Below are 72,089 nucleotides of genomic sequence, written 5' to 3' on the forward strand. Positions count from 1 at the left end.
TTATATAGCTTCCTCTGCTGTTATGTATAGTGCTGTCTCTTACATAGTGTATTATTGTTAATTTTGTTATTTACAGTGCCCTCTTTTATTACATAGTCCCATCTCTTGTTAGATATAAAATGACTGCTGATGGAGCAGCCAGTGACCAAACTACCAGTCCATCAGCTCCTCCATTAGAACGGAAGCTTTCCCATGCTCCATCAGCCATCATTGCATTATACAGCTAACAAGACAGGACGGTATGTTATAAAAAACAGGGCTCTATATAATTCAATATGTAAGGGGTACTGTACTTAAGAGAGGGCATTGTGTAAGGGACAGCAATATACATAATAAAGGAAACTATGTAATATATATACATGTATGTGTGTGGCTATATAATATCAATATCAATATACAGTGTATATATATATATATATATATATATATATATATGTATATACACATGTAGCTTTGATGCCATAAAAGGAGGGGGGCCCAGACACATTTCTTGCACAGGGGCCCCAAGCTGTCAGTGTCCGCCCCTGCACAGACAGGATTACAATGAAGCATATTACCTATATATATATATATATATATATATATATATAACTCATCATTCATAGTTGGTAAAGTCACCACTCACCTTCTCCCTCTCCTTGCACAATGACCTCTGCACAGGTCACACTATATGCCCACAGCATCTCTCCCATAGAAGTCAATGAGCCCTTTCGAGACAGGTGTCTAAGCCAATAATGTAAAGAAAATCTATGAATATTGTACAAGAAAAATATTTGACAATCCACCAAAAGATGGTAGTCCTGATTATGGTGAGATTTTTACAATTCTTTCCATCTACTGTAAATTAAAAAGGAAACTAATAATCATGACGATTTTTACAACATGTTTCAAAATTACATTTTGGGGGGATTACTGAGTTCCAACCACTCTGGTGACATGGTACGTTGACTTGGCAGTACAATTTCGACTAATGCCTTAAAGGGATTATGCACTTTGGAAAACACTTCTTTACCCAAATCCTCCTTTAGAATGGAGAATATTTACAAATAGACCCCCATGAAAATGAACTTTCTCCTACTTGTTACACTGCTGAGACCACCAGTGATCAGCTGCAATCAATAAGGGAACCTGATAGCAAATGTTCTATTCCACCATAGCACCGCCGCAGGTAAAATGAAGAATTACATGGTACCATCTGAAATCAATGGGCTTTTAGCATAATGCATGAACTTGTTGTGTCATACCTGGAAAGAGATACTCTTTGTAGTTCTACTACACCACAGATAATTGAAGAAGGTCCCAAATAAGATATCCCCCCTCTGGTAACTTAGAATGTACTAATAGGAAATTTGAAATAAGGTCATCTAAACCGGACACTGTGTTTTCAGGTGTTACTTTGACTTTCTGGATAACCAATTGTCTACATGTGTAGTTAGATGTGCACCGATATCTTTGAGCATCTTTAAAGAGGTCTTCCATGGCTATAGGCAATTATGCAAGTTTCTCATCAACTGGCATCCACGCTATGTTATTTCTTTTAATAGAGGGAGAGTAAAGGTCCCCATACATATTAGACTAAAGTCTTCTCGACCTGTCTATATTAGGTCATTTTGAGGGAAAGAAGGATCCGGCACGCTGGGTTTCGAATGGCCAATCCTTTTGTTCTCTGTGAGAAAAGCCACCATCAAAATAAGCGGATCGATTGAGCCAAGCGTCTCTGTATACTTAAGAGTCTGGAAAGACATCTGTCAACTAAACCATCATTCAGCTGACAGCTATCTAATGTCTTTTGGGGCTTTACAGCTGATAGATACCTCTCAAAGGACCTATTCTTGGAGAAACGATGGATGGGTCCAATCCCTGTTTCTTTTGCTGAAGGTTGTTAAGGTCAACTGCCCCTTAAACATAAAACTAAAATCACTAGGACCTTCTGGCCCCAGCGCTTGTTTTCAGCCATCCTTGTTTATGGTTTATTAATAGTGTGATTGATAGGAGCCATGGCTGTCGTTCCATGGGATTTCTGCCAGGTGTGCAACTTCTGATTAAACTGCTAATTTTACCTGTGTACAGAAGCCATATATTGGCTTTTCCATTTCGTTTTATCAGAAATTTATTTTGATTCTCAGCTGACACTTGTTATGAACATACCATAATGTTTAGATCATTTATTTACCTACTTAGGTATAAAAGGGCAAAACCTGAGAAAACTAAAAAATACATTGATGTGAATATAAATATTAGTATGTGATGATATTAGAAGATTGTGTTGCTACATCTTTGTGTTACATCATAACTGAAGATGTTGCTTCTTAGTTCACCCAGCGTCACCTTATGCCATTTCTTACCTTTCAGTCGTTGCTTCTTTAATCCGGTTCCTTCTGCTTGGCTCCACCTTCTCTATGTCCTGCCCATGCTTAATGTCCACCAACACCAATTGACAATTAAAACTGTAGAAAAGTCAGCCTAGATAATTGGAAAGTGTCATGATCTCAGTGCGGGTTTGACTCGCACACGTGGGGTTAATGTCTGGAACCAGTGCTGATGACTGGCATTTCTGGGGTTAAAGGTTGTGATCCCGGTGCAGGCTTACCTGCACACCTGGGGCTGTGATTGTGGCCTCTCCCTAGTTCTGGGGGAGGCTTCTTATAGCCTCAGGACGCTCCCATCCCTGTCAGTTATACTCTTGCCCTTGGCATTGTGTGGTGACCCCTGAGAGTGTTTGTGCTGTGTTCTGGTTGCTTGATAATCTGTGTATGACTCGGTCTGTTCTCTGGATATTGCTTTGGATTCTGCTTGGTACCTTCTATGTCTGTTTGGTTTTGACTGCTGCTTGGCCCTGACTATCCGCTCTGTCTCACCCTCGGTACGTTACTGCTATCTCTGTGTATGAACCCTGTTTTGCCTGACTCTGAGTAATTCTGTATAGTGTCTTTCCATCTCACTAAGCAGGACGCTAAGCCCCGCCCCCTTGCAGTCACATGACCGTAGGTCCCGTATCTGCTTGCTAAACTTCAGCATCCACAGGTCCTGTGCATCGGTACTTTCTGGCTGTACCTGACCCCGGTACCCCTTCAGTGCAGGTGAGTCCCTGCTCAGCGGAGGCTGCACGCCGGCGCTGACAGGATCCTGACACTCAGGACATGCACACTGGCTCAGTTAGCAAGTACAGTGCGGTGTTCCTGACAGAAAGGTTTTTCAATCACTGAGTAATATTTTGACTGGCAAACTCAATGCCAAGCAATTGCTGGAAAAGCCATTGAAATTTTATATTACATAAAAAAACAAAGTTTTATGGAAGATATTCAAAAAAGTGGATGTCAGAGTTACTCTCAAATGTCTGAAGCTCAAAAAGGCAGGCAATACCTATGCGAGGTCCTGGGAAAAAATATATAAATGATAAGGGTATCAGGGAGGAGATCTTCAGAGCAAAATTCTTACTGTGCAACTTCTAGAGTAATAGACAGCCAGTTGTTCTTTTCAGGGATTATCAGTAATAAGATGTACACAGAGGGCCAAATCGGTTTCATGTCTACAAGATTGCTTGAATTTCTTCTTGACCTTCCCTCCACCTTCTTCCACCCATACAGAACAGGTCCTTGACTGTAAAATGGAAGAAACGTAAGAGGCTGTCCACCAAAAAATTTGATAGAAAATTCAATGCTTACCCAATGCCTGCCAATCTCTGCCCAATAGCCCCACCTCAACAAACCAAAAATGGTCTGAAAGGCCTGCTCAGCCAATCACTGTCTGCAGTATTGATCCACCTGAACTGGTGATTGGCTAAGAAGACATCCCCTATACATTATGTTAGGGCTGGCCAATAATAATAATAATCTTTATTTATATAGCGCCAACATATTCCGCAGCGCTTTACATGTTAACAGTTACTACACAAGTCATAAGTAACAACATTAAAGATAATACAGTGATTAAAGCAAAATAGGACGACCTTGATCATGAGAGCTTACAATCTACAATGAGGTGGGGGAGACACAAAGTACAGGGGCTTATTTACAATGATGGTCCAGCCATCTTGAGGGGGTAGGGGATAGATACAGACTGCATGAGCTGATCATCAGCCAGTATTTGTGGTGCTGTTGGGTGCGGTGGAGTTTGATGGAGGGTTATTCTCAGATAGATAGTGAATGGGCCACACATACACACACACAACACACTTACACATAAAATGACTTTGATTAGGGAATGTGATAGGCCGCACTGAACAGATGTGTTTTGAGGGAGCGCCTAAAACTGTGCAAGTTGCGGATAGTCCTAATTTCTTGGGGTAGAGCATTCCAGAGGATTGGCGCAGAACAGGAGAAGTCTTGGAGATGGGAGTGGGAGGTGCGGAATGGTGCAGAGGTTAGTCGAAAGTCGTTTGCAGACCGTAACGAACAGGTAGGCCGATAAACAGAAATGAGGGAGAAGATGTAGGGGGGTGTCGCACTGTGGAAAGCTTTGTGAGTGAAAACAAGCAGGCCAAGGAAAAAAGAGACCATGAGACCAGCAAAACTTGTTAAGCATTGTAACCGTACTGCAAGGGATCGTTGAGGGCAAGCATCGATTATTTTCTTATTTTATGCCAGTCTAAGGTTTTGGATTTTTTTATTATTTTTATCAGCTGGACAATCCCTTTTAGAGGTTCTTATCTTTTTGTAATAAACTGAGGATGTTTTTTCAGGTTTCTGGACATGACATAAAAATATTTGTCCTTTGTTTTCGGTGCTTTGAAATTTGTTTCATACTTTTAGTTGCATACTTCTAGGTCTTTCATGGAAGAACAAAAATTCCTCTAGTCTTCCTTACCTCTCTCCACTTGTCACTCACACCTTCCACCTGATGACCCCTCCTCTCTCAACCTCCTGCTCACTCCCAAGAGAAATATTATAGATAAGTGCAAATTTATAGCCAAAACAGTGAAAAGCTGACGTGTGATCGCAACAGAGACTGAACCAGGCAGCAGGTACAGTGCCAGAAATATGATATGAAATATAAATAGACAGAGACATATATACTCATATACAGCTCTGGCAAAAATTAAGAGACCACTGTGAAATTTTCAGTTTGTCTGATTTTTCTCTTTATATTTTTGAGTAAAATGTAAATTGATCTTTTATTCTATAAACTACTGACAACATGTCTCCGAATTTCCAAGCAATAAATTTTATTTTATTTATTTTCAGAAAATGAGAAATGGTCAAAATAACAAAAAATGAAGTGCTTGCAGACCTCAAATAATGCTAAGAAAACAAGTTCATAATCATTTAGAAACAACAATACTAATGTTTTAACTCAGGAAGAGTTCAGAAATCAATATTTTGTGGAATAACCATGATTGTTAATCCCAGCTTTCGTGCGTCTTGGCATGCTTTCCACCAGTCTTTCACACTGCTTTTGGGTGACCTTATGCCACTCCTGGTACAAAAATTTAAGCAGTGCTTCTTTGTTTGATGGCTTGTGACTATCCATCTTCCTCTTGATTACATTTCAGAGGTTTTCAATAGGGTTCAGGTCTGGAGATTGGGCTGCCCATGACAGGGATTTGATGTGGTGGTCCTTCATCCACACATTGATTGACCTAACTGTGTGGCATGGCGCATTGTCCTGTGGGGAAAACCAGTCCTCAGAGTTGGGGAACACTGCCTGAGCAGAAGGAATCAACTGTTTTTCCAGGATAACCTTGTATGCGACTTGATTCATGCATGCTTTGCAAAGAATAACCTGCCCAATTCCAGCCTTGCTGAAGGATCCCCAGATCATCACCGATCCTGCACCAAATTTCACAGTGGGTGCAAGACACAGTGGTTTGTATGCCTCTCCAGGTCTCCGTCTAACCTTTAGATGACCAGGTGTTGGGCATAGCTAAAAATTAGACTCATCAGAGAAGATTACCTTACTCCAGTCCTCTACTGTATGGTCTAATCCTTATGGTCTTTGGCAAACTTCAGCCTGGCTCTCCTTCGCTTCTCATTGATGAAAGGCTTTCTTCTAGCTTTTCATGACTTGAGCCCTGCCTCTAGGAGCCTGTTACGAACTGTTCTTGCCATGCACTTCACCCCAGCTGCCTTTTGCCATTCCTTTTGTAGGACACTTGATGTCATCCTGTGGTTCCTGAGTGACATTCGAATAAGATGACGGTCATCCTGGTCAGTGGAGAGTCGTTTTCGCCCTCTGCCAATCTGTAGCTTTGTTGTCCCCAATGTCTGCTGCTTGACCTTGTTGTAATGGACTGTCGTCTTAGAAATCTTAAGGATGGAGGTAACATGACGCTCACTGTATCCCTCTGCTAGTAAAGCCAGAATTGGACCCTTCTTTTCCTCACTCAAGACTTTTCTTTTCAACTTCTTTGGCATGGTTACAAGTTACTTTTTTCATTCCTATTACTTTTGGGATATTACTAGCACTTGTTTTGCCATCCAGCTTGTCCTATTGCAAGAGGATTGTGAACACCACAGCAGTGTTTTTTATAATTTCCTTCGTTAAATAAGATTTGGTTCAGGTGATCTCCTAATCAGAAGCACATTAAGTAGAATGAGGTGTACCCTGGTTGGTATTCACCTGACACTAGAATTGAATGGCTGTCAGACATGGAGAGAAGCTGAATTTCATAAAACTGTGCAGTGGCCTCTTAATTTTTTGCCAGAGCTGTATATATATATATATATATATATATATATATATATATATATATATACAGTATACACATACACACATTCTTACTCCAATATATACTACTACACCACGTCCTACATATACTGTACACACAGCCCAGATCCAGTAAATACACTACTACATAAAAAGCCATGCATATAAAGCCACAAGCTTGTGGTCATCCATCTCTTGGTAATTACAGATACAGTTTGCAGTCATGGATCCTGTGGTACTGCTGCTCTGTATCCTGGTGAGTCTTTTGTGTTAAATATTCTAAATTACAATTAAATTAAGTCATGAAATAAAATACCCAGTCATACAATATTTTATAGCAGTGGACATAATTGATATTTTCTTTATCCTTAGTGAAGTATTGTCCTTCTGTTGAGTAGTGCAAAGGACTATAAATATAAATACTATAATAATGCTCCTATTTACAAGAATATAACTGCTATAATACTGCCCCTATGTATAAGAATATAACTACTATAATACTGCTCCTATGTACAAGAATATAACTACTATAATACTGCCCCTATGTACAAGAATATAACTACTATAATACTGCTCCTATGTACAAGAATATAACTACTATAATACTGCTCCTATGTACAAGTATATAACTACTATAATACTGACCCTATGTACAAGAATATAACTACTATAATACTGCTCCATATGTACAAGAATATAACTACTATAATACTGCCCCCTATGTACAAGAATACAACTACTATAATACTGCTCCTATATACAAGAATATAACTACTATAATACCGCTCCTATGTACAAGAATATAACTACTATAATACTGCTCCTTATGTACAAGAATATAACTACTATAATACTGCCCCTATGTACAAGAATTACAAGAATATAACTAATATAATACTGCCCCCTATGTACAAGAATATAACTACTATAATACTGCTCCTATGTACAAGAATATAACTACTATAATACTGCTCCTATGTACAAGAATATAACTACTATAATACTGCCCCCTATGTACAAGAATATAACTACTATAATACTGCTCCTATGTACAAGAATATAACTACTATAATACTGACCCTATGTACAAGAATATAACTACTATAATACTGCCCCTATGTACAAGAATATAACTACTATAATACTGCCCCCTATGTGCAAGAATATAACTACTATAATACTGCTCCTATGTACTAGAATATAACTACTATAATACTGCCCCTATGTACAAGAATATAACTACTATAATACTGCTCCTATGTACAAGAATATAACTACTATAATCCTGCTCCTATGTACAAGACTGCAACTACTATAATCCTGCTCCTATGTACAAGAATATAACTACTATAATACTGCCTCTACGTACAAGAATATAACTACTATAATACTGCTCCTATGTACAAGAATATAACTACTATAATACTGCTCTCTATGTACAAGAATATAACTACTATAGTACTGTCCCTATGTACAAGAATATAACTACTATAATACTGCCCCTATGTACAAGAATACAACTACTATAATACTGCTCCTATATACAAGAATATAACTACTATAATACCGCTCCTATGTACAAGAATATAACTACTATAATACTGCTCCTTATGTACAAGAATATAACTACTATAATACTGCCCCTATGTACAAGAATTACAAGAATATAACTAATATAATACTGCCCCCTATGTACAAGAATATAACTACTATAATACTGCTCCTATGTACAAGAATATAACTACTATAATACTACTCCTATGTACAAGAATATAACTACTATAATACTGCCCCCTATGTACAAGAATATAACTACTATAATACTGCTCCTATGTACAAGAATATAACTACTATAATACTGACCCTATGTACAAGAATATAACTACTATAATACTGCCCCTATGTACAAGAATATTACTATAATACTGCCCCCTATGTGCAAGAATATAACTACTATAATACTGCTCCTATGTACTAGAATATAACTACTATAATACTGCCCCTATGTACAAGAATATAACTACTATAATACTGCTCCTATGTACAAGAATATAACTACTATAATCCTGCTCCTATGTACAAGACTGCAACTACTATAATCCTGCTCCTATGTACAAGAATATAACTACTATAATACTGCCTCTACGTACAAGAATATAACTACTATAATACTGCTCCTATGTACAAGAATATAACTACTATAATACTGCTCTCTATGTACAAGAATATAACTACTATAGTACTGTCCCTATGTACAAGAATATAACTACTATAATACTGCCCCCTATGTACAAGAATATAACTACTATAATACTGCCCCCTATGTACAAGAATATAACTACTATAATACTGCCCCTATGTACAAGAATATAACTACTATAATACTGCTCCTATGTACAAGAATATAACTACTATAATACTGCCCCCTATGTACAAGAATATAACTACTATAATACTGCCCCCTATGTACAAGAATATAACTACTATAATACTTTTCCTATGTACAAGAATATAACTACGATAATACTGCCCCCTATGTACAAGAATATAACTACTATAATACTGCCCCTATGTACAAGAATATAACTACTACTAGCTGAAGAGCCCGGCGCTGCCCGGGCATAGTAACTAACTGTGGTTAGTTATAGCAAATTATAATTATCCTCCATCCCATAGTCCCGTGCCCATATACCCATCATACATATCCACGATCCCATAGGCCCGTGCCCATATACCCATCATACATATCCTCCAACCCATAGTCGAGTGCCCATATACCCATCACAAATCCTCCATCACATAGTCCCATGCCCATATACCCATCACACATCCTCCATCCCATAATCCCATGCCCATATACTCATCATACATATTCGCAATCCCATAGTGAGTGCCCATATACCCATCATACATCCTTCATCTCATAGTCCCATGCCCATATACCCATCATACATATCCTCCATCCCACAGTCCCGTGCCCATATACCCATCATACATATCCTCCATCCCATAGTCCCATGCCCATATACCCATCATACATATTCGCCATCCCATAGCCGAGTGCCCATATACCCATCACACATCCTTCATCTCATAGTCCCATGCCCATATACCCATCACACATCCTCCAACCCATAGTCCCGTGCCCATATGCCCGTCATACATATCCTCCATCCCATAGTCCAGTGCCCATATACCCATCACACATCCTCCATCCCATAGTCAACCATTATGACATCATAATGAGCGGTGGGGCTTGCAACCTATGACGACATCAGCGTCGCCATGGCAACCATTGTGACATCATAATGAGTGGCGGGGCTTGATACGCACACACTTTTTCCCCATTATGTAGATAGGGGCAGAATTGTTTGGTGAATTGGAACGCGCGGGTTTAAAATTTTGCCTCACAACATAGCTTAGGATGCTCTCAGGGTGACAGTCCAGTGTGACTGTGCCAAGAATATAACTACTATAATACTGCCCCTATGTACAAGAATATAACTACTATAATACTGCTCCTATGTACAAGAATATAACTACTATAATACTGCTCCTATGTACAAGAATATAACTACTATAATACTGCCCCCTATGTACAAGAATATAACCACTATAATACTGCCTCCTAGCTGTGAGGTTGTGTTTTGTGGATCTCCTCATGTCTGGAGCAAGCCCGCGGAGGGGCCACCCTGGGCGGGGAAGCTCCTCAGGCAAGGCCCAGGCTTCCGGGCCTACACTGGGACAAGCCTCCTTGGCTTCTCACAATGGGAATGGTAATCCCAAAGCCACTGTCAGGCCATTGAATGCAGCGAGCCAAAGCTGCAGCAGTTCTGTGAAGGAGGAAAAAGCTGTGACTAAAGTTTTGGGAGGAAAACCTTCTCCAGTTCCAGCAAAGAAGCAAGAAGGAAAAGTGTCAGTGAGTGATGGAATACAGCTGAGTGTGAAGTCTTGTAGCTCCCCAGTCAGTAAGCAGCTCCTGCCAGGTGCACAGGTGAGATCGGCCCCAGCTGTGCAGATCACCTCTCCTGCTCCCAGACAGAGACGGACGTCTTTGGAAAGACAAAGTAATCCAGGAGAACTTACAACAACATGGCAGTATGGCGTGCTCAGGACGCACATGGTCGCAATCAGGTGGCAGTGGTAAACCTGCTGCGGAGCCTGCATCCAGCCAAGGAGCCACAAAACCATCCGTGATGGACCCGCACAAGACTGTGTTCAAAATCCCTGCACCCGTGGTCAAGACTAAACCTGTGGAGCTGGCGCGTGCACCCGAGCTGCAGCTAGCGGATGAGATACCGGGACTTGTCTGAAAAGTGGGTGAGTTACAGCAGCAAAAAAAAGCGCTGCAAATGGAGGTAGACTTCATCTATAGTCTAAAGACCACTAATCCTGCCAGTAATGACGCTGTGACCTGAGACTGAACACACTGGGTGTACAGCTGGCGAGTGTTGTGCAGGACACTGAATCTGTGCTGGAGAGCATGGGGCCCCTGGCAGAGACCTACAGGAACCGGGAGCGGTTCGCCTCCTATAAGCAGGACTGTGCTGTAGAGGCCAGGACCTCTAATGTTCAGGACGGGACCCCCCAGCAGCGGACACGGCCAGTGTTACAGGCTGCCCGCTTCTGCTTCCAGGAGGGAAAACTGCAGCAGCAGGCAGCTGAGTGTGAACAAGAGCATACACTTCAGATTCCAGCAGAGGCACCACAGGTCCCAGAATGCCCCACACAGGAACAGGACAGAATATGTGAGACTGTTTGTACTGATGAGGCTGGGGCGCAGACTGTGGCTGGTGAAGCTGTGCCCATGGGGTCGGGGGGTTGGAGGGGTTTCACATTCTGTAATGGACGTGACACTGTCTGATGATGATGCTGCTCATGATAATGTGCATGATATTTGTGACTATCCCCCTTTACCATCTAGTCCACAAGGTGCGACAGCCCTCCTGCTGCAGGCCCTCTCCCTGTCAGTTGGCCCAGTGTGACTCACCAGGTGCCCCCCAGGAATGCCTGGATCCGCAGTGCCCTATCCTTCACTTCCAGCGCCAGGTATACCGGCCAGACATTCAAACGCATTATATGTTTGTGTTAAATGAGATACTGGCGGTGTCTAATCTTCAGGACAGGCAGGGCTACGAGGTCAGCTTCAAGTTCATGTCTGACCTGGATAGATTGTGGGCCGATTACCCCAAGTTCAGAGATGCTGAGGGCTGGAATAAGTCACAGTAAATATCACCTTCTGGAATGAGGTTGTTCCTCCAGAGGACATTGAGGTGTGGTTCTGGAGACATTGGGACCTCACCTCTGGACTCACCAAGGTCAGAGATGAGGATGGTATCTGGACAATGGGGTGGTGGGTCTTGGTGAAGCTGCGGCAATATGATAACATCACAGCCCACATACCCATCTCCTTCATTGGGAGGGAGAAGGGAAGATGTTATTATCCCGGGCAACCAAGAAAGTGCTTCAAATGTGGTGGGAAAGGTCATCTGGCTAACACCTGTACTGTGGTGAAGTGCAGTCTGTGTGGGGCAATCGGCCATGTCGCTGCAGACTGCTGGGACGTCAGGTGCAACCTCTGTGGTAAGATGGGCCACCCTCACAGGAATTGTCCAGATGCCTGGTACGTCTGCAGAGTCATCCCTGATGAGTCTGTGATGGCAGGGGCAGAGGCTCAGGAGGATGAGGATGTGGTGGTAGGGGCACATGGGGAGGAGGATTTAATGTCAGGAGAGATACTGACCAGATCATATGCCCACCAGGAGTCCACTCAGGCAGCACCAGAGAAGCAGGGTGCAGAGGGGAATATGGAGGTCGTCCATCAGGTCCAGCAGCCTCAGGTAGCCCCCCCTCCTTCAGCATCACTGTCTGTATCTGATGACTGGAGCGTTAATCATAATAAAAGGATGAAAAAGAACACGTCCTCCCATTAACCTGAGGGAGAATATGACACTGGTCAGAGTGCTAGTAAGAAGATCCAGAGTTCTGCAGGTGTGATGGTCGTGTCTAACAAGTATGGAGTTTTATCTGAGTCCAATGATGATGATTATGAGAAAGAGTTGAGGAAAATTGCTGAGTAGAGTTGAGCGAAACGGGTCAAAAAATTTCAAAAGTTGCTGACTTTTGGCAAAGTCGGGTTTCATGAAACGAAACCCGACCCTAGGATGAGGTCGGCCACGAGGTCGGCGACTTACGCGCCAAAGTCGCGTTTCAAAAGTTTGTTTTGCGCTCATTTTCAGCCAATCAGGATCCACGGACACTGTGGGCAACGTGATGACATAGGCAGGGGTCACCACCATCTTTCAGAAGGGCATGCAAGTGATTGGCTTGCTTTGGTGGGCGTCACAGGGGGTATAAAAGGGCGTGCACGCCGACCGCCATCTTACTTCTGCCGATCTTAGCATAGGGAGAGGTTGCTGCTGCTGATTCTGTAGGGAGAGCGTTAGGCAGGGAAGAAGAAAAAAAAACTGCTTCTGCTGCTAGCGATTTGGCCTTTACAACACACCAGTCACTGTGTGTGCAGTGCAAGGGGAGGCTATATTTTGGTGTTGGTTGTTAGGCTGCCTTCTAAGGCTTCCTGACGGCTGCATTGCTGTTTACCCACTGCTCTGCAAGCTGCTTTTTTAAAAGCAATCCCAATTTTTTTTTTTGTCCTGCTGAGGTACTGAGCGTGCATTTTTTCACACCATACAGCGGTGCACACTCCTCACACAGTACCGTGTAACGGCTGTTATCACAGCCACAGTGAAGCATCCTGTAGTCACTTTTTTCACACCTGTGCCATCGAGCCTGTGACATAGCGCTCTGATATTCACTGGGCCTCACACAATCCAAAAGTGTCCAGTGTCCACAAGTGTGTGCAGAAATTCAAAATCTCCGTGATCCTGTAGTCACTTTTTTCACACCTGTGCCATCGAGCCTGTGACATAGCGCTCTGATATTCACTGAGCCTCACACAATCCAAAAGTGTCCAGTGTCCACAAGTGTGTGCAGAAATTCAAAATCTCCGTGATCCTGTAGTCACTTTTTTCACACCTGTGCCATCGAGCCTGTGACATAGTGCTCTGATATTCAGTGGGCCTCACACAATCCAAAAGTGTCCAGTGTCCACTAGTGTGTGCAGAAATTCAAAATCTCCATGATCCTATAGTCACTTTTTTCACACCTGTGCCATCGAGCCTGTGACATAGCGCTCTGATATTCACTGGGCCTCACACAATCCAAAAGTGTCCAGTGTCCACTAGTGTGTGCAGAAATTCAAAATCTCCCTTATCCTGTAGTCACTTTTTTCACACCTGTGCCATCGAGCCTGTGACATAGCGCTCTGATATTCACTGGGCCTCACACAATCCAAAAGTGTCCAGTGTCCACTAGTGTGTGCAGAAATTCAAAATCTCCCTTATCCTGTAGTCACTTTTTTCACACCTGTGCCATCGAGCCTGTGACATAGCGCTTTGATATTCAGTGGGCCTCACACAATCCATAAGTGTCCAGTGTCCACAAGTGTGTGCAGAAATTCAAAATCTCCGAGATCCTGTAGTCACTTTTTTCACACCTGTGCCATCGAGCCTGTGACATAGCGCTGTGATATTCAGTGGGCCTCACACAATCCATAAGTGTCCAGTGTCCACAAGTGTGTGCAGAAATTCAAAATCTCCCCTGTCCTATAGACACCTTGTACCTTGTTTTACATTACTATATAGTTTGTTGGATTTTGTCTACATTTCTACCAAAAATGAGGAAGGCTGGTGGAAGAGGCCGTGGAATTGGGCGGGGGTTGGCAGCTGGTAATGATGGTGTTGGTGGTGGATCTGATGGTAGTGGCAAAAGCAAAATAGGACCGAATGCAGGAGGTGTTGAGCCTGCGTCATCGTCTGGCTCCACAAGGCCTCGAAGGCTTACTTTTCTAGGAGTTGGCAAACCGCTTTTAAAGCCAGAGCTGCAGGAAAAAGTTTTGGCTTACATTGCTGACTCAGCCTCCAGCTCTATCGCCTCCTCTTCTGAAGTTGTAAAAAATAAAAGCACTGAGTCATCATTGGAGGCTCATGTTCATGAACCACAACTTTCCTTGTGTCCTTCACCCCAACCAAGATTGAAGGATGATGCAGGCCATACTACTGATTACTCCATGGAGCTGTTTTCACATACCATGCCTGGATTATCAAGTGAAATGGTGAATTACCCAGGCCAAGATGAATCTGACATGGAGTGCACTGATGCACAGCCACTGATAGATGATTCTGCTGGTACATTCACTCAGAGCACTACATTGTCCTCGCAGTGTACAGAGCCAGATTCTGACCCTGATGAGACTCAGGTGCCCTTTCCCGCACACTATACCACCATACACGGTGACACAGAGGAAGGTGCACATGACATTGAAGAGGAGGTGATGGATGACCCAGTTGTTGACCCAGATTGGCATCCATTGGGGGAAGAGGGTGCTGCTTCCAATAGCTCAGATGAGGAGCATCCACAGCAGACATCGACATCGCAACAGCTGTTATCTGGCAGGCACGGAGCACTCCAAAGACAGGTTCCAAAAATCAAAAGAGTTGCTGGACAGCTTGTCCAGAGGGTCAAAATATCACAGCGTGCTAGGCCGCAAAATGTCTTCCAAAGTAGGAAGAGTGCAGTGTGGCACTTTTTTGAACAAAATCCTCATGATCAGGCCAAGGTTATCTGTAAGAAGTGCGCAAAGACCTTTAGCCGAGGGAAAAATCTGAAAAATTTGAATACCAGTTGCATGCTTAGACATTTAACCACCATGCACTTGCAAGCATGGACACAACACCAAACCTCAAGTACCACATGTGCAACTGATCACAAAGAAGGTAGTCAGCAATGCTACATTGTTTCCCCCACTGTAAGCCCACCGGTTAGCACAGCAGCAAATGTTGAGGTGTCGTTGCAAGGCCACAGCAGTCAGGGAATCCCACTGTTATATCAACGAAATACTGAATCTTGGCCATCAGAAAGAACACCAACTCCATCACCATCATCAACCCTCTCTCAGTCCGCCCTGTCCACCGCTACTTCCACCATATGCAGCTCTCAAGTCCAGCTCACCCTCCCAGACACTATGAGTAGGTCAAGAAAGTACTCAGTCTCTCATCCGCGTACACTGGGTTTGAACGCCCACATTGCCAAACTAATCTCGTTAGAGATGATGCCCTATCGGTTGGTGGAAAGCGCAGCTTTCCGCGAACTCATGGCCTATGCAGTACCATGCTATGACCTACCCAGTCGCCACTTCTTCTCTCGCAAAGCCATCCCAGCCCTCCACCATCATGTGAAAGACCGCATTGTCCATGCACTCAAGCATTAAGTGAGTGGAAAGGTGCACCTCACAACTGATGCATGGTCCAGTCGGCATGGCCAGGGCCGTTACGTGTCCATCACTGCGCACTGGGTTAATGTGGTGGATGCAGGGTCCACAGGGGACAGCGGTGGTGGGACAGTGCTGCCTAGCCCACGGTATAAGAAACAGTTGGCTGTAGGCGTTCGACCCTCCTCCTCCTCCTCCTCCTCCAGAAGCGAAAGCTCGTCCACAGAGCGCAGTCATACGAGCACTCCATCTGCAGCTGCCACTGTTGCACACGAGGTGTCCCCCTATCGAACAGCTAGTGGAAAGCGTCAGCAGGCTGTGTTGCAGATGATGTGTTTGGGCGACAGACACACCGCCGAGGTGCTGGCCGAGTACTTTCAGAGACAAACTGAGTCATGGCTGGGCAGTGTACATCTTGAGGCAGGCAAGGTAGTTAGTGATAATGGCCGTAATTTTGTGGCAGCCATAGCCCTTTCAAAACTCAGCCACATTCCTTGCTTGGCTCACACCTTGAACCTGGTGGTGCAGTGCTTCCGGAGTTAACAGCCCTGCTCCAGAAGGTGCGAAGACTGTGCGCGCACATCCGCCGGTCGCCTGTACACTCCATTCGTATGCAGAAGCTGCAGCGATTGCTCCACCTTCCCAACCACAGCCTCATTATCGACATTGCAACAAGGTGGAACTCCACCCTGCACATGGTTGAGCGGCTGTGCGAGCAGAGGCAGGCCATAATGCATTTGTGGGAGGATACACGGCCAGGCACTTTGAGAGCAGACATGGAGTTGACAGGTGTGTGTTACACCGCTCCGCCATACTCACCCGGCCTCCGCTCCCACGCCGCAGTCGCCCTCCGCTCCCACGCCGCAGCCTCTCTCCACCCGACGGCCGCGGCGGTCACCTGAGACAGGTCCGCGACCGATGCCTTCCCTGCATGCTATGCGCATGCGCCATAGGCCGCGCCTCCTTCCTGCTTCTTATGCTCCGGCTGTGCCCTAACCCGGAAGCACCTGTGCACCAATGGCTGACCAGACGGGGCCATATCAGGCCGCTTCCCCCTGAGGGAGGCGCCTGATCGTTGTGTTTCCTGACACTCTGGCCTTGCTCCATCGTGCACACACTGCTGCTGCAGTTCCTGTCTCGGCTGCTCCTCACAGCAGCTTCTCAGTCCCGCTACCTGTGTTCCTGCCGACCTACTCCAGTCCTGCCTTGTGTTCCTGCCGACCTACTCCAGTCCTGCCTTGTGTTCCTGCCGACCTACTCCAGTCCTGCCTTGTGTTCCTGCCGACCTACTCCACTCCTGCCTTCAGTGTTCCTGTCGTCCTACTCCAGTCCTGCCTTGTGTTCCTGCCGACCTACTCCAGTCCTGCCTTCAGTGTTCCTGTCGTCCTACTCCAGCCCTGCCTTGTGTTCCTGCCGTCCTACTCCAGTCCTGTCTTCAGTGCTCCTGCCGTCCAACTCCAGTCTCAGTCTTACTCCGGTCCATCCTGAGCCGCCCCTCTCGGTACCGGCTACCGTGGTACTCGAACCCCTGGGCCTGCTCCTAACGGTCCCTGTATAGGGGTCGGTTCCACCTGGCAGCTCGCCCGGGGCCCCTCGGTGCCACGGTCCAGAGGGTCCACTCTCGGAGTTCCCGCTCCTGACCACCCGCGCTAACAGTACGATCAGGCCATGGACTCCGCCGGTACTACGGCTGCTACCCAGAAAGAGTTGCTATTCCTACGGGAGAATCAGGGGCGCATTATGTCAATCATGAAGTCGATGGACACCCGTTTGTCGGCCTTACAGGTGGCCGATCCTGGAAATGCCACTCAGCTGGCCAGTCTCCAACAGGAGCTGGGTCAGCAGCAAGATACTCAAACCCACATTTTGTCCTACATGGCCTCCTTTGATAGTCGCTTGTCGGCCCTCCAGGCTGCCGCTGCAGTGCCGACACCTCCCCCTGCGTCTACTGCTCCTCCGACGCCCCGCCTCGCCAAGCCGCCTCGTTTCACTGGGGATCCCAAGCTCTGTAGGGGGTTCTTAAATCAGTGTAGTCTCCACTTTGAATGGCTGCCGCAGCAATACCCCTCGGACCGGGCCAAAGTGGCCTTCATCATGTCCCATCTGGAGGGAGAGGCCCTTTCTTGGGTAAACCCGCTCTGGGAACGTGACGACCCGGTCGTTTCGAGTCTCCCGGTTTTCCTGGATACGTTTCGTAAGGTTTTCTATGAGCCGGGCCGGTTAGCCTCTCTCACTGAGTCGCTCTTTAACTTACACCAGGGCTCTCTCACGGTCGGACAGTACGCTATTCGCTTTCGCACTATTTCCTCCGAGCTCGGCTGGAATAACGCAACTTTGGTGGGGGCATTCTGGCGCGGTCTTTCTAGTAAAATAAAGGATGAACTCGCAGGTCGAGATACCCCGTCCACCTTAGAGGACCTTATCTCGCTGGCTACCCGCATTGACCTGCGCTTCCTGGAGCGCGCTCGGGAGTCAGTGAGAGACAGGCGCTCCTCCAGGTCAGTTTCTCCTTTCACTCAGTCGGCCAGCTCACGTTCAGTCGGATCTTCTTCCCTCTCTTCGGGTGAGCCCATGCAGATAGATCATCTCAGGTTGGCCAAGTTACGTCAGAGAGAGAGACGGGCACAAGGTCTGTGCCTCTATTGCGGCCATTCGTCACACTATATCCGCACCTGTCCTAAGAGACAGGGAAACGACTCCACCTAGGTCAGGTAAGAGAGGCCTTCCTAGGTGATGATGATGATTCCTCTCAACCCCTTACGATTTCTGTGCTTTTGGTTTCAGGAGGGAGGCGTGGTTCCGAGGTGGCCTACGTGGATTCGGGCTCAGCGGGTAACTTCATTCGGCCGGAGGAGGTAGACAAATACCGAATTCCTGTAGTCACTCTACCTAACCCAATTCAGATTGCCACCGTGGATGGCAAACCGCTACAGGTGTCCGTCACCTTAGTCACTGAAGAGGTGGAATTGCAAATCGGAGCCTTACATCGAGAAAAGATAGCCTTTTACGTTTTACCTAAGCTCTCTCACGCCATTCTACTCGGTCTTCCATGGTTAAGGACTCATCAGCCTGTTCTCGACTGGTCTTCTGGGGAGATACTCCGCTGGGGGAACCCGTGCCAAGCTCGCTGTCTGATTCCTGTCCGCCTGGCGGCCGCTCCACGGTCACCTCCAGACCTCCCGGGTCTTCCTCCAGCTTACAGCTCCTACGCCGATGTTTTTGATAAGAAGGAAGTGGAGGTCCTCCCTCCACACCGGCCGTTTGACTGCCTAATTGAACTTGTTTCTGGTTCAACCCCTCCAAGGGGCAGAATCTACCCTCTGTCTCCCGTGGAGACCACCGCCATGTCTGAGTACGTCCGAGAGAACCTCGCCAAAGGCTTTATACAGAAATCCTCTTCGCCCGCGGGAGCCGGGTTCTTCTTCGTCAAAAAGAAGGACGGGACTCTTCGGCCATGCATTGACTATAGGGGCTTGAATGAGATTACCATCAAGAACAGGTACCCTCTTCCACTCATTCCAGAACTGTTTGACCGTCTCAGAGGGGCTCGGGTCTTTACCAAGCTGGACCTCAGAGGAGCCTACAATCTGGTCCGTATCCGTGCAGGTGACGAGTGGAAGACCGCTTTCAACACTCGAGATGGCCATTACGAGTACCTGGTCATGCCCTTCGGTCTTTGCAATGCTCCTGCAGTCTTTCAAGAGTTCGTCAACGAGATCTTCCGGGACCTCTTGTACTCCTGTGTGGTCGTGTACTTAGACGACATCCTCGTCTTCTCGCCGGACCTCTCGTCCCACAGAAAGAGTGTCCGCCTGGTGCTTCAGCGGCTTCGGGAGAACCGTCTGTATGCAAAGATTGAGAAATGTCTCTTAGAACAGACCTCTCTGCCATTTCTGGGATACATTATCTCCGACGCTGGTCTAAGTATGGACCCCGAGAAGTTGTCTGCCATCCTCAAATGGCCTCGCCCCGTCGGATTAAAGGCGATACAACGATTCCTCGGATTCGCCAACTATTACCGGCAATTTGTCTCCCACTTCTCCGCGATCACAAGACCCATTTCTGTGCTCACCCGTAAAGGGTCTACTTCCAAGGATTGGTCTCCTGAGGCAGAGCAGGCCTTTCTGACCCTAAAACGGGCTTTCTCCACAGCTCCGGTCCTGCATCGCCCTGAGAGCGATCGACCTTTTGTACTCGAGGTGGACGCTTCCTCGACTGGTGCCGGGGCGGTGTTGTCCCAGAGAACCGTCTCCGGTCGCCTGCACCCTTGTGGCTTCTTCTCGAAGGCCTTTTCTCCATCCGAGTGTAACTACTCGATCGGTGACCGGGAACTTTTGGCTATCAAGTTGGCCTTGGAGGAATGGCGCCACCTCCTGGAAGGAGCTGTACATCCTTTTGTCATCTTCTCGGACCACAAGAATCTGGCCTATCTCCAGTCTGCCCAGAGACTAAACCCTCGCCAGGCCAGATGGTCTTTATTTTTTGCCCGATTTGATTTCGAGCTCCGATTCCGTCCCGGCAACAAGAATTCCAAAGCCGACGCCCTGTCCAGGGTCTTCCAACCACACAAATCCACGGAGGAACCGTCACATATCATTAATCCCACTAGGATCATCACCGTGGCTCCAGTGAACTGGCTTACTCCTCCGCCTGGCAAGACGCTTGTGCCAGAGAATCTCAAGCAAAAGGTTCTTCTATGGGGGCACTCCTCCAAACTGGCCGGCCATGCCGGAACTAAGAAGACTCTTGACCTTATCAAACGTCACTACTGGTGGCCCTCACTTCGCCAAGATGTACTCGACTTTGTGGCTTCTTGTCCATCCTGTGCAAAAAACAAGGTGCCACGGAGATCTCCGTCCGGCTTGTTGCTTCCGTTGCCTGTCCCTACGGTTCCTTGGGAGAACATCGCCATGGATTTCATCACCGATCTACCCTGCTCTGCGGGCTGCACAGTCATCCTGGTGGTGGTGGATCATTTTTCCAAGATGGCTCACTTCATCCCTCTGCCGGGTCTTCCCTCAGCGCCAGAGCTGGCCAAAATCTTAATTCATCAAGTCTTCAGGCTTCATGGTCTACCTCGACGCATTGTGTCTGACCGAGGGGTTCAGTTTACCTCCAAGTTCTGGCGTTCGCTTTGTAAGCTCATGAACGTTTCCCTCGACTTCTCCTCGGCCTACCATCCACAGTCCAACGGACAAGTAGAGCGTACCAACCAGACGCTTACGGGATACTTACGCCACTTCTCTAACGCCCACCAGAACGATTGGGTCAACTTACTCCCCTGGGCAGAGATCGCTTATAACAACCATGCTGGTGAGTCTTCGGCCAAGTCTCCGTTTTTCATTGTTTTTGGCAGACATCCTGGTGTTCCTCTTCCGATAACCCCTGCCTCTGAGGTACCCGCGGCCAATGCCTTGTCCTCGGAATTTTCTAAGATTTGGGCTGAGACCAACACATCACTCAAGAGATCCGCTGATCAGATGAAGAACTATGCTGACAAAAAGAGGTTGGATTCTCCTCCGTATCGTGTTGGCGACAAGGTCTGGCTCTCCTCCAAATTCGTCCGACTAAAACTGCCCTCTTACAAGTTGGGTCCACGCTACATTGGTCCGTTTGAAATTCTGGGACGTATTAACGAAGTTGCCTACAAATTGAGGTTGCCTGCTTCGCTCCGGATCCCGAACACCTTTCACGTCTCTCTCCTGAAGCCTGTGGTGCTGAATCGTTTCCACTCCTCGCTTGATCTTGGTCCTCAGCCGGTGGGGGCCGACAACATTTTTGAAGTACAGGACATCCTCGCTGTGAAAAGGGTTAGAGGTAGGACTTTCTTTCTCGTCGATTGGAAGGGCTTTGGTCCTGAGGAGAGATCCTGGGAGCCTCGGGAGAATATTAATGCTCCCCGTATCCTCAAGAGGTTTCTTGTTAACCTCCGGGGGGGGCGGCTTAGGGGAGGGGGTACTGTTACACCGCTCCGCAATACTCACCCGGCCTCCGCTCCCACGCCGCAGTCGCCCTCCGCTCCCACGCCGCAGCCTCTCTCCACCCGACGGCCGCGGCGGTCACCTGAGACAGGTCCGCGACCGATGCCTTCCCTGCATGCTATGCGCATGCGCCATAGGCCGCGGCCACGCCTCCTTCCTGCTTCTTATGCTCCGGCTGTGCCCTAACCCGGAAGCACCTGTGCACCAATGGCTGACCAGACGGGGCCATATCAGGCCGCTTCCCCCTGAGGGAGGCGCCTGATCGTTGTGTTTCCTGACACTCTGGCCTCGCTCCATCGTGCACACACTGCTGCTGCAGTTCCTGTCTCGGCTGCTCCTCACAGCAGCTTTCTCAGTCCCGCTACCTGTGTTCCTGCCGACCTACTCCAGTCCTGCCTTGTGTTCCTGCCGACCTACTCCAGTCCTGCCTTGTGTTCCTGCCGACCTACTCCAGCCCTGCCTTCAGTGTTCCTGTCGTCCTACTCCAGTCCTGCCTTGTGTTCCTGCCGACCTACTCCAGTCCTGCCTTCAGTGTTCCTGTCGTCCTACTCCAGCCCTGCCTTGTGTTCCTGCCGTCCTACTCCAGTCCTGTCTTCAGTGCTCCTGCCGTCCAACTCCAGTCTCAGTCTTACTCCGGTCCATCCTGAGCCGCCCCTCTCGGTACCGGCTACCGTGGTACTCGAACCCCTGGGCCTGCTCCTAACGGTCCCTGTATAGGGGTCGGTTCCACCTGGCAGCTCGCCCGGGGCCCCTCGGTGCCACGGTCCAGAGGGTCCACTCTCGGAGTTCCCGCTCCTGACCACCCGCGCTAACAGTGTGCAGTGGTCGAAGCTGAAAGACCTCTGTAAAGTCCTTCAGTGTTTTGAGGAATGCTCACGGCTGGTAAGCGCAGACGACGCCATCCTAAGCATGAGCATCCCACTTATGCGTCTGCTCATGCAAACTTTGACGCACCTTAAGGAGCAGGCGTCTGCAGCCAATGTTGACGAGGAGGAAGAGGAGGAGGGAATCCTTGATGACATTCAGCCATTGTCTGCTCAGGGACCTCTCCTGGACGAGGTGGAGGAAGAAGAGGAGGAGGAGGATGATGATGGGGATGATTACTTAGGGGAGGAGGATGCATCTCGTGGGGCAAGTGAAAATGTTGGCGTGGCAAGGTCTGGTACAGGGTTTGTGCGTGACTGGAGGGATGTGGATTTGCCAGAAAGTGCTCCTCCACCCAGCACTCGCAGTGCATCATTGACACCGGGAACATTGGCCCACATGTCAGATTATGCCTTGCGGATCCTAAAAAGGGACCCCCGCATTACCAAAATGATGAACGATGACGACTACTGGTTGGCCAGCATCCTGGATCCACGCTATAAAGGCAAATTACAAAACATCATGCCACAGGAGAACCTTGACCTAATATTGGCTAATAAACAAGCAACTCTGGTAAATCGGTTGCTTGAGGCATTCCCAGCACACAGCAGCGGTGATGGTTCTCACACGAGCCGTACGGGCCGGGGGCAGCTTGGCAGAGGTGTTCGTGGGGCACACAGCAGAAGTGGTGTTGGAGACAGGGGTTTCATGACAATGTTGTGGACTGATTTTTCAAGTACCGCTCACACAACTGGTAATACTGCATCGATGGAAAGTGACAGGAGACAGCAGTTGTCAACTATGGTTACAAACTACTTTTCCTCCCATATCGATGTTCTCCCACACAGGTCATTCCCCTTTGACTATTGGGCCGCTAAACTGGACACCTGGCCTGAATTGGCACAATATGCCTTACAGGAGCTCGCTTGCCCAGCTGCAAGTGTGCTATCGGAAAGAGTCTTCAGTGCAGCTGGATCAATCCTGACAGAAAAAAGGACCCGTCTGTCAACCCAAAATGTGGATGATCTAACCTTCATTAAAATGAACCATGCATGGGTTTCCAAGGATTTTGTCCCACCTTCCCCTGATGACACATAGGGTGACAGAAAAATGGCCTGCTTTGGTCCACCTCTTCCTGGGACTTGACCTATTTCACCTTTTGCATCAGCTGAATGTCCAACATCAACATATGCCACTTTCTAAAACTCCCTAACTGTGCTGCCTCCCCCCCCCATGGCCGGGGTCACCACCTAGCGCACGACACCGTGCGAGTGCCGTTGCCCTGGACAGGTGGGTAGGCCGACTCTTGGGCGCGGGCACTGGCACAGGGTCCCTCATAGTGCAATCAAGTGTCTCTGACGGTGGTGGTGCACACCCGCCGTCAGACACACCGCCGTACTATGAGGGGCCCAAGTGCCAGTACCGACGCCCACGAGTGGGCCCCCCTTGCTTGGGCAGGGCCCCAGCATTTGCAATCTTTACCTCTCCCTGCTCCTCCGCTGTGTAGTCTGGGCCGTCAAATCCATACTGTGCCTGACACCGTTTGAGCCTGCCTCCTGATGTATAGACATATATTTTGAAAGTGTACACTATGCTATCCATACATGTCATCCGGGGAAACGGTACCCTTTCTCACCTTTCTGCAATCACGTGTAATCCATACTGGGCCTGACACCGTCTGAGCCTGCCTCCTGATCTATAGACATATATTTTGAAAGTGTACACTATGCTATCCATACATGTTATCCGGGGATACGGTACCCTTTCTCACCTTTGTGCAATCACGTGTAATCCATACTGGGCCTGACACCGTCTGAGCCTGCCTCCTGATCTATAGACATATATTTTGAAAGTGTACACTATGCTATCCATACATGTTATCCGGGGATACGGTACCCTTTCTCACCTTTGTGCAATCACGTGCAATCCATACTGGGCCTAACACCGTCTGAGCCTGCCTCCTGATGTATAGACATATATTTTGAATGTGTACACTATGCTATCCATACATGTTATCCGGGGATACGGTACCCTTTCTCACCTTTGTGCAATCACGTGCAATCCATACTGGGCCTGACACCGTCTGAGCCTGCCTCCTGATCTATAGACATATATTTTGAAAGTGTACACTATGCTATCCATACATGTTATCCAGGGATACGGTACCCTTTCTCACCTTTGTGCAATCACGTGTAATCCATACTGGGCCTGACACCGTCTGAGCCTGCCTCCTGATCTATAGACATATATTTTGAAAGTGTACACTATGCTATCCATACATGTTATCCGGGGATACGGTACCCTTTCTCACCTTTGTGCAATCACGTGCAATCCATACTGGGCCTAACACCGTCTGAGCCTGCCTCCTGATGTATAGACATATATTTTGAATGTGTACACTATGCTATCCATACATGTTATCCGGGGATACGGTACCCTTTCTCACCTTTGTGCAATCACGTGCAATCCATACTGGGCCTGACACCGTCTGAGCCTGCCTCCTGATGTATAGACATATATTTTTAATGTGTACACTATGCTATCCATACATGTTATCCGGGGATACGGTACCCTTTCTCACCTTTGTGCAATCACGTGCAATCTATACTGGGCCTGACACCGTCTGAGCCTGCCTCCTGATGTATAGACATATATTTTGAAAGTGTACACTATGCTATCCATACATGTTATCCGGGGATACGGTACCCTTTCTCACCTTTGTGCAATCACGTGTAATCCATACTGGGCCTGACACCATCTGAGCCTGCCTCCTGATCTATAGACATATATTTTGAAAGTGTACACTATGCTATCCATACATGTTATCCGGGGATACGGTACCCTTTCTCACCTTTGTGCAGTCACGTGTAATCCATACTGGGCCTGACACCGTCTGAGCCTGCCTCCTGATGTATAGACATATATTTTGAAAGTGTACACTATGCTATCCATACATGTTATCCGGGGATACGGTACCCTTTCTCACCTTTGTGCAATCACGTGCAATCCATACTGGGCCTAACACCGTCTGAGCCTGCCTCCTGATGTATAGACATATATTTTGAAAGTGTACACTATGCTATCCATACATGTTATCCGGGGATACGGTACCCTTTCTCACCTTTGTGCAATCACGTGCAATCCATACTGGGCCTAACACCGTCTGAGCCTGCCTCCTGATGTATAGACATATATTTTGAATGTGTACACTATGCTATCCATACATGTTATCCGGGGATACGGTACCCTTTCTCACCTTTGTGCAATCACGTGTAATCCATACTGGGCCTGAGAACGGCTGGCGAGCTGTTAAGCAAGCTACAGCACCTGTGGTTTGCACACGTAAGTTTTTCATTTTTTCAGGAATGACGGTTAGGCCTAATTCCGGAACTGCGGTTGACCTGCACTTACTGGGAAATCATCATTCGCGGGTAATAATTGTAATCACAGATCCCCATCACTAATGTTGTTCAGCGGGTTATCTGCACCTGTAAGCGACAAACGCTGGCCTTTTCAGTGTAGCGCACATGCAGCCACGGACATGTAAGGGCATGACACACCAGTTATTGGCCAATCTCATGTGCCAGAGCCTCACGTGTCCCTCTAGTAAGCCAGACTCGGACCGCGGGGCATGACGGAGTCTCGTTCGTTAACGGAATTAAGCTTGCAATGTGTGCATCTGTTCTGTAGCTGGCATGGTTGAGGTTTCCCAGGTGGAGTCGAATTAAACCGTAGGCTCCACTCCTGGTGGTGCCCTTCTGGACATTCCTTTAAGGTTCAGCTTTGCAACCATACTGCCCACGTAAAACAAACACTTTGCCTTCATGAACGCTGTTTGGAGGGTCATGACTCGTGGGAATAACGCCGCCCAATCAGTTAACCTGCTAGAGAGATCCTTCGTTGCTCCCAAGCATGACATCACACTCCCTAGGAGGAAGGTAATGCCACTGTGGCGACCGTACTCCTGGGGGCGACACAAGTGCACTGATGCCCAGCCACTGCTCGATGAATCTGCTGGTACATTGACCCAGACCACTACATTCCCCTCGCACGCTACACGGCCTGAATCTGACCCTGATGAAACTCAGGTTACCCTTCCCATATACAGTTCCATCTTACACGGTGACAAAGAGGAAGCTGCAGATGAAAGTGCAGGTTCGGCCCACCCGCCATCAGACACACCACCGTACTATCAGGGGCCCTGTGCCAGTGCCGGTTCCAACGAGTGGGCCCCCCCTGCTTGCTCAGGATCACAGCACTTGCAAGGTTGAAATACTGTGCAGTGAGATGGAAGATGGGAATGACGAGGAGTCCAGACTAGTACAGGGATTCCCTAGCGAGGAGACTTATTTCATTGTTTTCAATGTTGGGACAGCAATTTTTGGGGAGCACTATACTCTGGAGAATGATAGATGGGGCCCACCATACACTGGAACATTCCAAAGGTGGACATCAGACACTGGAGCAGCATTTAGAGGGCCCATTATACACTAGAGCATTAGAAATGGGGCCCATTATGTTTGGAGCATTATTTGGGCCCATAAGACAGTGGAGCTTCATCCATGGGGACCAACATATACTGTAGCATTATGTGGAGCTCATCATATACTGTTTCAAACATTATATGGGACCAATGATTCTGTATGGAGAAATAGATGGGCCTTGTCATGAGATGTAAAAAGTGAAGTATTTTTCATTGTACTATACCGCTATTTCTCTGCCATATCGGAGCATGATGAGTTGTGGTATGTGTTAAAGGGGCACTCTTTCGCCCAGGGCACATAAAAACCTGGAGCCAGCCCTCCCCCCCCCACAACTTTAGCCAAATAACCCCCATTTTTCAGTGCGTAACTTGTATTATGAAGTTAATAAGGTTGGCAAGCTTAAGTAAATAGAATTGATGCTTTTCGCATTCAAATGGGCACTGTAGGTGTGTTTCCTGTCCTCCTCTCACTGCCGACTTTTATTCCCCATTGACTTACATTGGGTTTCGTGTTTCGGGACGAAAACAAGGGAAAAATACCACCGCACCATGTCCAGACCACATAGTGACCTATAATACCACACACAAGGAACAAATACCGCCAGACCATGACCAGACCACATATTACCACCACAGTGACCGAATAATATCACATACAAGGAACAGCACCGCACCATGACCAGACCACATATTACCACCACAGTGACTGAATACTACAATACTGATCAGTAATAAAAAAAACCACGATACTATCACCATAAGTGCCATTATACACAGGAGATCTGTACTTAGTATGCAGTGTCTGAGTACAGGTAATACCGTGATCAATGACATTATACACAAGGCCTCTATACAGTGTATAGTGTCGGTGTATAGGTGACACACTAACTCACCAGTGACGTCTCTAGGTAAAGTCCTTCATCTTTGCTTTTCATCTTTCATCCAGCACAGACCGCCATCACGTCTTCCAGCCAGGGCTCGTCTCTGCAGGAAATAACACAGTTACCTAGAGCTCCGCTTGCAGAACATATTACTTAATTTTCCAAACTTCTACATTACATCACATGAAGAAAAAAAGGTAACATAGTGTCACTCTACACAGTAACAGGACCACCCTCCCCCCATTTAAAACAGTATACTCAAAAAATAAAATAAATACATCACTGCAGTAATAATATCCCTTAATTAGACCCTGTGGTAATAATATCCCCCATCCTAGCGCCCGTGTGTCTCATTCCTGGCTTCAGTCATCCATTCTCCCATCCCGCCCTCATAAGTATCCATTCTGCCCCATATGATCTCCCCATCCTGCCCCATCTGTCTCCACCGTATCCATCCTGCCCCATGATCCTGCACAATCTGTCTCCAATCCTGCCCCATCTGTCTCCAATCCTGTCCCCAGTGTCTCCAGTCATGCCCCCATGTCTTTGATCCTGCCCCCTGTGTCTCCAATCATGCCCCATATCTCCAATCATGCCCCGTATCTCATTCTGCCCCTTCCTGTGTCTCACTGTCACATTCTGCCCCCGTGCCTCACATTCTGCCCCTTCCTGTGTCTCACTGTCACATTCTGCCCCCGTGCCTCACATTCTGCCCCTTCCTGTGTCTCACTGTCACATTCTGCCCCCGTGTCCATTCAGCCCCCTCCTGTGTCTCACTGTCACATTCTGCTCCTATCGTGTCCAGCATTCTGCCACCATCATCTCCAGCAATCTGCCCCATCGTGCCCAGCAATCTGCCCCATCATGTCCAGCAATCTGCCCCATCGTGCCCAGCATTCTGCCCCATCGTGCCCAGCATTCTGCCCCCATCATGCCCAGCATTCTGCCCCCATCGTGTCCAGCATTCTGCCCCCATCGTGTCCAGCATTCTGCCCCCATCGTGTCCAGCATTATGCCCCATCGTGTCCAGCATTCTGCCCCCATCATGACCAGCAATCTGCCCCATCGTGTGCAGCAATCTGCCCCATCGTGCCCAGCATTCTGCCCCTATCATGACAAGCAATCTGCCCCATCGTGTCAAGCAATCTGCCCCATCGTGCCCAGCATTCTGCCCCATCGTGAACAGCATTCTGCCCCATCGTGTCCAGCAATCTGCCCCATCGTGTCCAGCATTCTGCCCCCATCATGACCAGCAATCTGCCCCATCGTGTCCAGCAATCTGCCCCATGTCCAACAATCTGCCCCAGTGTTCATCATTCTGCCCCATGTCCAGCAATCTACCCCAGCGTTCAGCATTCTGCCCATGTCCAGCATTCTGCCCCCATGTCTCAGTCTCCCCCGGGCCCCCCGGATTGCCGTTCTTAAAAATTTAAAAAAAAATTTAAAAAAGTTTTTCTTACCTGGCCGCGGTCCAGCGGCGGGTGACGCTCGCGCTCCCTACAAACTGCAGCGCGTCCCAGCCGGCGACTGACAGTGACGTCAGACGCCAGCGAGGTGCGCGCTGCAGCTGACATCAGCTGCCAGCCTTCTATTGGCTGGTGGCTGTTAACTATTGACGCGCGGGCCCGCATTGCCAATAGCGTTTAGCTGCGGCAGTGCCGAGGGCCCGGTTTACCTAATGGTAGGGGCCCGGTGACCAGAGGAGACCGGGCCCGATGCGGGCCCCCTCTGCCCACCGGGCCCCATATGCCAGTCAGGGCAGTAATGCCCTGATGGCGGCACTGCCTGCCTCTGAATGTTGTTGCCTATGCAGATGATGTGACGTTGGTGATCTCCAATCCTCGGCAGGTGCAGATGTTATCTGCATCCATCAGAAGCTACTCATAGGCCTCTGGGTCTCTGTTCAACCTTGAAAAGAGTCAAGCTCTGTGGATATTAGACACTGATCCCAGCTTTGATCTGCCTGCTGCAGTTTGCCAAAGCCTCCACCCATATAAAGATCCTAGGGGTTAAATTTTGGAGGGATGATGATGCCACGCTAAATTGGGAGGAGAAATGCAAAGGTTCAGCGATGGAAGAACTGGAGGCTGACTTACAGAGAAAGGGTCAAAATGTTGAAGACTTACCTGGTCCCTGTTTTCTTGTATGTCTCTGTCATTTTCCTTTTGCCAGAATCTTTCTCAGCGAGGCTCTTCAGCCTGTTCTTCCAGCTCTTGTGGGGGAATAGGTTGAACCTAATAAAGAGGGGAATAACGTACCTACGGCGGAGAGAGGGTGGGCTGGATATGTTGAATCCAAGGGTTTTCTTTGTCTCCTTGTTTCTAAAGGTTTTTGGGAACATGGACTTGAACAGTAGCCCCCTGTGGGTAAATAGTATCAGGTACTGGATATTGCCTTTTGCAGAATCTTGGGTGCGAGGCGGCAGTCTCAAGAGGAGGAGATGGACGGGTAACCACCTCCCCCAGTATCTGGACTATGGTCATAAGTGTGTTAGGAGGTGGGGACTGGAAAAGTCTTACATTGAGAGCAGTACAGAAGAGACCTGCATGCTCGTGTATGTAAGACTTTGACTATGTGTCACCACCACCCTGCAGGAAAGCCTTAGGTTCCTAAACGGGAAGCAACTTCCTCCTAAACTGTTTGATATCACTTGGCTTTCACTACATAGTCGGCTCTTTGTCAGGGGGAACCTGAAACATCTGTGTGTCTCTGATCGGAATTCTCCCCTTGGTTGTCAGCAGGAGGAGACTATGGAACACTTTATATGTGATTGCTGGGGAGGGAAGAAGATCTAGGAGGCAGTGTCAGTTAATCTAAAAATCCCCATACTGCGGACCCTAAATGCCCTGATATAATCTATGGTGTCCTCTCCATTGTTAGTAACATTGACAGAGAGACTATGTACATTATAATCAGTGTCATCAAATATTATCACTGGCATATGAGAACCCGGGTGTCACTGCACAATGAGCAGTTCGATTACACTGCTGTGGCCGATCAGGTTATGTCAGAACTTCGGTGGATAAAATCACTAGAAGTTGGAAAGAGTCCAGGAAACATTACGATATGGAGGAACGTAAAATTCAGTTAGGAAATATGATTTTTTTCTTCTTTTTTTTTTTAAATTTTCTTCTTCCCTCCCCAGGTGTGGACAGTTTAATTTATTTATGAATATGATCTGATTATTTAGTGCTTGTGTATATATAACCTACCGTATATACTCGAGTATAAGCTGAGATTTTCAGCCCACTTTTTGGGGCTGAAAGTCCCCCTCTCGGCTTACATGCGAGTCATATACGCCAGGGGGTTGGCGGGGGAGCGGGAGCAGGGTGTCAGATCATACTTACCCCCTGGCACTGTCTCTGCAGCCCCCCGCTTCTCCCACTGTCTTATCTCCTTCAGTGGTCATGTGGTACCGCTCATTAAAGTCATGAATATGCGCATATTCATGACTTTAATGAGCGGTACCACGTGACCGCTGAAGGAAGGAGCCTGAGACTGGGAGAAGCGAGAGACCGTGCCGGGCGGGGGTAAGTATATGCAATATTCACCTGTCCCCGCTCCATCGCTGCACGCTGCTCTGTCCTCCGTGTCCTCTGTCTGTGATGTCCAGGTCAGAGGGTGCTGTGACGTAGTTAGTGCGCGCCACACCTTCTGCATGAACAGTCACTGACAGAGGGACCTGGAAGACAGCGGCGCACAGCGATGCAGCGGGGGATAGGTAAATATCGCCACTGCCGGGGTCTTGAGCCAGCGGTGACTCCTGCACCTGTCCCCCATAGCCCGCCAGTGTCTCCACCTGCTTAGGATACCGGCACCTGGCCCCCAGCGACAAGAGGTGAGTATGTCATTTTTTTTATTTGCAGCAGCATATGGGTGCATAATTTATGGAGCATCTTATGGAGGTATAATCTATGGAGCATCTTATGAGGGCATAATCTATGGAGCATCTTATGGGGCAGTGTTGTGAATTCTCTTGCTCGGAGTTCTGAGCCAAAGTTCCCTCTGCTCCCTCTGGTGGTTACTGACAGTAGTGGAGCTGGCCAGGTGGATGGAATTACCCCACCTGAGGATGATAATTGGGAACCTGGGATTACTGGATGGGAGCATATAATTGAGCTGGCTGCCCTAGGAGGTTGCTGGTGATTTCTGTTATGATTGAGTCACCGTAGGAGGCAGACACAAAAATAGAAGCTACGTCCAGAAAACCAGAGAAGTTGGCAACTATCAGATTGCAGACCCCTGAACCTATCAACACAACTAGCAGTAGCCGTGGGGGGTTCCTACGGTGCCCTAGACCCCTCGATCACAGCCGGAGAACTGTATAGCCTAAAGACAGAAAAGGAAATCTAAACTGCCCCAGAGCAGACCCCAAAGCAAAAGGCAGCCCCCAACATATAATGACGGTGAAGCAAGATGAAAAAACACTCACACAGGCAGAAAGATAGGCTGAGCAAACGATGGGGCCCAAAACTAACTAAATAGGAAAGGAAAGGACGGTTGCTGTCTGCAATCTGCAAAAAACCCTCTCAACAAAATAAGCCAACAAGCTGATATAGAAAAAAGGCCCTGAAGCAGCTACGCTTCAAAAACTATATCAGCACTCAGGTACTTTCTGAAGAGAGAGCTAAAGGAATTCAGCTCACCCCAGCAGGGAGTGGCAGAAATCCAGAAAAACAGAGCAAAACAAAGGCAAAGCAAAAATGCAACAGGGAGAGCAGGAAACTTAGCTTTAGATGAGCAGGAATTCAGACTGGTCTCCAAGGATCCCACAGAGAAATCACCCGCAGGGCAAAAAGGGCGTGGGCGGCCTTATATCCAGTCAGCAACTCCACTCAGCCAATCATCATCATTAGTCTCAGATGTCTGACAATCAGGCTCACTACCTTTCTTCACCAGAAGAGGGAGTTCACCGGCCCTCAGTAGAGAACTCACAACAGTACCTCCCCCTTGAGGAGGGGTCACCGAACCCTCAACCACGCCACCAGGGCGATCAGGGTGAGCTTGATGAAAGGCACGCACCAATCTTTTGGCATGAATATCAGAGGCAGAGACCCAGGAATTATCCTCCTGACCATAACCCTTCCACTTAACCAAATACTGGAGTCTCCGTCTAGCCAGACGGGAATCCAGTATTTTCTCTACCTCATATTCTATGTTGCCTTCAACCAATACAGGGTCCGGAGGTGCCACCCCCGGAACAACAGGTTCAATAAACCTTTTCAACAAAGACTTGTGGAACACATTATGGATTTTGAAAGTGACAGGAAGAGCCAAACGAAAAGAGACCGGATTAATAATTTCCAAAATCTTGTAAGGTCCAATAAATCTAGGTTTAAACTTAGGAGAAGCCACCTTCATAGCAATATTTTTTGATGATAACCACACCATATCACCAACCTTAAACTGGGGACTGATGGTCCTATGTCGGTTGGAAAACCGCTGGGCCTTTTCCTGGGAGAGAGATAACTTATCCACCACTTGGTCCCAGATCTGGTGCATTCTCTCCACCACAGTGTCAACACCTGGGCAGGCAGAAGGCTCCACCTGCCCTGAAGAAAATCGAGGATGAAACCCAAAGTTACAAAAAAAAGGTGACATCAAAGTGGCAGAATTAGCTCTATTGTTTAACGCAAATTCGGCCAAGGGCAAAAATGAAACCCAATCATCCTGATCAGCAGAAATAAAACATCTCAAATATGACTCCAAGGTCTGGTTTGTTCTCTCTGTTTGCCCATTGGTCTGAGGGTGAAAAGCAGAGGAGAAGGACAACTGAATTCCCAGCTTGGAACAGAAAGTTCTCCAAAATCTAGACACAAACTGAACTCCTCTGTCAGATACAATGTTCTCAGGAATCCCGTGCAAGCGAACCACATGTTGCAAAAACAGGGGCACCAACTCAGAGGAAGACGGCAACTTAGGGAGTGGTACAAGATGAACCATCTTAGAGAACCTATCACAAATCACCCAAATAGCAGTCATCCTTTGAGAGACAGGCATATCAGAGATGAAATTCATTGAAATATGGGTCCATGGCCTCTTGGGGACAGGCAAAGGCATCAACAACCCACTAGAGCGAGAACACGATTTAGATCGGGAGCAAGTCCCACAGGACTGCACAAAATTCCTGACATCACGAGACAAGGAGGGCCACCAAAAAGACCGACTCACCAGATCTCTAGTACCAAAAATACCTGGATGACCAGCCAAAGCAGAGCAATGAACTTCAGACATCACTCTCTTCTTCCACTGCTCAGGAACATACAACTTTCCACTGGGACAACGCTCAGGTTTGTCCTCCTGGAACTCCTCCAGAGCACGTCTCAAATCAGGCGAGATGGCAGACAGAACTACCCCTTCGCCTAAGATGGTAGCAGGCTTGGTCACCACAGGAGAATCAGCAAAGAAGCTCCTAGACAGGGCGTTTGCCTTGACATTCTTAGTTCCAGGAAGAAAGGAAACCACAAAATCAAAACGTGTAAAAAACAAGGCCCACCTAGCCTGTCTAGGGTTCAAGCGCTTAGCCGACTCTAGGTAAATCATATTCTTGTGATCAGTGAGGACCACGACTTGATGTTTAGCTCCCTCCAACCAATGTCTCCACTCCTCAAATGCCCATTTCATGGCCAACAGTTCACGATTCCCCACATCATAGTTACGTTCAGATGGAGAGAACTTTCGGGAAAAGAAGGCACAAGGTTCATCTTAGATGTTACAGGATCCTTTTGGGACAAAACAGCTCCTGCACCAATCTCAGAAGCATCCACCTCTACCTGGAACGGGAGTGAGACATCAGGTTGCCGTAAAACCGGGGCGGAGGTGAATCTTCGCTTCAGCTCCTGAAAGGAAGAAACAGCCTCCGGAGACCAATTTAACACATCAGCACCCTTCTTAGTCAAATCAGTCAATGGCTTGGCAATACTAGAAAATTTTGCTATAAATTTCCGATAAAAATTAGGAAAACCCAAAAACTTCTGGAGGGCCTTCAAAGAAGTGGGCTGAACCCAATCATAAATGGCCTGTACCTTGGCCGGGTCCATTTCAATAGTAGACGGAGACAAAATAAATCCCAAAAAAGAAATCCTCTGTACTCCAAAAAGACATTTAGATCCTTTGACATACAGGGAATTCTCCCTCAAGATCCGGAACACAGTCCGAACATGTTCCACATGAGAATCCCAATCCTTGGAGAAGATCAAAATATCATCCAGATAGATAATCAAAAATTTATCGACAAAATCTCGGAAAATATCGTTCATGAAGCACTGGAAGACAGAAGGGGCATTAGTGAGCCCAAAAGGCATCACCAGGTACTCAAAATGTCCCTCCGGAGTATTAAACGCCGTCTTCCATTCATCCCCATGCTTAATGCGAATAAGATTATACGCCCCCCTGAGGTCAAGCTTGGTAAACCAGCAAGCACCTTTAACTCTAGAAAATAGATCCGAAATCAGGGGTAACGGATACTGATATTTAACAGTAATCTTGTTGACGGCACGATAATCAATACAAGGTCTTAATGATCCATCCTTTTTGGCTACAAAAAAAAAAAAATGGCACCTAAGGGTGACGAGGATGGTCTAATGTGACCCTTCTCCAACGCCTCCTTAATATAGGATCGCATAGCCTCGTGCTCGGGTACAGACAAATTGAAGAGCCGACCTTTGGGAAATTTACACCCCGGGCTCAGTTCAATTGCACAGTCATAACTCCTATGAGGAGGCAGAGACGCAGACTCACTCTCACTAAATACATCATAAAAGTCCGCCAAATAATCAGGAACATCATGCGACTGAGGAGAGGTGGAAAACACCGGAGCCTCACTAAAGGCACACCGACACCCCCAACTCACCACAGACACAGATTTCCAATCCAAAACTGGATTATGAATTTGTAACCATGGAAACCCCAGAACAATGGTATCATGCAGATTATGCAACACCAAAAATCTGCAATTTTCCTGATGGTCTGGGGCGACCCGCATTACCACCTGGGTCCAAAACTGAGGTTTATTTTTTGCCAAAGGAGTAGCATCAATCCCTCTCAAAGGGATAGGCGTCTGCAGAGGTGTCATTGGAAATCCACAACGTTTAGCAAAATCCAAGTCCATTAGGTTTAGAGCTGCTCCCGAATCCACAAAAGCCTTGGCGGAAAATGTGGACAGGGAGCAGATCAGAGTAATAGCCAGAAGAAACTTAGGTTGAACACCACCAACAGAAAACGTGTGTGCAAAGCGTTTCTCTCGTTTAGGACAGGCAGAAATAATATGCGAGGCATCTCCACAGAAAAAACACAACTTATTACGCCTTCTGAACTCCTGACGCTGCTCTCTGGACAAAACTCTATCACATTGCATAGGTTCAGACATTTGTTCAACAGGTGGCAACACCTCTCGTGCAGTCTTGCGTTCGCGCAAACGCCGATCAACCTGAATGGCTAATGACATAGAATCGTCAAGACCAGAGGGAACAGGAAATCCCACCATAATATCTTTTACGGCTTCTGACAAACCCTTCCGGAAGAGAGCAACCAAGGCACTATCATTCCAGGTAGTAAGGACCGCCCACTTTCGGAATTTTTGACAGTACAATTCTGCAGCATCTTGACCCTGGTTCAATGCCAGCAGGGTCTTTTCAGCCTGATCAATGGCATTAGGTTCGTCATACAATAACCCTAAGGCTTGAAAAAATGCATTCACATTAGTCAGAATAGGATCATCTGGTTTCAAAGAAAACGCCCAATCCTGGGGATCGCCACGCAGCAAGGAGATGACAATTTTAACCTGCTGCGCGGAGCTCCCTGATGAGTTAGGCTTCAAGGCAAAAAATAATTTACAATTATTTTTGAAATTCAAAAATTTAGACCGATCCCCAAAAAATACATCAGGTGTAGGAATCTTTGGTTCAGCAGCATGTGAATGAGCAAGGTAGGCGGAAATTCCCCGCACTTCCGCAGCGAGCTGCTCCACACGATCAGACAATTGCTTTATCTCCATTGAGAGAAAAAAAAAATCCCCCTACGGCCTCAGAGATATAGAGGAAAAAATATACACTTTTTTTTTTTTTTTTTTTTTTAACAATTCTTTCCTGCTATTGAGTACCCTAGGATCTGCGGTATGGCGGGTGATTCTGTTATGATTGAGTCACCGTAGGAGGCCGACACAAAAATAGAAGCTACATCCAGAAAACCAGAGAATCATAGAATCGTAGAGTTGGAAAGGACCTCCTGGGCCATCTGGTCCAACCCCCTGCTCAAAGCAGGATTCGCTAAATCATCCCCTGTCTGTCCAGCCTCTGTTTGAAGACTTCCATTGAAGGAGAACTCACCACTTCTCGTGGCAGCTTGTTCCACTCATTGATCACTCTGTCAAAAAGTTTTTTCTAATATCTAATCTGTGTCTCCTCCCATTCAGTTTCATCCCATTGCTTCTAGTCTTTCCTTGTGCAAATGAGAATAAAGTTGATCCTTCTACAATGTGACAGCCCTTTAGATATTTGTAGACAGCTATTAAGTCTCCTCTCAGTCTTCTCTTTTTCAAACTAAACATTCCCAAATCCTGCAACCTTTCCTCATAAGACAGGGTTTGCAGACCGGTCACCATTCTGGTCGCTCTTTTCTGAACTTGCTCCAGTTTGTTGATGTCTTTTTTAAAATGTGGTGCCCAAAACTGGACACAATATTCCAGATGAGGTCTGACCAACGAGGAGTAGAGGGAAATAATGACTTCACGTGATCTAGACTGTATGCTTCTGTTAATACAGTTGGCAACTATCAGATTGCAGACCCCTGAACCTATCAACACAACTAGCAGTAGCCGTGGGGGGTTCCTACGGTGCCCTAGACCCCTCAATCACAGCCGGAGAACTGTATAGCCTAAAGACAGAAAAGGAAATCTAAACTGCCCCAGAGCAGACCCCAAAGCAAAAGGCAGCCCCCAACATATAATGACGGTGAAGCAAGATGAAAAAACACTCACACAGGCAGAAAGATAGGCTGAGCAAACGATGGGGCCCAAAACTAACTAAATAGGAAAGGAAAGGACGGTTGCTGTCTGCAATCTGCAAAAAACCCTCTCAACAAAATAAGCCAACAAGCTGATATGGAAAAAAGGCCCTGAAGCAGCTATGCTTCAAAAACTATATCAGCACTCAGGTACTTTCTGAAGAGAGAGCTAAAGGAATTCAGCTCACCCGAGCAGGGAATGGCAGAAATCCAGAAAAACAGAGCAAAACAAAGGCAAAGCAAAAATGCAACAGGGAGAGCAGAAAACTTAGCTTTAGATGAGCAGGAATTCAGACTGGTCTCCAAGGATCCCACAGAGAAATCACCCGCAGGGCAAAAAGGGCGTGGGCGGCCTTATATCCAGTCAGCAACTCCACTCAGCCAATCATCATCATTAGTCTCAGATGTCTGACAATCAGGCTCACTACCTTTCTTCACCAGAAGAGGGAGTTCACCGGCCCTCAGTAGTGAACTCACAACAGATTTCCTCCTTTTGCATTTGGAGTTCTCTTGTCCCCTGCATGATCTGCATTGTTCAGCTAAATGATTCTTTTGCTAGTCCTTTGCATCTAATCTGGTTTTGCCTTTTTTTTGCTTTCTGCTTTGTTGCTAGGGTTCAGCGTACTCCCTGCAGGGTCAACGCTGGGCCCTGCTTCATATGTTGCAGCTTGTTCAGTCCCTTGTTATGTTAGTATCTTTTTGCTTTGCTTCCAGTTTACACCAGAGTGCTGATACAGTGGGGGTGGTTTTTTGTATTTCAGAAGTGTTGGACTTTTTAGGGTTTTGTGCGTGATTGCAGACAGTATCTTTTCTGTCCTGTTCTGTCTAGACAGCTTGGGCCCCACCATTTGCTCAGGCTGTTCTTTTCCTGTGTTTGTCTCATCTTATATGTTTGGGGGCTGTCTATTCCTTTGTGGATCTGCTCCGGGGCAGTTTAGATTTCATCTTTCTGTCTTTAGGCTTAGTTAGTTCTCTGGCTGTGATGAAGCGTCTAGGGCGTCGTAGTAACGTTCCACGGCTACTGCTAGTTGTGTGGATAGGATCAGGGGTCTGCAATCCGCTTAGTTACCAACCTTTTGTGAGTTCATTTTCTGGTCTACCAGTTGTGAGTTCTTCCAGGCTCCCTCTGGTGGTAACAGGAGGAAGTGAGGCTGATTTAATCAGTGGAGATCTGCCACCTGATAAGGAGGATGACGATTGGACCTCAGGAATCTCAGACTGGATTTAAGACAGCCGACGCCCTATTCTGGTGCTGGTGATTCCTTCTGGCTTGTCAAGTCTTGGTCCTCAGCTCTGTTCCAGTCAGCTCAAGCTAAGTTTTTCTGCTAATGTTCACACTTTATTTTGTTGGTCTATTCAGTTTTTTGTGGTCAGCCAGCCCCAGCTGGGGCTGTGCTAAATTTCCACTGTTACTTATCTGTATTTGCCAATTTGCTCTTTGTCCCTTATTAGATTGGCCTCTTTTTGCTCTGCCTCAGAATATTTCAGAGTGCTGATATAGTGGGAGAAGTCTAGTGACTTCAGGGTTAATTTTGTTATCAGAAGTGTTGGACATTATTTTTGTAGGGTTTTTGGCAGATTGCAGACAGTGTCTTTCCTTTCCTATCCTTTCTAGTTAGTTTGGGCCTCATCGTTTGCTCAGCCTATTTTCCTGCCTATGTTTGTGTTTTCATCTTGTTTCACCGTCAATACATGTGTGGGGGCTGTCTATTCCTTTGGGGTATGCTCTGGGGCAGTTAGTTTTCCCCTTTTCTTGCTTTAGGCTTATTTAGTCCTCTGGCCTTGACGAGGCATCTAGGTTCATTGTAGGCACGCTCCACGGCTGCTGCTAGTTGTGTGGTTAGGATCAGGGATCTGCAATCTGCATAGTTACCAACCTCTCTCGTTTTTCTGGGGCTTAGCTTTTTTAGGGTTTTTCCTCCGTGGTGACCCATTCATAACAGAATCACCAGCCATACCGTAGATTCTAGGGTACTCAAAGCAGGGAAAGGTTGTTAAAATAGAAGAAAAAAAAAGTGTCAGAATTTTTTTTTTTTTAATGTATTTTTTCCCGTTTTTTTTTTCTGGGGCCGTAGGAGGATTTTTTTTCCTAATGGAGATTAAGCAATTGTCTGATCGTGTGGAGCAACTTGCTGCTGAAGTGCAGGGAATTTCCACCTACCTCATTCAGTCACATGCTGCTGAACCTAAGATCCCTACTCCTGATGTGTTTTCTGGGGATCTGTCTAAATTTCTGAATTTTAAGAATAATTGTAAATTATTTCTGGCCTTGAAGCCTAACTCATCGGGGAGCTCTGTGCAGCAGGTTAAAATTGTCATCTCCTTGCTGCGCGGCGATCCCCAGGATTGGGCTTTTTCTCTGACACCTGAAGATCCTATTCTGACTAATGTGGATGCATTTTTTCAAGCCTTGGGGTTGTTGTATGATGAACCTAATGCTGTTGATCAAGCTGATAGAACCCTGTTGGCATTAAACCAGGGTCAGGATTCTGCAGAGTTATACTGTCAAAAATTCTGAAAGTGGGCGGTCCTTACTACATGGAATGATAGTGCATTGGCAGCTCTCTTTTGGAAGGGTTTATCAGAGACCGTAAAAGATGTTATGGTGGGATTTCCTGTTCCCTCTGGTCTGGATGATTCTATGTCATTGGCCATTCAAGTTGATCGGCGTTTACGTGAACGTAAAACTACACGGGAGGCGCTGCCACCTTGTGAACAAACGTCTGAACCTATGCAATGTGATAGGGTTTTATCTAGGGTGCAACGTCAGGAGTTTAGAAAGCGTAATAAGCTGTGTTTTTTCTGTGGAGACCCCTCTCATACTATTTCTGTCTGCCCTAAACGAGAGAAACGTTTTGCACACACATTTGCTGTGGGCAGTGTACAAACTAAGTTCCTTTTGGCAATTACTCTGATCTGCTCCTTATCCATGTTTTCCACTAAGGCTTTTGTGGATTCAGGAGCAGCAGGGAATCTGATGGATTTGGACTTTGCTAAACGTTGTGGTTTTTCTATGATGCCTCTGCGGACGCCTATTCCTTTGAGGGGTATTGATGCTACTCCTTTGGCGGAGAATAAACCTCAGTTTTGGACCCAGGTGAAAGTGCGAGTTGCCCCAGACCACCAAGAAAATTGTAAATTTTTGGAGCTGCATAATTTGCATGATACTATTGTTCTGGGTTTTCCCTGGTTGCAAACTCATAATCCAGTTTTGGATTGGAAATCTGGGACTGTGGTGAGTTGGGCTTGTTAGTGTGTTCGTAGGGACGCTCCTGTTTTCTCCACCTTTCCTCAGTCTCATGATATTCCTGATTATCTGCCGATTTTTCTGATGTATTTAGTGAGAGTAAGTCTGCGTCTTTGCCTCCTCATAGGACTTATGACTGTGTAATTGAGTTGATGCCTGGGTGTAAATTTCCCAAGGGTCGGCTTTTCAACTTATCAGTACCCGAACATGATGCTATGCGATCCTATATTAAGGAGTCGTTGGAGAAGGGTCATATTAGACCATCCTTGTCACTGTTAGCGCGGGTGGTCTGGAGCGGGAAACTCCGAGAGTGGACCCTCTGGACCGTGGCACCGAGGGGCCCCGGGCGAGCTGCCAGGTGGAACCGACCCCTATATACAGGGACCGTTAGGAGCAGGCCCAGGGGTTCGAGTACCACGGTAGCCGGTACCGAGAGGGGTGGCTCAGGATGGACCAGAGTAAGACTGAGACTGGAGTAGGACGGCAGGAACACTGAAGGCAGGACTGGAGTAGGACGGCAGGAACACTGAAGGCAGGACTGGAGGAGGACGGCTGGAACACTGAAGGCAGGACTGGAGGAGGACGGCTGGAACACAAGGCAGGACTGGAGTAGGACGGCAGGAACACTAGGCAGGACTGGAGTAGGACGGCTGGAACACAAGGCAGGACTGGAGTAGGACGGCAGGAACACAAGGCAGGACTGGAGTAGGACGGCAGGAGCACTAGGCAGGACTGGAGTAGGACGGCAGGAACACAAGGCAGGACTGGAGTTGGACGACAGGAACGCTGATAGCAGGACTGAGAAGCTGCTGTGAGGAGCAGCCGAGACTGGAACTGCAGGAGCAGAGTGTGCACGATGGAGCGAGGCCAGAGTGTCAGGAAACACAACGATCAGGTGCCTCCCTCAGGAGGAAGCGGCCTGATATGGCTCCGTCTGGTCAGCCATTGGTCCAAAGGTGCTTCCGGGTCAGGGCACAGCCGGAGCATAAGAAGCAGGAAGGAGGCACGGCCGCGGCCTATGGCGCATGCGCATAGCATGCAGGGAAGGCATCGGTCGCGGACCTGTCTCAGGTGACCGCCGCGGCCGTCGGGTGGAGAGAGGCTGCGGCGTGGGAGCGGAGGGCGACTGCGGTGTGGGAGCGGAGGCCGGGTGAGTATGGCGGAGCGGTGTAACAGTACCCCCTCCCCTAAGCCGCCCCCCCGGAGGTTAACAAGAAACCTCTTGAGGATACGGGGAGCATTAATATTCTCCCGAGGCTCCCACGATCTCTCCTCAGGACCAAAACCCTTCCAATCAACGAGAAAGAAAGTCCTACCTCTAACCCTTTTCACAGCGAGGATGTCCTGCACTTCAAAAACGTCGTCGGCACCCACCGGCTGAGGACCAAGATCAAGCGAGGAATGGAAACGATTCAGCACCACAGGCTTCAGGAGAGACGTGAAAGGTGTTCGGGATCCGGAGCGAAGCAGGCAACCTCAATTTGTAGGCGACTTCGTTAATACGTCCCAGAATTTCAAACGGACCGATGTAGCGTGGGCCCAACTTGTAGGAGGGCAGTTTTAATCGGACGAATTTGGAGGAGAGCCAGACCTTGTCGCCAACACGATACGGAGGAGAATCCAACCTCTTTTTGTCTGTATAGTTCTTCATCTGATCCGCGGATCTCTTGAGTGATGTGTTGGTCTCAGCCCAAATCTTAGAAAATCCCGAGGACAAGGCACTGGCCGCGGGTACCTCAGAGGCAGGAGTTATCGGAAGAGGAACACCAGGATGTCTGCCAAAAACAATGAAAAGCGGAGACTTGGCCGAAGACTCACCAGCATGGTTGTTATAAGCGAACTCTGCCCAGGGGAGTAAGTTGACCCAATCGTTCTGGTGGGCGTTAGAGAAGTGACGTAAGTATCCCGTAAGCGTCTGGTTGGTACGCTCTACTTGTCCGTTGGACTGTGGATGGTAGGCCGAGGAGAAGTCGAGGGAAACGTTCATGAGCTTACAAAGCGAACGCCAGAACTTGGAGGTAAACTGAACCCCTCGGTCAGACACAATGCGTCGAGGTAGTCCATGAAGCCTGAAGACTTGATGAATGAAGATTTCGGCCAGCTCTGGCGCTGAGGGAAGACCGGGCAGAGGGATGAAGTGAGCCATCTTGGAAAAACGATCCACCACCACCAGAATGACTGAGCAGCCCGCAGAGCAGGGTAGGTCGGTGATGAAATCCATGGCGATGTTCTCCCAAGGAACCGTAGGGACAGGCAGCGGAAGCAACAAGCCGGACGGAGATCTCCGTGGCACTTTGTTTTTTGCACAGGATGGACAAGAAGCCACAAAGTCGAGTACATCTTGGCGAAGTGAGGGCCACCAGTAGTGGCGCTTGATAAGGTCAAGGGTCTTCTTAGTTCCGGCATGGCCGGCCAGTTTGGAGGAGTGCCCCCATAGAAGAACCTTTCGCTTGAGATTCTCTGGCACAAGCGTCTTGCCAGGTGGAGGAGTAAGCCAGTTCACCGGAGCCACGGTGATGATCCTAGTAAGATCAATGATATGCGACGGTTCCTCCGTGGATTCGTGTGGCTGGAAGACCCTGGACAGGGCGTCGGCTTTGGAATTCTTGTTGCCAGGACGGAATCGGAGCTCGAAATCAAATCGGGCAAAAAATAAAGACCATCTGGCCTGGCGAGGGTTTAGTCTCTGGGCGGACTGGAGATAGGCCAGATTCTTGTGGTCCGACAAGATGACAAAAGGATGGACAGCTCCTTCCAGGAGGTGGCGCCATTCCTCCAAGGCCAACTTGATGGCCAAAAGTTCCCGGTCACCGATCGAGTAGTTACACTCGGATGGAGAAAAGGCCTTCGAGAAGAAGCCACAAGGGTGCAGGCGACCGGAAGCGGTTCTCTGGGACAGCACCGCCCCGGCACCAGTCGAGGAAGCGTCCACCTCGAGTACAAAAGGTCGATCGCTCTCAGGGCGATGCAGGACCGGAGCCGTGGAGAAAGCCCGTTTTAGGGTCAGGAAAGCCTCCTCTGCCTCAGGAGACCAATCCTTGGAAGTAGACCCTTTACGGGTGAGTACAGAAATGGGTCTTGTGATCGCGGAGAAGTGGGAGACAAATTGCCGATAATAGTTGGTGAAACCGAGGAATCGTTGTATCGCCTTTAATCCGATGGGGCGAGGCCATTTGAGGATGGCAGACAGCTTCTCGGGATCCACCCTTAGACCAGCGTCGGAGATAATGTATCCAAGGAATGGCAGAGAGGTCTGTTCGAAGAGACATTTCTCGATCTTCGCATAGAGACGGTTCTCCCGAAGACGCTGAAGCTCCAGGCGGACACTCTTTCTGTGGGACGAGAGGTCCGGCGAGAAGACGAGGATGTCATCTAAGTACACGACCACACAGGAGTACAAGAGATCCCGGAAGATCTCATTGACAAACTCTTGAAAGACTGCAGGAGCATTGCAAAGACCGAAGGGCATGACCAGGTACTTGTAATGGCCATCTCGAGTGTTGAAAGCGGTCTTCCACTCGTCACCAGCACGGATACGGACCAGATTGTAGGCTCCTCTGAGGTCCAGCTTGGTAAAGACCCGAGCCCCTCTGAGACGGTCAAACAGTTCCGGAATGAGTGGAAGCGGGTACCTGTTCTTGATGGTAATCTCATTCAAGCCCCTATAGTCAATGCATGGCCGTAGAGTTCCGTCCATCTTTTTGACGAAGAAGAACCCGGCTCCCGCGGGTGAAGAGGATTTCCGTATAAAGCCTTTGGCGAGGTTCTCTCGGACGTACTCGGACATGGCGGTGGTCTCTGCGGGAGACAGAGGGTAGATTCTGCCCCTTGGAGGGGTTGTACTGGAAACAAGTTCAATTGGGCAGTCAAACGGCCGGTGTGGAGGGAGGGCCTCCGCTTCCTTCTTATCAAAAACATCGGCGTAGGAGCGGTAAGCTGGAGGAAGGCCCGGGAGGTCTGGAGGTGACCGTGGAGCGACCGCCAGGCGGACAGGAGTCAGACAGCGAGCTTGGCACGGGTGCCCCCAGCGGAGTATCTCCCCAGAAGACCAGTCGAGAACAGGCTGATGAGTCCTTAACCATGGAAGACCGAGTAGAATGGCGTGAGAGAGCTTAGGTAAAACATAAAAGGCTATCTTCTCTCGATGTAAGGCTCCGATTTGCAACTCCACCTCTTCAGTGACCAAGGTGACGGTCACCTGTAGCGGTTTGCCATCCACGGTGGCAATCTGAATTGGGTTAGATAGAGTGACTACAGGAATTTGGTATTTGTCTACATCTTCCGGCCGAATGAAGTTACCCGCTGAGCCCGAATCCACGTAGGCCACCTCGGAACCACGCCTCCCTCCTGAAACCAAAAGCACAGAAATTGTAAGGGGTTGAGAGGAATCATCATCACCTAGGAAGTCCTCTCTTACCTGACCTAGGTGGAGTCGTTTCCCTGTCTCTTAGGACAGGTGCGGATATAGTGTGACGAATGACCACAATAGAGGCACAGACATTGTGCCCGTCTCTCTCTCTGACGTAACTCGGCCAACCCTAGATGATCTAACTGCATGGGCTCACCCGAAGAGAGGGAAGAAAATCCGACTGAACGGGAGCTGGCAGACTGGGTGAAAGGAGAAACTGACCTGGAGGAGCGCCTGTCTCTCGCTGACTCCCGAGTGCGCTCCAGGAAGCGCAGGTCAATGCGGGTAGCCAGCGAGATAAGATCCTCTAAGGTGGACGGGGTATCTCGACCTGCGAGTTCATCCTTTATTTTACTAGAAAGACCGCGCCAGAATGCCTCCACCAAAGCTGCGTTATTCCAGCCGAGCTCGGAGGAAATAGTGCGAAAGCGAATAGCGTACTGTCCGACCGTGAGAGAGCCCTGGTGTAAGTTAAAGAGTGACTCAGTGAGAGAGGCTAACCGACCCGGCTCATCGAAAATCTTACGAAACGTATCCAGGAAAACCGGGAGACTCGAAACGACCGGGTCATCACGTTCCCAGAGCGGGTTTACCCAAGACAGGGCCTCTCCCTCCAGATGGGACATGATGAAGGCCACTTTGGCCCGGTCCGAGGGATATTGCTGCGGCAGCCATTCAAAGTGGAGACTACACTGATTTAAGAACCCCCTACAGAGCTTGGGATCCCCGGTGAAATGAGGCGGCTTGGCGAGGCGGTGCGTCGGAGGAGCAGAAGACGCAGGGGGAGTAGTCGGCACTGCAGTGGCAGCCTGGAGGGCCGACAAGCGACTATCAAAGGAGGCCATGTAGGACAGAATGTGGGTTTGAGTATCTTGCTGCTGACCCAGCTCCTGTTGGAGACTGGCCAGCTGAGTGGCATTTCCAGGATCGGCCACCTGTAAGGCCGACAAACGGGTGTCCATGGACCTCATGACTGACATAATGCGCCCCAGATTCTCCCGTAGGAATATCAACTCTTTCTGGGTAGCAGCCGTAGTACCGGCGGAGTCCATGGCCTGATCGTACTGTTAGCGCTGGTGGTCTGGAGCGGGAAACTCCGAGAGTGGACCCTCTGGACCGTGGCACCGAGGGGCCCCGGGCGAGCTGCCAGGTGGAACCGACCCCTATACAGGGACCATTAGGAGCATGCCCAGGGGTTCGAGTACCACGGTAGCCGGTACCGAGAGGGGTGGCTCAGGATGGACCGGAGTAAGACTGAGACTGGAGTAGGACGGCAGGAACACTGAAGGCAGGACTGGAGTAGGACGGCAGGAACACTGAAGGCAGGACTGGAGTAGGACGGCTGGAACACAAGGCAGGACTGGAGTAGGATGGCAGGAACACTAGGCAGGACTGGAGTAGGACGGCTGGAACACAAGGCAGGACTGGAGTAGGACGGCAGGAACACAAGGCAGGACTGGAGTAGGACGGCAGGAACACTAGGCAGGACTGGAGTAGGACGGCAGGAACACTAGGCAGGACTGGAGTAGGACGGCAGGAACACAAGGCAGGACTGGAGTTGGACGACAGGAACGCTGATAGCAGGACTGAGAAGCTACTGTGAGGAGCAGCCGAGACTGGAACTGCAGGAGCAGAGTGTGCACGATGGAGCGAGGCCAGAGTGTCAGGAAACACAACGATCAGGCGCCTCCCTCAGGAGGAAGCGGCCTGATATGGCCCTGTCTGGTCAGCCATTGGTCCAAAGGTGCTTCCGGGTCAGGGCACAGCCGGAGCATAAGAAGCAGGAAGGAGGCGCGGCCGCGGCCTATGGCGCATGCGCATAGCATGCAGGGAAGGCATCGGTCGCGGACCTGTCTCAGGTGACTGCCGCGGCCGTCGGGTGGAGAGAGGCTGCGGCGTGGGAGCAGAGGGCGACTGGGGTGTGGGAGCGGAGGCCGGGTGAGTATGGCGGAGCGGTGTAACAGTCACCTTTAGGTGCTGGATTTTTTTTGTGGCCAAGAAAGATGGTTCATTAAGACCGTGTATTGATTATCGTTCCCTTAACAAGATGACGGTTAAATATCAGTACCCGTTACCTGTGATGTCTGATTTATTCTCCAGAGTTAAGAGTGCCTGCTGGTTTACTAAGCTTGACCTCAGGGGGGGCGTATAATCTTATTCGCATCAAGCACGGGGATGAATGGAAGACAGCGTTTAATACTCCGGAGGGACATTTTGAGTACCTGGTGATGCCTTTTGGGCTCACTAATGCCCCTTCTGTCTTCCAGTCCATTATGATTGATATTTTCCGTGACTTTGTGGATAAGTTTTTGATCATCTATCTGGAGGATATTTTGATCTTTTCTAGTGATTGGGATTCTCATGTGGAACACGTCCGGACTGTGTTCTGGATTTTGAGGGAGAATTCCCTGTATGTTAAGGGATCGAAATGCCTCTTTGGTGTACAGAGGATTTCATTTTTGGGATTTATCTTGTCTCCGTCGACTATTGAAATGGACCCGGCCAAGGTACAGGCCATTTATGATTGGGTTCAGCCTACTTCTTTGAAGGCCCTCCAGAAGTTTTTAGGTTTTGCTAATTTCTATCATAAATTTATAGGTAATTTTTCTGGTATTGTCAAACCACTGACTGATCTGACCAAGAAGGGCGCTGATGTGCTGAATTGGTCTCCTGAGGCTGTCTCAGCATTTCAGGAGCTTAAGCGGAGATTTACTTCAGGTCCAGTTTTACGGCAACCTGATGTCTCACTTCCTTTTCAGGTGGAGGCAGATGCTTCTGAGATTGGTGCAGGAGCTGTTTTGTCCCAAAAAGACCCTGTGACTTCTAAGATGAATCCCTGTGCCTTCTTTTCTCGAAAGTTCTCCCCATCTGAACGCAACTATGACGTGGGGAATCGGGAATTGTTGGCCATGAAATGGGCATTTGAGGAGTGGAGACATTGGTTGGAGGGAGCTAGACATCAAGTTGTGGTCCTCACCGATCACAAGAATTTGATTTATCTGGAGTCGGCCAAACGCTTGAATCCTAGACAGGCTGGATGGGCCTTGTTTTTCACACGTTTTAATGTTGTGGTCTCTTTTCTTCCGGGCACTAAGAATGTTAAGGCAGACACCCTTTCTAGGAGTTTCTTTGCAGATTCTCTTAATGTGACCGAGCCTACTACCATCCTAGGTGATTGGGTAGTTCTTTCTGCCATTTCGCCCGATTTGAGACATGCCCAGGAGGAATTTCAGGAGGATAAACATGAGCGTTGCCCTATGGGGAAATTGTATGTTCCTGACCAGTGGAGAAAGAGAGTGATGTCTGAAATTCATTGCTCCGCATTGGCTGGTCATCCAGGTATTTTTGGTACCAGAGATTTGGTGAGTCGGTCTTTTTGGTGGCCCGCCTTATCTCGTGATGTCAGGAATTTTGTACAGTCCTGTGGGACTTGTTCTCGGTCTAAACCCTGTTCTTGTTCTAGTGGGTTGCTGATGCCCCTGCCGGTGCGCAAGAGACCATTGGACCCATATCTCAATGGATTTTATTTCTGATCTTCCTGTCTCTCAGAGAATGACTGTTATCTGGGTGATTTGTGATAGATTTTCGAAGATGGTCCATCTTGTACCACTCCCAAAGTTGACATCTTCCGCTGAGTTGGTACCCTTGTTTTTACAACAGGTGGTTCGGTTACATGGGATTCCTGAGAACATTGTGTCCGACAGAGGAGTCCAGTTTGTTTCCAGATTTTGGAAAGCCTTTTGTTCCAATCTGGGAATTCAGTTATCCTTCTCCTCCGCGTTTCATCCCCAGACCAATGGACAGACTGAGAGAACAAACCAGACCTCGGAGTCTTATTTAAGATGTTTTATATCTGCTGATCAGGATTATTGGGTCTCATTTTTGCCCTTGGCCGAATTCGCACTGAACAACAGAGCTAGTTCTGCCACTTTGATGTCACCCTTTTTCTGTAATTTTGGGTTTTATCCTCGATTATCTTCAGGGCAAGTGGAATCTTCGTCCTGCCCAGGTGTGAACACTGTGGTTGAGAGAATGCAGCAGATATGGGACCAAGTGGTGGATAAGTTGTCACTCTCTCAGGAAAAGGCCCAGCAATTTTCCAACCGGCATAGGACCATTGGTCCCTGGTTTAAAATGGGTGATATGGTTTGGTTGTTGACTAACAATATTCCTATTAAGGTTGCATCTCCAAAATTTAAGCCAAGATTTATTGGACCTTATAAGATTTTGGAGATTCTTAATCCTGTTTCTTTTCGATTGGCTCTTCCAGTTACGTTCAAGATCCATAACGTATTTCACAAAACTCTGTTGAAGAGGTTTGTTGAGCCAGTGGTTCCTATGGCTGCACCTCCTGACCCTGTGTTGGTTGAAGGCAATGTGGAATATGAGGTAGAGAAAATATTGGATTCTCGTTTGGTTAGACGGAGACTCCAGTATTTGGTCAAATGGAAGGGTTATGGCCAGGAGGATAATTCTTGGGTCTCTGCCTCTGATATTCATGCCAATAGATTGGTTCATGCTTTTCACTGGGCCCATCCTGATCGGCCTGGTGGCGTGGATAAGGGTTCGGTGACCCCTCCTCAAGGGGGGGTACTGTGGTGAGTTCATTTTCTGGTCTACCAGTTGTGATTTCTCCTTCCAAGCTCCCTCTGGTGGTAACAGGAGGAAGTGAGGATGATTTAATCAGTGGAGATCTGCCACCTGATAAGGAGGATGACGTTTGGACCTCAGGAATCTCAGACTGGATTTAAGACAGCCGACGCCCTATTCTGGTGCTGGTGATTCCTTCTGCTTGTCAGGTCTTGGTTTTCAGCTCTGTTCCAGTCATCTAAAGCTAAGTTTTCTCTGCTAATGTTCACACTTGATTTTGTTGGTCTATTCAGTTTTTTGTGTGGTCAGCCAGCCCCGTCTGGGGCTGTGCCGAATTTCCACTCTTATTTATCTGCATTTGCCAATTTTTTTTTTTAGATTGGCCTCTTTTTGCTCTGCCTCAGAATATTTCAGAGTGCTGATATAGTGGGAGAAGTCTAGTGACTTCAGGGTTAATTTTGTTATCAGAAGTGTTGGACATTATTTTTATAGGGTTTTTGGCAGATTGCAGACAGTGTCTTTCCTTTCATATCCTTTCTAGTTAGTTTGGGCCCCATTGTTTGCTCAGCCTATTTTCCTGCCTATGTTTGTGTTTTCATCTTGTTTCACCATCAATACATGTGTGGGGGCTGTCTATTCCTTTGGGGTCTGCTCTGGGGCAGTTAGTTTTCCCCTTTTCTTGCTTTAGGCTTATTTAGTCCTCCGGCTGTGACGAGGCGCCTAGGTTCATCGTAGGCACGCTCCACGGCTGCTGCTAGTTGTGTGGTTAGGATCAGGGATCTGCAATCTGCATAGCTACCAACCTCTCTGGTTTTTCTGGGGCTTAGCTTGTTTAGGGTTTTTCCTTCACGGTGACCCATTCATAACACCAACCTCTCTGGTCTTCTGGTGGCTTAGCCTGTTCCTGCCATCCTCCTCGGTGACCCATTCATAACAGGGCAGCATATGGGGGCATTATCTATGGGACATCTTATGGGGGCATAAACTATGGAGCATATTATGTATGGGGACATAAACTATGGAGCATCTTATGGGGGCATAATCTATGGAGCATCTTATGGGGCAGCATATGGGGCATTATCTATGGATCATCTTATGGGGGCATAATCTATGGAGCATCTTATGGGGCATAATCTATGGAGCATTTTATGGGGCAGCATATGGGGCATAATCTATGGAATATCTTATGGGGCCATAACCTTTATGGAGCAGCATATGGGGCATATTATTCTATGGAGCATCTTATGGGGCCATTATTAACCTTTGTGCAGCATTATATAGAGTGTATTTTGTATGGAGCATCTTATGGGGCCATCATGAACTGTATGGAGCATTAGCATTATATGGGGCTCCTGATTCAATATGGATATTCAAAAACATTTAACCTACTGGTGTCTCAATTAATTTTACTTTTATTGGTATCTATTTTTATTTTTGAAATTTACCAGTAGCTGCTGCATTTTCCACCCTAGGCTTATACGCGCGACAATAAGTTTTCCCAGTTTTTTGTGGCAAAATTAAGGGGGTCGGCTTATACACGGGTCGGCTTATACACAAGTATATACGGTAAGTGATTTGTGTTTTATAATGCTGGATGATTTTTATTTTATTATAATTGTATAAAAGTTGCCCCTATGAACAAGAATATAACTACTATAATACTGCCCTCTATGAGCAAGAATATAACTACTATAATGCTGCCCATGCTATTATAAAAGAAATATTATATATTGACAACAATGTATATAATGATTATGATCTTTAAATTTCTCAATAGATTATAGGGGTGTTAGGAGACCAGAATCCTGCCTTTGACCGTACAGAAGTACCATCAGTCACCTGGCCAGACTGGATGTCATACCTTCCTGATCACATGCCCCTCTCTTCTTTAGCCATACCAGGAACCCATGACACTATGGCTTTTTTTGGAGGTTCTCTTGCTGAATGCCAAAGTTGGAGCCTAACAAACCAATACAATTCTGGAGTTAGATTCTTAGACATACGGTGCCGTCATTACCAAGATCGTTTGCCTATTTTCCATGGCGTGTCCTATCAACGTACTGATTTCATCCAGGTTCTGAGTGATACAGTGAACTTCCTAAGAGAGTACCCAAGTGAAACTATTTTAATGAGAGTGAAGGAAGAATATGAGCCATATCAGAACACCAGAAGCTTCTACCAGAGCGTGGATGAGGTTTTGAAGCAGATTGGTGAGCACTGGTTTTTTCGATCAGATAGACTTCCAACTTTAGGAGAAGCGAGAGGCAAAGTGGTAATCCTACAAAACTTTCAATCAAAAGGTGAAGGTCCAGATTTTGGCCCTCCATATCCTGGAGCCATGAGTATTTCAGATGATTATCAAGTCAGTGATGACTCAGTCAAATGGTCAGAAGTTGAGAGGCATCTAACAGTCACTCAAAATGGAGATCCCAATAGAGCTTACCTAACGTACTGTTCAGGAGTACACTGGCTGCTCTACACACCGGAGTCCCTGGCTCGTAAGATCAACCCGAGGGTACTGGAGTATCTTAAACTTAAATCATCATTCTCAAGCAGAAGAAGGTCGGTTGGTGTAGTAATTATGGATTTTCCGGGGGCGGAGCTCGTGAGACAAATTGTTTTGGATAATTGGGCGTAAAAAAAGTAAATGGATTTAGATGGATCATAATAATAAAGAATGTCATCTCTAATTGGCCAACGTTGCGTCTACTGAAAGCTGGCGTTTTCCTCAACCTGGGGGGTGGATTTTGGAGTAGGTGACTTTAACTGCTGTTCTTCACATATATTTCTTCTACATTCACATTAAAGGGTTATTCACACAATATTAATCACAAGTCAGTGAATTAAAATCTTAAAATAAAGTTGTCAAATGCAAGAAATTTTCAAAATTGCTTGCTGCTTTGGATATTGTCCTCTGAAAACCAGAATGTCAGAAGCTTTTGCCTATCATGTTGCCCATGGTTATGTAAGGTAGTTATTCTATGACAGGTGGCATATGCCATGGGCATAGCTAGGGGGATATTTTCTCTAGGTCCAGCAACCAGGAAGGAGATGGAGAGCCACTTAATGAGGCGGCCTGAGGTGTCTCCCAGATAACAGCATTTTGTCACTCCTAGGAGTGAGATTCAACCATTCTTCAAGGTGGTTGTCAAACTGAGAGGGGGCACAGTATAGAGATTGGGAAGTATAGGAGGAACAGGGTGTGGACAGTGTGAAGAGGGGACCCAGTATTAAAAAGGGGCAGTGTGATGAGGAAAAGTTAAGATACAGTTATAGCTTATAAAGACAGTCATTGTGGAGGTTATAGCTAATAAGGGAGGGTAGTGTGATGGTTATCGGTAATCATGGCAGACAGTAATGGTTATAGTTCACAAGGGCAGACAGTATGGATGCTATAGAGAGGTTTTGTAGCCAGGAGAGCAGGCACACGGGCAATATATCTAGAACACGTACAGAACTGGAGGATAAGGAACCTTTACACATGGCGGTGGCGACAGACAAGAATTGCAAGTATTGATGTAATATCAGTACTAGGTTATTATCGTCTTGTTTGGGAACATATATGATGTTTTTATTTTATTTAAAATGTGTGGTGGAACCGTGGGGGCATCATAAAGTAAGGGGGACCCTCACACAGTGTGGAGGATCCCCTCAACTGGGATGCACACTGTGTGCCTCACTGCTGTCTTAGGGAAAACCACGCTTAAGGTTATCTAAAGCATATTTCGATACTCCAGCATGCGCACATCCCTGTCTATGGGGGCAAGCATCTGGCTAAATTTACTCTTGTACCATGGATCTAACAGAGTGGAAACCCAGTAGTTAGCACTATTTCTAACCCTAAAAACACGGGCATTGTGTTGAAGATAGTGCAGCAAGAAGGTGCTCATGTGTCGGGTGCTTCCATGAGGTCTAAGTCCATGCTGTGTTGGTGTCGGGGTAACACTCAAGGCTGCTTCATCCGTCACCTCCTGCCAACCATGGCCAACAGAGAGCGGATCATTATCCTCTTCATCTCCTGACTGTTGCGCGTCCATTACCTTTTTCTCCTCAATTTGTTCCTTGGCTCCTGCATCTTCAATAAACAGTTTGTCTTTTACTATGAGTCCCCTTGATCGATGTAAGCTACATGGCAATCGCCTGTGCGACAACAGTCCAGAAATTTGAGATATTGTTATCCCTTAAGCATCCAACTCTGCTTCCAACTCTTCCTCTGGGACAACCAACTCCTCACGCACACTATTCAAAGTGTTCTCCAGCATATAGATAACCGGAATAGTGATGCTGATGACGGCATAGTCAGCGATAACCATCTTAGTAGCCATTTTAAAACTGTGCAGAAGGGTGCAGAAGTCCTTCATCTGTGCCCACTCCACAAGCGTGATTTGCGCCACGTCCAAACTGCGGTGGACCAGGCTATGCAAAAGGACATGCTGCACCAAGATTTGTCGCTGCTGCCACAGCCGCTGCAACATGTGCAGAGTGGAATTCAACTCTGTTGGAACAACGCTAATCAAACGATTAACCAATAGGCTGAAAGACATCTGTAGCGATGTTCTGAGGTTCCCCACAGTCATTTGGGTGTTTGGAAATATTTGACACAGGGGAAACAAGGGTGATTGTGGTGCCACCTCTGAGGCTTGTACTGTGTGTGATGTTAAGGTGGAGGAAGAGTAGGAGAGGGCACTTGATGTAGCGCTTGCCATCCACTGGAGCACATGCCCTTTCTGAGCCTCATCAAGTAGGCTGGCCAGTAACAGATGTTGTCAGTGGTCTTTGGATAGTACAAGAAGGGGTTTGGTCAGTTAACACCTGTTAACACCTAACACACTTACATGTCGAACACCAAGGCTATTCCCCCTTCCACTACGACCTCGCTTTTTCCCATTCATGTTGTAAGTAGCTTTCTCCTCTTGTAACCTTAGGTCCACAGCTGTCAGTCACCTGTCACTAAATGAACAATCACTATTTATTTTCTTAGATAGTGTGCCTGAACAACACTGTTATGCCTAACGATTTCAAGTGGAAATCTGGCCTTCTGATTTGCCACTGAAGCACAGTTTTAGCGCAAACGATTTGGAGTAGCTAATGGGGCTTCCAGATGCTGGAAGATCAATTTCTTATCTATTTCACGGACAATGTGCACTGTGACACTGAGCAAATGGCGCCAGCAAAACAAGATGTCCACTTTTTATATAGCCATGGACATGTGACTTCAGCAACCAATCACAGAAGACCTTGTGTCATGGTGTTGTGGATGTTTTTTTTTGCCCTGATTGGTTGCTGTAATCAACACAAAAAAAGTTAAGGGGAAAAAAAAGGGCGCCACTCCTGTAATCTCTTCAGACGCTCCTTTAACGCCTTCACACCCCTTCCATTCATCAAACAAGTCCCCCCGTCCACCCGGCTCATTATACATCACAACTATCCTAGCAAAAGTCATACAAAAACATTAGTGGAAATGCGATGATTTACCGAACTGTGACCAAATTTTGCTGACTTTGAGTAAAAATGCTAGTGAAAGTGAATACGAATCTGAATGTGCTACGATCGTGCCGAATTTGAGATTGGAAAACCTTTGACAAGGACAATCACTCATCTCTACAAAAATATAACTACTACTAGCTGAAGAGCCCGGCGCTGCCCGGGCATAGTAACTAACTACGGTTAGTTATAACAAATTATAATGATTATATCTATACTAGCTGAAGAGCCCGGCGCTGCCCGGGCATAGTAACTAACTGTGGTTAGTTATAGCAAATTATAATTATCCTCCATCCCATAGTCCCGTGCCCATATACCCATCATACATATCCTCCATCCCATAGTCCCGTGCCCATATACCCATCATACAATCATACATATCCACCATCCCATAGGCCCATGCCCATATACCCATCATACATATCCATGATCCCATAGGCCCGTGCCCATATACCCATCACACATCCTCCATCCCATAGTTCCATGCCCATATACCCATCATACATATTCACCATCCCATAGTCGAGTGCCCATATACCCATCACACATCCTTCATCTCATAGTCCCATGCCCATATACCCATCATACATATTCGCCATCCCATAGTCGAGTGCCCATATACCCATCACACATCCTTCATCTCATAGTCCCATGCCCATATACCCATCATACATATCCTCCATCCCATAGTCCCATGCCCATATACCCATCACACATCCTCCATCCCATAGTCCCATGCCCATATACCCATCATACATATTCGCCATCCCATAGTCGAGTGCCCATATACCCATCACACATCCTTCATCTCATAGTCCCATGCCCATATACCCATCATACATATCCAACATCCCATAGTCCCGTGCTCATATACCCATCATACATATATCCACCATCCCATACTCCCGTGCCCATATACCCATCATACATATCCTCTATCCCAAAGTCCAGTGCCCATATACCCGTCATACACATCCTCTATCCCATAGTCCAGTGCCCATATACCCGTCATACATATCCTCCATCCCATAGTCCAGTGTTCATATACCCATCACACATCCTCTATCCCATAGTCAACCATTATGACATCATAATGAGCAGCGGGGCTTGCAACCTATGATGACAACAGCATTGCCATGGCAACCATTATGACATCATAATGAGGGGCGGGGCTTGATACACACACACTTTTTCCCAATTATGTAGATAGGGGCAAAATTGTTTGGTGAATTGGAACGTGCTGGGTTAAAATTTCGCCTCACAACATAACCTAGGACACTCTCGGGGTCCAGACGTGTGACTGTGCCAGATTTTGTGGCTGTAGCTGCGACGGTGCGGATGCCAATCCCGGACATACACACATACATACATACACACGCTTAAGCTTTATATATTAGATATATAAAGCTGAGTGTGAAGCCCCGCCCACTCCGCATAGCCACATTCACTATAATATCCCACATCATCCCATCAGCCAGAGCCACCGGACTACTACCCCTAATATCCCACATCATCCCGTCAGCCAGAGCCACCAGACTACTACCCCTAATATCCCACATCATCCCATCAGCCAGAGCTACCGGACTACTGCCCCCTATGTACAAGAATATAACTACTATAGGGGGAAAAAATAATAAATTACTGATGGGGTTTATTATAAGTCTCCAAAAAATAATGGAAGCAACAGAGAATATCCTCATCAAGCAAATAGATGAAGAGGCGACTCAAGGAGAAGCCATTATTATTGGGGATTTCAACTACCCTGAAATACACTGGGAAACCGAAACCTGCAGTTCCAGCAAAGGTAATAGGTTTTTGACAACTATGAGAGACAATTACCTTTCACAACTGGTTCAGGACCCAACAAGAGGGGGGCACTGCTAGACCTAATATTAACCAACAGGCCAGACCGCATATTGTTATGATGAGTCACCGAAGGAGGAAAAAACAAAATGCCAGCTAAGTCCAGAAAAACCAGAGAGGTTGGCAGCTATCGGATTGCAGACCCCTGAACTTATCCACAACAACTAGCAGTAGCCGTGGGGGGTTCCTACGGTGCCCTAGACCCCTCGATCACAGCCGGAGAACTATATAGCCGAAAGACAGAAAGGGGAAAAACTAAACTGCCCCAGAGCAGACCCCAAAGCAATAGGCAGCCCCCAACATATAATGACGGTGAAGCAAGATGAAAACACTAACACAGATAGAAAGATAGGTTGAGCAAATGATGGGGCCCAAGCTAACTACATAGGACAGGATAGGAAAGCTGCTGTCTACCATCCGCAAAAACCCTATCAAAATGAGCCAACCGACTGATAGGAAAAACAGGCCCTGAAGTCGCTAGGCTTCAAAAGACTATATCAGCACTCAGGTATATTCTGAAGACAGAGCAAAATATCAACAGATCAGAGACAAAAATGGAGTTCAGCTCACCCCCGGCCGGGGATGGCAGGACTCCCAAAAAACAAGGCAAAACAAAAACAAAACTGAAGAGTACAAAGAAGAGCAGAAAAACTTAGCTTTGAGATGCAGGAATCAGACTGGTCTCCAAGAATCCAGCAGGAAAATCACCAGCCAGGAAGAAGGGCGTCGGCAGCCTTATATCCAGTCCTCAATTCCAGCCACCCAGTCATCATCTAGCTGCCCAGGTGTTTGGTAATCAGCCTCACTACCTTCCTTCACCAGAGGAGGGAGTTCATCAGACCTCAATGGTGAAGGGAAAAATGAACTCACAACAGTACCTCCCCCTTGAGGAGGGGTCACAGAACCCTCATGCATGCCACCAGGGCGATTCGGGTGAGCCCGATGAAAGGCACGCACCAATCTTTCGGCATGAATATCAGAGGCAGAGACCCAGGAATTATCCTCCTGACCATAACCCTTCCACTTAACCAAATACTGGAGTCTCCGTCTAGCCAGACGGGAATCCAGTATCTTCTCTACCTCATATTCCATGTTACCTTCAACCAATATAGGGTCAGGAGGTGCCACCACAGGAACTACTGGTTCAACAAACCTCTTCAACAAGGACTTATGAAACACATTATGAATTTTAAATGTGACAGGAAGAGCCAACCGAAAAGAGACCGGATTAATAATCTCCAAAATCTTGTAAGGTCCAATAAATCTAGGCTTAAACTTAGGAGAAGCCACCTTCATAGCGATATTTTTTGATGACAACCAAACCATATCACCCACCTTAAACTGGGGACCAACGGTCCTACGCCGGTTGGAAAACCGCTGGGCCTTTTCCTGGGAGAGAGACAACTTATCCACTACTTGGTCCCAGATCTGGTGCATTCTCTCCACCACAGTGTCAACACCTGGGCAGGCAGAAGGCTCCACCTGCCCTGAAGAAAATCGAGGGTGAAAACCAAAGTTACAAAAAAAAGTGACATCAAAGTGGCAGAACTAGCTCTATTATTTAAAGCAAATTCGGCCAAGGGCAAAAATGAAACCCAATCATCCTGATCGGCAGAAATAAAACATCTCAAATACGACTCCAAAGTCTGGTTTGTTCTCTCCGTCTGCCCATTGGTCTGAGGGTGAAACGCAGAGGAGAAGGACAACTGAATTCCCAGCTTGGAACAGAAAGTCCTCCAAAATCTAGACACAAACTGAACTCCTCTGTCAGATACAATGTTCTCAGGAATCCCGTGCAAGCGAACCACCTGTTGCAAAAACAAGGGCACCAACTCAGAGGAAGATGGCAACTTAGGGAGTGGTACAAGATGGACCATCTTAGAGAATCTATCACAAATCACCCATATAACAGTCAATCTCTGAGAGACAGGCATATCAGAGATAAAATCCATTGAAATATGGGTCCATGGCCTCCTGGGCAGCGGCAAAGGCATCAACAAGCCACTAGAGTGAGAACAAGGTTTAGACCGGGAGCAAGTCCCACAGGACTGCACAAAATTCCTGACACCATGAGACAAGGCGGGCCACCAAAAAGACCGACTCACCAGATCTCTAGTACCAAAAATACCTGGATGACCAGCCAATGCAGAGCAATGAACTTCAGACATCACTCTCTTCCTCCACTGGTCAGGAACATACAACTTTCCACTGGGACAAGGCTCAGGTTTGTCCTCCTGAAACTCTTCCAGAGCACGTCTCAAATCGGGCGAGATGGCAGAAAGAACTACCCCCTCGCCTAAGATGGTAGCAGGCTTAGTCACAACAGGAGAATCAGCAAGGAAACTCCTAGAGAGGGCGTCTGCCTTGACATTCTTAGTGCCCGGAAGAAAAGAGACCACAAAATCAAAACGTGTGAAAAACAAGGCCCACCTAGCCTGTCTAGGATTCAAGCGCTTGGCCGACTCCAGATAAATCAAATTCTTGTGGTCAGTAAGGACCACGACTTGGTGTTTGGCTCCCTCCAACCAATGTCTCCACTCCTCAAATGCTCATTTCATGGCCAACAGTTCCCGATTCCCCACATCATAGTTACGTTCGGATGGGGAGAACTTTCGGGAAAAGAAAGCACAAGGATTCATTTTTGATGTCACAGGATCTTTTTGGGACAACACCGCTCCTGCACCAATCTCAGAAGCGTCCACCTCCACCTGAAAAGGGAGTGAGACATCAGGTTGCCGCAAAACCGGAGCAGAAGTGAATCTTCGCTTCAGCTCCTGAAAGGAAGAAACAGCCTCCGGAGACCAATTCAGCACATCAGCACCCTTCCTAGTCAAATCCGTCAATGGCTTGGCAATACCAGAAAAATTAGCTATAAATTTCCGATAAAAATTAGCAAAACCCAAAAACTTCTGGAGGGCCTTCAAAGAAGTGGGCTGAACCCAATCATAAATGGCCTGTACCTTGGCCGGGTCCATTTCAATAGTTGACGGAGACAAAATAAATCCCAAAAATGAAATCCTCTGTACCCCAAAAAGGCATTTCGATTCCTTGACATACAGGGAATTCTCCCTCAAAATCCGGAACACAGTCCGAACATGTTCCACATGAGAGTCCCAATTCTTGGAGAAGATCAAAATATCATCCAGATAGATAATCAAAAATTTATCCACAAAGTCTCAGAATATATCATTCATGAAGCACTGGAAGACAGAAGGGGCATTAGTGAGCCCAAAAGGCATCACCAGGTACTCAAAATTTCCCTCCGGAGTATTAAACGCTGTCTTCCATTCATCCCCATGCTTAATGCGAATAAGATTATACGCCCCCCTGAGGTCAAGCTTGGTAAACCAGCAAGCACCTTTAACTCTGGAGAATAGATCAGAAATCAGGGGTAACGGATACTGATATTTAACAGTAATTTTGTTGAGGGCACGATAGTCAATACAAGGCCTTAATGAACCATCCTTTTTAGCCACGAAAAAAAAAACAGCACCTAAGGGTGAAGAGGATGGTCTAATATGACCCTTCTCCAATGCCTCCTTAATATAGGATCGCATAGCCTCATGCTCGGGTACAGATAAATTGAAAAGCCGACCCTTGGGGAATTTACACCCCGGGTTCAGCTCAATTGCACAGTCAGAACTCCTATGAGGAGGCAAAGATGCAGACTCATTCTCACTAAATACATCATAAAAGTCAGCCAAATAGTCAGGAACATCATGCGACTGGGGAGAGGTGGAGAAAACAGGAGCATCACTAAGGGCACACCGACAACCCCAACTCACCACAGACAAAGATTTCCAATCCAGAACTGGATTATGGATTTGCAACCAGGGAAACCCCAGAACAACGGTATCATGCAAATTATGCAACACCAAAAATCTGCAATTTTCTTGATGGTCTGGGGTGACCCGCATTACCACCTGGGTCCAAAACTGAGGTTTATTCTTCGCCAAAGGAGTAGCATCAATACCCCTCAAAGGGATAGGCGTCCGCAGAGGTGTCATAGGAAATCCACAACGTTTAGCAAAATCCAAGTCCATCAGGTTCAGAACTGCTCCCGAATCCACAAAAGCCTTAGCGGAAAATGTGGACAGGGAGCAGATCAGAGTAATTGCCAGAAGAAACTTAGGTTGAACACCACCCACAGAAAACGTGTGTGCACGTTTCTCTCGTTTAGGGCAGACAGAAATAATATGCGAGGCATCTCCACAAAAAAAACACAGCTTATTACGCCTTCTGAACTCCTGACGTTGTGCCCTAGACAAAACTCTATCACATTGCATAGGTTCAGACATTTGTTCAACTGGTGGTAACATCTCTCGTGTAGTTTTGCGTTCACGTAAACGCCGATCCACCTGAATGGCTAATGACATAGAATCCTCAAGACCAGAGGGAACAGGAAATCCCACCATAGTATCTTTTACAGTTTCTGACAAACCCTTCCGAAAGAGGGCTGCCAAGACACCATCATTCCAGGTAGTAAGGACCGCCCACTTTGGGAATTTTTGACAGTACAACTCTGCCGAATCCCGACCCTGGCTTAATGCCAACACGGTCTTTTCAGCCTGATCAATAGCATTAGGTTCATCATACAACAACCCCAAGGCTTGAAAAAATGCATTCACATTATTCAGAATAGGATCATCAGGTTTCAAAGAAAACGCCCAATCCTGGGGATCGCCGCGCAGCAAAGAGATGACAATTTTAACCTGCTGCGCGGAGTTCCCCGACGAGTTAGGCTTCAAGGCAAAAAATAATTTACAATTATTCTTGAAATTCAAGAATTTAGACCGATCCCCCAAAAATACATCAGGAGTAGGAATCTTTGGTTCAGCAGCAAGTAAATGAGCAAGATAGGCGGAAATTCCCCGCACTTCAGCAGCGAGCTGCTCCACACGATCAGACAATTGCTTCATCTCCATTGAGAGAAAAATTCCCCCTACGGCCTCAGAGATATAGAAGAAAAAATATGCACACCAAAAAAAAAAATTCTGACACTTTTTTTTTTTTTTTTCTTTTACAATTCTCTCATGCTATTGAGTACCCTAGGATCTGCGGTATGGCTGGTGATTCTGTTATGATGAGTCACCGAAGGAGGAAAAAACAAAATACCAGCTAAGTCCAGAAAAACCAGAGAGGTTGGCAGCTATCGGATTGCAGACCCCTGAACTTATCCACAACAACTAGCAGTAGCCATGGGGGGTTCCTACGGTGCCCTAGACCCCTCGATCACAGCCGGAGAACTATATAGCCTAAAGACAGAAAGGGGAAAAACTAAACTGCCCCAGAGCAGACCCCAAAGCAATAGGCAGCCTCCAACATATAATGACGGTGAAGCAAGATGAAAACACTAACACAGATAGAAAGATAGGTTGAGCAAATGAAGGGGCCCAAGCTAACTACATAGGACAGGATAGGAAAGCTGCTGTCTGCCATCCGCAAAAACCCTATCAAAATGAGCCCACCGACTGATAGGAAAAACAGGCCCTGAAGTCGCTAGGCTTCAAAAGACTATATCAGCACTCAGGTATATTCTGAAGACAGAGCAAAATATCAACAGATCAGAGACAAAAATGGAGTTCAGCTCACCCCTGGCCGGGGATGGCAGGACTCCCAAAAAACAAGGCAAAACAAAAACAAAACTGAAGAGTACAAAGAAGAGCAGAAAAACTTAGCTTTGAGATGCAGGAATCAGACTGGTCTCCAAGAATCCAGCAGGAAAATCACCAGCCAGGAAGAAGGGCGTCGGCAGCCTTATATGCAGTCCTCAATTCCAGCCACCCAGTCATCATCTAGCTGCTCAGGTGTTTGGTAATCAGCCTCACTACCTTCCTTCACCAGAGGAGGGAGTTCATCAGACCTCAATGGTGAAGGGAAAAATGAACTCACAACAGCATATCAAACATAAGGGTTGAGGGTCACTGGGGTAATAGTGAACATAAAATAATACGTTTTCAGGTGTCCTTTAATAAGGTGTGTAGTAGAGGGGTTACAAGGACGCTAAACTACAGGAAGGCAAATTTCCAACGGATGAGAAATGATCTTGGTGCAATTAACTGGGACGATATCCTGAGACATAAAAATACGCAAAGAAAATGGGAGACGTTTGTTAGCATCCTGAATAGGACCTGTGCACAATATATACCGTATGAGAATAAACATGCTAGAAATAGAAGGAAACCACTATGGTTAAACAGAGCTGTAAGGGGAGCAATAAGTGACAAAAAGAAAGCATTTAGCGAATTGAAGCAAGTAGGTAGTGATGAGGCATTAAATAAATACAGAAAATTACATAAATTCTGCAAAAAGCAAATCAAAATAACAAAGATTGAGACAGAGAGACTCATTGCCAGAGAAAGTAAAAATAATCCCAAAATATTCTTTAACTACATAAATAGTAAGAAACTAAAAAATGATAGTGTTGGCCCCCTTAAAAAATAGTCTGGGTGAAATGGTGGATGAGGATGAGGAAAAAGCCAATATGCTAAATGACTTTTTTCAACAGTATTTACACAGGAAAATCCCATGACAGATAACATGATCAGGGATAAAAATTCTCCATTAAATGTCACCTGCTTAACCCAGCAGGAAGCACGACGGCGTCTAAAAATCACTAAAATTGACAAATCCCCGGGCCCAGATGGGATACACAGCCGACTACTGCAGGAATTAAGTACAGTCATAGATAGACCATTATTTTTAATCTTTAAAGATTCCATAATAACAGGGTCTGTACCACAGGACTGGCGTATAGCAAATGTGGTGCCAATATTCAAAAAGGGGACAAAAACTGAACTTGGAAATTATAGGCCAGTAAGTTTAACCTCAACTGTGGGTAAAATCCTGGAGGGTTTTCTAAGAGATACTGTACTGGAGTATCTGAAGAAGAATAACCTCATGACCCAATCTCAACATGGGTTTACAAGAGACCTTTCCTGTCAGACTAATCTGATAAGCTTTTATGAAGAGGTAAGTTGCAGACTGGACCAAGGGAATGCAGTGGACGTGGTGTACATGGACTTTTCAAAAGCTTTTGATAAGGTTGATACATAAAATGAGAACAATGGGGATAGGGGAAAATATGTGTAAGTGGGTTAAGAGCTGGCTCAGGGATAGGAAACAAAGGGTTGTTATTAATGGAGCACACTCATACTGGGTACCACAGGGGTCAATTTTATATTACAGGAGGATTTATGTAAACTAGAAGCTTGGGCTGATAAATGGCAAATGAGCTTTAATGGGAATAAATGTAAGGTCATGCACTTGGGTAGAACAAACAAGATGTATAATTATGTGCTTAATTGTAAAACTCTGGGCAAAACTGTCACTGAAAACGACCTGGGTGTATGGGTGGACGACAAACTCACATTTAGTGGCCAGTGTCAGGCAGCTGCTGCAAAGGCAAATAAAATAATGGGATGCATTAAAAGAGGCATAGTTGCTCATGAGGAGAACATCATTTTACCTCTATATAAGTTACTAGTGCTACCACACTTAGAATACTGCGTACAGTTCTGGTCTCCGGTGTATAAGAAAGACATAGCTGAACTGGAGCGGGTGCAGAGAAGAGCGACCAAGGTTATTAGGGAACTGGGGGGTCTGCAATACCAAGACAGGTTATTACACTTGGGGTTATTTAGTTTAGAAAAACAAAGGCTTAGGGGTGATATTATTACAATGTATAAATATATGCGGGGACAGTACAAAGACCTTTCTAATGATCTTTTTACTCTTAGACCTCTGATGGGGACAAGGGGGCATCCTCTAAGTCTGGAGGAAAGAAGGTTTAAGCATAATCACAGATGCTGATTCTTTACTGTAAGAGCAGTGAGACTATGGAACTCTCTGCCATATGATGTTGTAATGAGTGATTCCCTACTAAAATTTAAGAAGGGACTGGATGCCTTTCTTGAAAAGTATAATACAGGGTATATACACTAGTTTCTTTAATATTTCATTGATCCAGGGAGCTAGTCACATGGGGATTTTTGCCTTCCTCTGGATCAACATGTTAGGGCAAGTTAGGATAGGATATGGGTTGAACTAGATGGACTTAAAGTCTTCCTTCAACCTTAACCACTTTACCCCCAAGGGTGGTTTGCATGTTAACTCCTGGGCCAATTTTTACAATTCTGACCACTGTCCTTTTATGAGGTAATAACTCTGGAACGCTTCCATGGATCCCGGTGAATCTGACATTGTTTTCTCGTGACATATTGTACTTCATGTTAGTGGTAAAATTTAATTCATATAACTTGCGCTTATTTGTGAAAAAAAACAGAAATTTGGCGAAAATTTAGAAAATTTGCAATTTTCCAAATTTGAATTTTTATGCCCATAAATCACATCGATATGGCACACAAAAAACTTAATAAGTAACATTTCTGACATGTTTACTTTACATCAGCACAATATGGGAACCAAATTTTTTTTTTTTTCTAGGAAGTTATAAGGGTTAAAAGTTGACCAGAGATTTCTCACTTTTACACCATTTTATTTTTAGGGACCACATCACATTTGAAGTCACTTTGAGGGGTCTATATGTTAGAATGGTGTCACTTTTGGGTATTTTCTAAGAACTGCACCCCTCAAGGTACTCAAAACCAGATTCAAGAAGTTTATTAACCCTTCAGGTGCTTCACAAGAATTTTTTGAATGTTTAAAAAAAAAATGAAAAAAAAAAGAACATTTAACTTTTTTTTCACAAAAAAAATTACTTCAGGTTCAATTTTTTTTATTTTACCAAGGGTAACAGGAGAAATTAGACTGCACAAGTTATTGTGCAATTTGTCCTGAGTACGCTGATACCTGATATGTGGGGGGGAACCACTTTTGCGGTGCATGGCAGAGCTCGGAAGGGAAGGAGCGCCGTTTGACTTTTTCACTGCAAAATTGGCTGGAATTCAGATCGGATGCCATGTCACCTTTGGAGAGCTCCTGATGTGCCTAAACAGTGGAAACCCCCACAAGTGACCCCATTTTGGAAATTAGACCCCCCAAGGAACTTACAGTCATATGTAAAAGTTTGGGCACCCCTATTAATGTTAACCTTTTTTCTTTATAACAATTTTGGTTTTTGCAACAGCTATTTCAGTTCCATATATCTAATAACTGATGGACTCAGTTATATTTCTGGATTCAAATGAGGTTTATTGTACTAACAGAAAATGTGCAATCTGCATTAGAACAAAATTTGACCGGTGCAAAAGTATGGGCACCCTTATCATTTTCTTGATTTGAACACTCTTAACTATTTTTTACTGACTTTCTGAAGCACTAAATTGGTTTTGTAACCTCATTGAGCTTTGAACTTCATAGCCAAGTGTATCAAATCATGAGAAAAGGTATTTAAGGTGGCCACTTGTAAGTAGTTCTTCTATTTGATTCTCCTATGAAGAGTGGCATCATGGGCTCCTCAAAACAACTCTCAAATGATCTGAAAACAAAGATTATTCAACATAGCTTTTCACGGGAAGGATACAAAAAGTTGTCTCAGAGATTTAGCCTGTCAGTTTCCACTGTGAGGAACATAGTAAGGAAATGGAAGAAAACAGGTACAGTTCTTGTTAAGCCCAGAAGTGGCAGGCCAAGAAAAATATCAGAAAGGCAGAGAAGAAGAATGGTGAGAACAGTCAAGGACAATCCACAGACCACCTCCAAAGACCTGCAGCATCATCTTGCTGCAGATGGGTCACTGTGCATCGGTCAACAATACAGCGCACTTTGCACAAGGAGAAGCTGTATGGGAGAGTGATGCGAAAGAAGCCGTTTCTGCAAGCACGCCACAAACCGAGTCGCCTGAGGTATGCAAAAGCACATTTGGACAAGCCAGTTACATTTTGGAAGAAGGTCCTGTGGACTGATGAAACAAAGATTGAGTTGTTTGGTCATACAAAAAGGCGCTATGCATAGAGGCTAAAAAACACAGTATTCCAAGAAAAACACTTGCTACCCACAGTAAAATTTGGTGGAGGTTCCATCATGCTTTGGGGCTGTCTGGCCAATGCCGGCACCGGGAATCTTGCTAAAGTTGAGGGTCGCATGGATTCAACTCAGTATCAGCAGATTCTTGACAATAATGTGCAAGAATCAGTGACGAAGTTGAAGTTACGCAGGGGATGGATATTTCAGCAAGACAATGATCCAAAACGCCACTCTAAATCTTCTCAGGCATTCATGCAGAGGAACAATTACAATGTTCTGGAATGGCCATCCCAGTCCCCAGACCTGAATATCATTGAACATCTGTGGGATGATTTGAAGCGGGCTGTCCATGCTCGGCGACCATCAAACTTAACTGAACAGGAACTGTTTTGTAAACAGGAATGGTCACAAATACCTTCATCCAGGATCCAGGAACTCATTAATAGCTACAGGAAGCGACTAGAGGCTGTTATTTTTGCAAAAGGAGGATCTACGAAAAATTAATGTCACTTTTATGTTGAGGTGCCCATACTTTTGCACCGGTCAAATTTTGTTTAAATGCAGATTGCACATTTTCTGTTAGTACAATAAACCTCATTTGAATCCAGAAATATAACTGAGTCCATCAGTTATTAGATATATGAAACTGAAATAGCTGTTGCAAAAAACAAAATTGTTATGAAGAAAAATGGTTAACATTAATAGGGGTGCCCAAACTTTAACATATGACTGTATCTAGATACAGTCATATGTTAAAGTTTGGGCACCCCTATTAATGTTAACCTTTTTTCTTTATAACAATTTTGGTTTTTGCAACAGCTATTTCAGTTTCATGTATCTAATAACTGATGGACTCAGTTATATTTCTGGATTCAAATGAGGTTTATTGTACTAACATAAAATGTGCAATCTGCATTTAAACAAAATTTGACCGGTGCAAAAGTATGGGCACCTCAACATAAAAGTGACATTAATTTTTCGTAGATCCTCCTTTTGCAAAAATAACAGCCTCTAGTCGCTTCCTGTAGCTATTAATGAGTTCCTGGATCCTGGATGAAGGTATTTGTGACCATTCCCGTTTACAAAACAATTCCAGTTCAGTTAAGTTTGATGGTCGCCGAGCATGGACAGCCCGCTTCAAATCATCCCACAGATGTTCAATGATATTCAGGTCTGGGGACTGGGATGGCCATTCCAGAACATTGTAATTGTTCCTCTGCATGAATGCCTGAGAAGATTTGGAGCAGTGTTTTGGATCATTGTCTTGCTGAAATATCCATCCCCTGCGTAACTTCAACTTCGTCACTGATTCTTGCACATTATTGTCAAGAATCTGCTGATACTGAGTTGAATCCATGCGACCCTCAACTTTAACAAGATTCCCGGTGCCGGCATTGGCCAGACAGCCCCAAAGCATGATGGAACCTCCACCAAATTTTACTGTGGGTAGCAAGTGTTTTTCTTGGAATGCTGTGCTTTTTAGCCTCCATGCATAGCGCCTTTTTGTATGACCAAACAACTCAATCTTTGTTTCATCAGTCCACAGGACCTTCTTCCAAAATGTAACTGGCTTGTCCACATGTGCTTTTGCATACCTCAGGCGACTCTGTTTGTGACGTGCTTGCAGAAACGGCTTCTTTCGCATCACTCTCCCATACAGCTTCTCCTTGTGCAAAGTGCGCTGTATTGTTGACTGATGCACAGTGACACCATCTGCAGCAAGATGATGCTGCAGGTCTTTGGAGGTGGTCTGTGGATTGTCCTTGACTGTTCTCACCATTCTTCTTCTCTGCCTTTCTGATATTTTTCTTGGCCTGCTACTTCTGGGATTAACAAGAACTGTACCTGTGTTCTTCCATTTCCTTACTATGTTCCTCACAGTGGAAACTGATAGGTTAAATCTCAGAGATAACTTTTTGTATCCTTCCCCTGAAAAGCTATGTTGAATAATCTTTGGTTTCAGATCATTTGAGAGTTGTTTTCAGGAGCCCATGATGCCACTCTTCATAGGAGAATCAAATAGGAGAACTACTTGCAAGTGGCCACCTTAAATACCTTTTCTCATGATTTCATACACCTGGCTATGAAGTTCAAAGCTCAATGAGGTTACAAAACCAATTTAGTGCTTCAGGAAGTCAGTAAAAAGTAGTTAGGAGTGTTCAAATCAAGAAAATGATAAGGGTGCCCATACTTTTGCACCGGTCAAATTTTGTTTAAATGCAGATTGCACATTTTCTGTTAGTACAATAAACCTCATTTGAATCCAGTCCATCAGTTATTAGATATATGAAACTGAAATAGCTGTTGCAAAAACCAAAATTGTTATAAAGAAAAAAGGTTAACAATAATAGGGGTGCCCAAACTTTAACATATGACTGTATGTGGTGAGCACTTTGAACCCCCAAGGGCTTCACAGAAGTTTATAACGTACAGCCGTACAATTAAAAAATCATATTTTTTCCAAAAAAATGATCTTTTCACCTCCAATTTTTATTTTCCCAAGGGTAACAGGACCCCAAAAGTTATTGTGCAATTTGTCCTGAGTACGCTGATACCCCATATGTGGGGGTAAACCACTATTTGGGCGCATGGCAGAGCTCGGAAGGGAAGCAGCGCCATTTGACTTTTATGGCTGTAATTGAGATCGGACGCCATGTCGGGTTTGGAAAGCCCCTGATGTGCCAAAACAGTGGAAACCCCCCACAAATGACACCATTTTGGAAACTAGACCCCCCACGGAATTTATCTAGATGTGTGATGAGCACTTTGAACGCCCAAGTGCTTCACAGAAGTTTATAACGCCCGGGCGAGAAAATAAAAAAATCGTATTTTTTCCACAAACATGATCATTTATTTTCCCAAGGGTAACAGGACCCCAAAAGTTGTTGTCCAATTTGTCCTGAGTACACTGATATTACAAATGTGGGAGAAAACTACTGTATGGGCACACGTCAGGGCTCGGAAGGGAAGTAGTGACGTTTTTTGAATGCAGACTTTGGTCTGCGGGTGTCATGTCGCGTTTGGAGAGCCTCTGATGTGCCTAATCTGTTGAAATCCCCATATGTGACCCCCATTTTGGAAACTAGACCCCCCCAAGGAACTTATTTAGATGTGTGGTGAGCACTTTGAACCCCCAAGTGCTTCACAGAAATTTATAACGTAGAGCCATAAAATTTTTATTTTATTTTTTTCCACAAAAATTATATTTTCCTAATTTTTTAATTTCCCAAGACTATCAGGAGAAATTGGACCCCAAAAGTTGTTGTCCAATTTGTCCTGAGTAGGCTGATACCCCACATGTGGGGGTAAACCACAGTTTGGGCGCATGGCAGAGCTTGGACGGGAAGCACCGTTTGACTTTTTCAACGCAGAATTGGCTGGAATTGAGATCAGACGCCATGTTGCATTTGGAGTGCACCTGATGTGCCTTAACAGTGGAAACCCCCCAATTCTAACTCCAACCCTGAGGCTGTGTTCACACACAGCGTTTTTTTTAGCGGTTTTTTACCGCGGTTTTCGCTATAAAACCGCTAAAAATAAGCTGCACAGTCATTTCTATGCATTTTGCACTTTTTGTGCACATTGATGCGTTTTTTTACCGCGAAAAAACCGCATCGCGGTAAAAAACGCAGCATGCTCATTAATTTTGCGGATTTTCCCCGTTTTAGGCCTCTTCCATGTGGTTTTAAACCGCTGCGGAAAAAAACGCATCTAAAACGGCAAAAAAAGCGAGCGGAAAAATAGGTGCAGTTTCTGGGAAGGGATTCAGGTTTTTGAGCAGAAAATTTCTGCAACGTGTGCACTTAGTCTTAGCCCAACACACCCCTAACCCTAATCTCAGCCCTAACCCTAACCCTAGCTCTAGCCCTAACCCTAGCCCTAACCCAAATGGGAAAATCGAAATAAATACATTTTTTTATTTTTGTTATTTTTCCCGGGGTTTGATTTACTATTTATGGCAGGTTTTTATGTTTGGCAGCTGTCGCACGCTAAAAGACGCTTTTATTGTAAAAATAGTTTTTGCATCACCACATTTTCAGAGCTATAATTTTTCCATATTTTGACCCACAGAGTCATGTGAGGTCTTGTTTTTTGCAGGACGAGCTGACGATTTTATTGGTACCATTTTCGGGCACGTGACATTTTTGATCGCTTTTTATTCTGATTTTTGGGACGCAGAATGAACAAAAACCAGCATTTCATGAATTTCTTTTGGGGGTGCGTTTACACCATTCCGTGAGCGGTAAAATTGATAAAGCGGTTACCTCATTTATGTCATTTTTTTATCGTTTGGAGCTTTTATGCAATGAAAAGAATTTTATATAAAAAATAATTATTTTTGCATCGCTTTATTCTGCGAGCTATAACTTTTTTATTTTTTCGTTG

At 46.4% G+C, this 72,089-nt stretch overlaps 1 protein-coding gene across 1 annotated transcript; it reads left to right on the forward strand.

The window, feature by feature from the left end:
- The first annotated feature begins 30,521 nt into the window (after positions 1 to 30,521).
- On the forward strand, positions 30,522 to 53,067 carry LOC141049906 (1-phosphatidylinositol phosphodiesterase-like). The gene is made up of 2 exons (XM_073546745.1): positions 30,522 to 30,548; positions 52,207 to 53,067. The coding sequence occupies exons 1-2, from the start codon at positions 30,522 to 30,524 to the stop codon at positions 53,065 to 53,067; spliced, it is 888 nt and encodes a 295-aa protein (XP_073402846.1).
- Positions 53,068 to 72,089: the final 19,022 nt, after the last annotated feature.

The sequence above is a fragment of the Dendrobates tinctorius genome, unplaced genomic scaffold (genome assembly GCF_039654945.1).
Source record: "Dendrobates tinctorius isolate UK_male_01 unplaced genomic scaffold, ASM3965494v1 ptg000151l, whole genome shotgun sequence".
Lineage (NCBI taxonomy): Eukaryota > Metazoa > Chordata > Amphibia > Anura > Dendrobatidae > Dendrobates > Dendrobates tinctorius.

Excerpts from the sequence above, each read along its gene's own strand:
- LOC141049906 (XM_073546745.1), top strand. The coding sequence starts at position 30,522 with ATGGACTTGAACAGTAGCCCCCTGTGG. Across the intron at positions 30,549-52,206 it reads TGAACAGTAGCCCCCTGTGG|ATTATAGGGGTGTTAGGAGA; the intron begins GTAAATAGTATC and ends ATTTCTCAATAG.